Source organism: Melozone crissalis, unplaced genomic scaffold (assembly GCF_028551555.1).
Source record: "Melozone crissalis strain CALT ecotype California unplaced genomic scaffold, PUWL_Pcris_2 ptg000027l_1, whole genome shotgun sequence".
NCBI lineage: Eukaryota > Metazoa > Chordata > Aves > Passeriformes > Passerellidae > Melozone > Melozone crissalis.
In genome coordinates, this window is record NW_026535805.1 from 43578428 (window position 1) to 43639375 (window position 60948).

The following is a 60948-nucleotide window of genomic DNA, read 5'->3' on the forward strand; positions in this document are numbered from 1 at the left end:
ATTCTCCCCAACAATTCAGAGTTGTTCAGAAAAATTTCAAAGAAAACACATGCCTTACTTTTTGGCCCTGACTTAGCTAACATTTTGGTGTACCATTATTCATGCAGATAGCGCCATTTTCTTAAGAACAGAAAGACACAAGTGAAGTGCCACAACAGGCTGTTTTTGCAGGTCAGAGCTGTATTTAATATCTACAGCATTTAAGAATTCCTACCAAGGTTATACAACTGCTAGAGACATCTGGACCTAATACTGAAATGTTCCTATTGCAATCTGTGTGTGCGTGAATATTCTTGTGCCAAAATACTTATTTAAAACTGTCTTTAAAAGAAAGAACAATAAGTTCAAGGAGTTATAATTTTTTTCAGTTGTTTTTCTTTCAATAACAAACACACCTCAGACAAATAAAAATTAACAGTTTCAATACCAGTGTTTAAATAATGCTTTTACTCACTGGTTAGTCAGTATCCATAAAGAATAGCTGCATTTGCCCTAATTAATGTCCCATTTCCAGGAAAGGCTTTAATTAACATCTGACATTCAAGCAGCACTACAATGTGGTGTGTAATTATCACCTGGCCTACTTCGGTGTGATTCAAATGCTCTTGGAGAAAGAAATGCTTTTTTTTCCTCTGAAAGTTTTACAGAATGGAGTAGCAACAGAGACTTAAGGAAATGAAGGAAAGAAAGCCAGATCTTCAAAGAGATTTAGAGTGGAGTTTTCCAGTACAATTAGCCCATCCCAGTGGCTGGCAGCCCCCTCAAAAGAGAGGGGCCCACTCATGCACCTCTCAGCTTTGCCCTGGGCTATCTATTTCTTACCCACTTCCTCTTCCCAAATTGGCAAAGCCCTGAATGCCACTGGAAGAGTCAGAACTAATAATAGAACTGAGCCCATTTGATAACTCAATGCTGCTAAAACAGAATGGTCTTCCTCCTCTGGTTTCCTCCATCTTCTTTCCCCTGCTTTGTGTCCCTCAGGCTCCACCAGCAGCACGCCAAGCTGGTTCAGTTCCTTAGCCCTGGAATCCAAAGAGAAACTAGTTGCTCTGCTAAAGCAGTTTCCTGGCAGTTGGGTGAGCTCAGCTGGCTCTCCCCTGGTTCTCACTCCCAGGATTGAGAAGGGAGAAGTGTGGGATCACCACCTCCCAGTGGAAGTCGGCTGGTATTTTGTCTTGTGAAATCAGCTCTTACCTTGTGTAGGATGGTACACCACAAACAAGCATGTTTTTGTACTGTATGTATTTTCTATCAGAAAATTAGTGTCTAATCAAATGACAGTGTTGGTGAAGTGAAAGGTAAGAGCATGTGGCAGGGACCTGATGACCCTTTTGGTTGATCTGAGGCCACTCTTCCCACAGTGAGCGGTAACCAGAGAGAGGACTTTGCAGAGCAAGAACATACTTCACTCTATCTGTTCAAGTTGCTTTAAATGGCATGGAAACATGGAACAGTTTAGGTTGGAAAAGACCTTCAAGGCCATAGACTCATACACTAACTTAAGTAGCTATTAATGTTTAAATATCTAGTATTTGCAGGGTCACTGAGAGTGTGAGCAAGTACCAAGCTGTGGCCATGCTGAACCTCTCTCCTGCTCTCTGGCCTGATGAATATTTCATTATGCTGTGTCAAGAAAAAGAGCTTTTAGCACATGGGCCAGGGCTCCTTTCCCTGAACTTCCCAACAATACACCACAGCCTCGTGAACAGAGCACCTTCCCCAGAGAAATGAGCTGGTTTGCTTTGGCAGAAGAGGGCCTGGGTGACACTTCCCATGCTGTGGTACAGAGGCAGGTGTTTCCTTTCCTCATCTTCCAGCCATGCCTTGCTCAGAGTCAGCTCTGCAGGAGGAGATCCTTAAACAATATGGACAGAGAACATAAAACCAACACATTGTGATAGGATGGGTAGGGAGCTGCCTGGGAAGAGCTGAGCCCTTTGCAGACACATCCAGTGACCGAATACTGTGTGAGAAACTGGCAGCTGTGGTACATGAAGTGAACAAGGGGCCGACATACAAGTACTGATACAGTTGCAGTTCTGAGGTACTCACGGTCCTGCCCTGTCCCCAGCCAGCCCCTGCCTAACAAAATCAAACCAAGTGTAACTTGGCACATGGGGCTGCATTTAGAAAGTGCAGCAGCCCTGGGGTATTTCAGATATCTGCAGTGAGGACAGGAGAGACAGCTGGGGTGGGAGTCTTGTTAGCTAACCTGATATAAATTGTCTCTTCCCATGAATCACAGCTGTCAGGCACCAATGGGATTTGGGGGCCTCTTGGGTGAGGCTGTAAGGAGAAACTGAATATTATGATTTTGGATCTAGAAATCTAGATTTTAGAAATATTTCAGAAATTTAGGAATAGAACACGTGTCCATCTTTTTATGTGGGTCTAGTCTTTGAAGTATATGTTACACCATCCTTTAGCCTGCCACACTTCCACACAGAGCAGATGATATTTGCTTCCTAAAAATTACATTCAAGGGACCCTTTATGAGCTGACTGTGGGCTTGTGTGTTGTTTAGTATCCAATAATTCCTGAGATCTAAGCCCAGATGTTGTCATCTATTTGTTCCATTGCTCTGAAAGGAGTTCATAAAAATAGCACCCAGGAGCTCTGTATCTATTGGAATTCAATATTTCAGTCTGGCAGCCTTGAAATCGAGAGTGAAGCATTGCTCTTTTAGCCAGTACATTGTCACCAGCTTCTGGGTCAGCAACAGGGAATGGCCACATTCCATATAATTCAGGTGGTGACCTGACAATCCTAGGTCAGTACTGCTTCAACAATGCAAGGAGAAAGTGTTATTGAAACCAGTGGAATTATGTGCAAGAATAAGAATAAGCAACTTTGCAGGATTTTACATTTTTTTCCCCTTTCTTTTTCTTTCCTATTGTACAGTCAAACATCCAGGGGACTAGTCACCATTCTGCTGAAGGTTACAGCCTGTCTGGTCTTTAATGTCTGTTTTCAAGGATGACCCCATCCACCTGTTCATTTTCCTACAAGCCTCATTCTTCACTCTGAGTGCATCCTAGTATTTTCCTTATGTCCTATATGACTCAAGGCAATAAAACCAACAATGAGGCAAACTGGTTTATGGATCTGCCGGTCCGGTTTGTGCTACTTCCAGCAAGCGCTGCTAGGTGGCAATATGTTACCTGGAAAAGCACGAGCTTCCAGCCGCCGTCGCCTTCCTCTGCTCCCGACCGTGCCTGGGCATCGCTCCGCTCCAAAGAGGGGACGGGCCCTTGGAGCAGGACCTGGTGAGAGCAGCTTCACTCACACAGATCTTTATTGAGGTTTTCCAGACACAACTCCAGGGCTGAATCCTACTGGAAAAATTCTTTGTGAACCCAAGAGGAAAAACAAGAGGCGAGTCTGCTTGTTGCAGATAGTGTTGTAAAAAGGAAATGGATCCTTCTATTGTATAAAGATAGCATTGCCTGGGACTAGACTATGTCATATTCTCGAGTTTCTGAATAATACAAAGTTGAAAGCACTTGTTCAGCATGTAAAACTTTTGTTTTACATGAATGAATAATTGAAATCCCTACACATTCAATCATAATTTTTAATGAACTGGGCCAATTTTGGAACATTTTATTGACAGCTGGGTTGAAAAACAGCTTTAATAAAGATGGAGAAGATATATTTTCAGTTACATATTTCAGCCATGCTACAAATACTTACAACTGAGTTGTCTTATGTGTATGTCTCAACAAGGACACAGAAAGACTGGCTCATATTTGCACAATGTTTTGAATTTGCAAAGCACTAAGCAATCTTCATTGAAACCATTTATTTCCCTTGATCTGGCTGCTGGCAAAACCGAGGGCAGGGCCGTGTGTGACAGTGCCATTTTATGCCAGCCTCAAGTTTACACAATTCCAGTTTGATGCCAGGGTAGCTTGCGGCATGCTCAGCACTTTGGCCCAGCTGCCAGAGCTGGATACAGGTGAGAGGCACCTGGAGCCGGAGAGGCACAGCGGCCAGGAGCAGGACAGCTGGAAAGAGCTCCCACTTAGGCTGACAGGTAAAATAGATGGATGTGAAAATGGGGAGCCCAGGTCTCTCCTTGTGGCGACGTGGGCAGGGAGCTGACATCTCTGCTGCTGCTGCGCGCCCCTGGCACAGCAGGCGGGGGCCCCGCCGCTCCAGGCTGGATGCTCCCGGCAGCGATTCCTATCCTCAGGCGAGAGCTCGTCCTGAGCCAGCGGAGAAACGAGGATCTCCAATTCCCCTGACTAGGACAGAAACACAGGGCTTGGTTTTCAGAGATAGAGGCGATCGGTGCAGAAAACAACAATAATGACGACCTGCTTATGTACTATTTAGCAACCTTGGAGCTGACAAGTATCGTCTGCTTCAAAATTGCCTAAATTCAGGCAGAGTTCTCGCTGTTAGGGGTCACGCCTCTATGGACGCGGTGTGAAGCCCTCTCCTACCGGCCCCAAGTCAGCCCCAGCTCCCGGGACCGCCGGACTCGGGGCTGCCCCGACACCGCCGGGCTCGGGGCCGCCCGACACCGCCGGGCCCGGGGCCGCCCCGACAGGCGGCGGCGGGCCCGGCCCGGAGGCCGCGGCCGCGGTTCCCGGCGGGGCCCTTTCCCCGCAGCACCGCCCATCTCCGCTGCTCCGCCGGCGCCGGGGCCGGTCAGAGCCGGGCCCAGGTCAGTGCCGGCCGCAGGGCTCCGTTGCCCCGGCCGCCCGCGGCCCTCGGGGGGAAAAGGGGCATCTGCGGGGGAACGGGGCCGCCGAGGCGGCGCGGGGACCCGGCAGCGTCCGGGGCGGGGCAGGCGCGGGGCGTCCCGGTCCCCGCGAGGCCTCGGGGCGCCCGCGGCTGAGGCGAGGTGGCTCCTTCGGTGCGGGAGAGGCCGGCGGTGCTTCTGCTCAGCCCTGACGCCTCGGGTCCCGCTTTGGAAACCGCCGGTCACCGCCCACTTCGGCCCTGCTCGGCACTGAGCCCTGCCTTGGCGGTTGTTTTAGCATAAAGTCATTTTGTTAAAAAAAAAAAGGTGTCAGAAAAGCTTCCCTAGGTCAGACTGCGATCCCAAAATCCCGGGATTTTGGCATCGCAGGTTAGCAGCAAGAAATGTCCCCTGGGGAAGTAGCTTCCACCCCTCGGTCTCTTGAATCTTGTCATCTTCCCATGGTACAGGGAGGTTGCCATTGCTTCCCGGGATTCAGTGTGTGGAACCAAGGAAGCCGGGGACAGGCAGTCCCGATGTGGTGCTGCTGGTCACCACTGCTGTGACAGGGGGACAGGAGAATCGTGGCTGCGTGGCCGGCTCGGACCTCGGTAAATGGTTGTTTTGGAGTTGGCAGGAGCATTTATGGGTGGTGGTGGTAAGGTGAGAATAGTAAAGAACAGTGAATTAAGTGGAATTCAGAGTACTTCTTGACTATAAAAGCTACACTTTTCAAGGCAACCATTGGGAAAGCATCAGTATTTGCAGTTACGGCAAGAATTGGATTCATGCATTTATGGTTCAGGATTTGGTGACTGAAAGGCAAATGATGAGTTGGTTGTGGTTGTTTCCGTTCATGTGAAGTTGTGCATCTGCCCTTCTTAAAGGTGCCTAAAACACACCTAGTGGGCAGTGAACTTAAAAGACTTTTCTGTCATTGTTAAAAAAGCTCCTTTGATGACATGTGTGAAGAGAACCTCTTTGGATCAAAGCATTAAAAAATAAAGGACCCGAGTGCTTTTTGCAGAATATAACAGATTCTTGCTCTCTGCGATGAAATTCAAAATCTTTCACTCACCATGGGACCAAAATCAAATGTTTTCAGGTAGTGTCATCTGTATTTATGGAAAGGCTTTCTTTGTCGGCTGTTTTGCATCCTTAAATACCATTGTTTCTCAGTATGTATCTTTGTGATTTGTTTACTGTTCTTCAAAATAATTAAGATGTAATTGAGAGAGAATGTAATTGTTTAGATATGGAAGGACAATTCACATCTAAACTCTAGCCTACAGGGCTCATTAAAAAACTAAATGAAGAACACATAGTTTGGAAAGCCGTAGCTTACTATGCCCAGAATTGAGCTGCTCAGAAACAATGAAATAACAAGAAAAAAAGAGAAAAACAGAAACGAGGTGCAAATGGTCAACCAGCTTAAAACTGAATCTACAGACAAGGGGTTTTTTTTACTTACAGGGTTAAAAGTTTTTTCTTCCTCCAGTTAATTTTTGTTTCCCTTGTACATTATTTGATGCTATTTCAGTTGGTTAATTTGGACATGGTCTCATTTCTTGTTTCTTCAGCTTCTGGATGGATAAACTTTGTTTCTAATGCTGACATCTAGAAAGTAGCAGGCCCAAATGTTTTGTTCTCTCAACTGTAATACAGAGGATACAAAATTGTCCTTGAAAATACCAGCTACTTTTAAAGCCTGTTTTTAGAGGAGTCATAAGGCTTTTCAAGTAACTTGATGAACTGGAGGGATTGTTGATCCTATCTAATTTGTCTACAGTGCAGGTACCAGAGACAATGTACTAAAATTTTGAACAGGGCTCAGCAAGTTTGAGAGCCATGCCATTTTGAGAAAGGCATGAGGGATCTGTTCCCTAGTTGGGGAGGCAGAATCTCCTCAGCTCCCCAGCTTTGTTTAGTTTCTGTATTTTCAAGTTATGTTTTGTCAGTAGGTTTTCTGCTGCTGATCCTTTAGCATGCTTATGATCTGCTCACTGATTGCTTTCAGCAGTGAGGAAGCCAGCTGGAGAAGTGACTGCCCTCAGCTTGCTTCATCTGGTAATTATTAGAGTGGGAGAAGCTGTTGGACAAGGTGTTTAAGTTAACCTAACCCACGCATCCTGGAAGGAAAGCAGAGAGGTGGATAAGTGGGTGAGGTAGGTGGAGGGCTCTGTAACCTTCAGGTGAGGGGTGGTGACAAGCGACTGACAACAGAGGAATCTTGTGTGTGAGTCCTCCCTACTACACCTTTCTTGTGTCTGAGGGCAGGGTCTACTGACTCCTTGTCACTGTGAGACCAAGCTGGCCTCTTTTTGTGTTTGAATCTCTTCTCTTTTTTCAACACCATAATTTATTTTCTTTTTTTTTTATTCCATATAATCACCCACCAGCCTACTTCCTAGGGTTACAGACAGTTGTTATTTTCACTCATTTTCAACCTACTTTTTTTTTCCCTACAAATGGGCTATTTTCATGCTTTGTTTCTCCATCACTCTGCCTTTTCATCTGCTTTCATGCTGTAGGGTCAGTTGTGCCAGCCCTCAGTACTGGGCCACCACTTGCTTTCCATTAATTGGCCACTACAGGAACCTCTTGAAGCATCTGCCAGTCATGGTGACTGCTCTCTAGTACAGGTGAATGCCTTTTAAATGACTGGTAAGCCACCCACAGGGTTGAATTGTGAGTCATCTCGTCATTATCCTCAATTCACATCTTCTAACCTTTCTTCCCTTCTTTGCATTTCTGCGCTTGTTGCCGAAATTGCAGCTGCCAAAGGTCTTCATCAAGTCAGGTTTTCTTCTTGACCAAGTGCCCTTGATGCCTTTGGTAGTCTCACAAAAGTCCCTAATTGTTTTTGTAATGCCATTTGAATATTTTCTCCTCCCTGAGATTTATTTTGTGGATTTTGTCTGTTGAATCCCTTTATTTCTGTTATGCTTAATCTCAGTTTACCTTCATCCAAACCCAGAAATTCAGTTGATGGGGTTCTTTTTCCAGAGTCTATATCTGCTCATCACACCTGTCACATCCTGCCCTAGATGAAAGGGCATGCTTGTTTCTCTGATGTATTGAAAACACATCCCTGCATCTTTTTTTCCCCATTTTCTTTTTCCCTGACTTGTGTCAATAATTCAGGCACCATTTTTGAACTGGAATTTTCCTTGCTCAAATATTTTAATTTGCTGATTTAGCTTGCTGTGTAGTGCAGTGTTTCTTGTTTGAGCATACAGCTCCTAAGATTCAGTTCTCTGGTTTGTATTAGCTCTTCTGCCCTTTCTTCTAGAAACTTGCTACATACAGCCTTTACCTCTTACTTTGGCCAGGTGTCTTAATGTTCAGTGATAATTGCAACTGGCAGCATTGCTGGAGGTTGCTGTTTGGTACATCGTGTGTTAGGAGACATTTGGGTTGCAGCAGAGTAGTTGTAATGACTGGGCAAATACCCTTGCTCAAGACTTACAAATATCCCAAAGAATCTACTCAGAGAGTATTGATGTGGGTGTTATCCCCAGTATTACTATGTTTTATTAACATTGTAAGGTCTGAATTTTACCCAGACAGTTGCCAGAGGCTGTCAGAAGGCCTCTGATAATCTGCATGCACAAAAATACATAGATCGTGAGTGCCTGCATGTAGATACATTTACTGCTCTTGTAGATACATGTGCTGCTCTTGCATAATGCGTGTTGGTCCTTTGTACTGAAGTGCTGCCACTGGATGTGTTTATATTAACCCACAGTCTGCTGCCCCACAGGCAAGGGTGTTGCAAAATCACTTGAGTGTCAAATGGGATTTAAACTGTTGGTTTGTGTAAGAGGTACAATAGCTATGGAATGAACAACTATTGATGGCCATACTGTTGGCTTCTCTCTTGGTTGTCACCAGTGATATATAAAGCTGTAGCACTTAAAACATATGAAAGATGTTAATTGACCACTGTTATTCCTATACTGTCAGGTTGGGCTGTTTTTCATTGTAGGAACTGTGAATAAATTACCTTTGCTACAGAGGCTAATGGGCATAGTGTGTTGCCTTTTTAAAATTAGACTAAGATTCCATTTCTGTAAGTATGTATAAATAGATGTGATTATGCTAAACTGAAAATCTGAAAATTTTAGTGTTAATAATATCTCCTGGCTGGTCCTACAACATTGTAAGTGTTACTGCAACATCTTTCTTTCACTGATTTCATGCAAAATACAGAAATAATCAATCTCAGTCATGCAATGGATTGTGAGCGCTCTGTACTGATTGAAATTCTGGGTGTTGTTTGTCAGATATCAGCAGAAATCCCTTTAGACTGAGAGAGCTCTAGCTCTTCCTATCATACTTTTCTTGAGTGGCTAGCTCAGTCAGACTGAACTATTGAAATAATCTCATTTTTATTAAAAAATTGCATTGGTCACTGACCGGTACTGTAGGAGATGGTTGTAAAGAAAATAATTCAAAGATTAAACCTTGCATGAGTCATTAATCATGAGTCATGATCAGCAGGCAGTGGTATCCAATTTGTTTTCTAATCCTGCACTTGCTGCTGTTCTTTATTACCATAGTGATAATATTAAAGAGCTGTTAATGCATATAACCACGCAGTTGAAAATGACAGACTCTTTTTTCATTGGAATAAAATTTCCATATCTTAAGTTTGTTTTGCTCACTATATTTCTTGTCATGAGAAATTCAGTAGTGTATAAAAGCCATAAAATAGTTCATGTCAGTAAGTGGTTAAGTTAGCGGAACAGCCTTTTCCCCCCCACCTTTTTGCTTTCAAGCCAGTCATTGGGGCTTCCTAGAGAATTTGATCTAGTCTGTTTCAGTATGAGAGCTGGGGACACCTTGTATTCATTAAAAATTGGGAGTTGGTTGTTCAAGGTACACTTTACAAGGAAAGGCTGCACTGTCCATGTATTTCATGTTTGTTCTCTCCTGAGCAAAAGCTAGCGGCTGGATGGAAAGTTTTATTGCTTTAATATGCGGAGGAATGACTGCTGAGGTTTTAGAGAAAAGGGGAAGGCTGTCTCTCTCTTGAGAGACTGAATATGAAAAGAACCAATTAGGAGAAATGAGCTTTAGAAACCCATTTTCACTCTTTAAATAAAATTCTAAAAGCTCTGAAAGGTGGTAGCAGAAGTGTTGCTGACTATTAGAATGTGCATAGATGGAGAGTGTTTGGGTGCAGCAGCAGTCAGGGCATCTTTTTTTATGAAGTAATGAATCTTGTATTCAATTTGATTTTAAACTTGATTAAATTTTGTAATTAGTTTTATTAGTTTACATTTTGGAAAAGTTCATTGTGACAGATTAAAGCCTTGTTTGCCAACAGATATTAAAAAATCATCCCTTAAAGTTTTCTTGTGCAGATGATTTTATAATGCATAGATTTGTGTAGGCCTTACTAGTTTCTTTGTGTTGAGTTTGTGAGATCCTGTGATATTGCTGGCTGCAGTTTGGCAGGACAGGTATGAATCTACTGGCATAGATGGCTCTTCACAGTTGCCTGGTATTGCTGCATGTACCTTCACATCCCATAGTGTGATTGCTCTGCAAACTCCTCCTCCCTTTGAATGGGGACTATACCTGCACCAACAGAAGCATTTTCAAGTTTAGCGTAGAATGCTACAGCCAGTGACAAGATAAGTGTTCACCTGACAGGACTGTTCACTTGTTTCATTAGGAGCTAATTGTCTGTGGTTTTTAATGTGCATTTCCTTGATCATGTGTAAATAATAAAGGTTTTTAAAAATGTTGAGTCTGTAAGATACCCTGAACAGAGCATACAATATAGCTGGCACCAAATTCTGTCTCAGTGAATGTGTTTGTGTTCTGAGTTCACCTGAGAAAAACTTACCAACAGCTGCTTGCCAGTTTTGAAAGTATCTTGTTTCTGCCAAATATGATTCTGAAACAAAGAAGGTCTTTTCCCAGTTATCAAAAAAATGAGCATCTACCATGTCTTCTGAGTGGCCAAGCCCATTAAAAAGTAGGTTGGGGCAAAGGTAGGACTACTCTATCAAATTGCAAAATAAGCATTTCTTTTCCCATGTCCTGTGGGGATTCTTTTGATTCCCATTCTGATTGGGGTCTAAGATGACTTTATTTCCAGATCAGCTGTTTTCAGTTCAGGCTTTATCCAGTTTCTTTCAAGTCACTTGTAAACTGCTTTCTCTAGTACACCCATTTCCAGAGTAAATAAATTAAGGCAGAGATGCAGATCAAGTGATAATTACTTTCTTGTTATTTCCTGATCTACAGTTGTACACTGTAGAGTGGAAATAGCAGAGGAATAGGCCATGGGTACACTGGTACACAGAGATACTTTACAAGTATTATTACCTGTATAAAAGGCAAGTATGGCACTCAGTGCATAATACTGCTGCACACTTCTCATCCTTGGGAGCACTGCACAGACTCTGTGCCCCAATGAGATTAACTCAAAGTGCTACTGGGATGATTGGGAAAAGCACATAGCAATCAAGGGCTAGGCAGACTAATTAGTTTTAAGATAAGGTGTGACAATTGTGTTAATGGAATTAGGTGACAGGGAGCAGACTTCGATATAAGAATGATCTTCAATTCTTAATTTTTAAGTTCCTCAGGTATTTCTCTGGGGAAGGTCTTGCTCTAATAGTTGCTTACAGAAAAGCAGGACATCCAGATCTTGAAAGTTGTGGGATTTGATAGGATTTTTCCTCCATTATAGGTGTGTTCGAAAGTCCTGGTATTTTCTTTGAGGGAAGGGTGAGAGAGGGTTTGGAAGAGTAATACAGAGTAAATTGATCTAGTGGAATATGTAGATTTTTCTGTAGTTTTTGAGCCTCTTTTGCTTTCTGCACACAATAACTTTTTTGGTAAATTTTAAAAAGAAATATTTTAAAAGGTGCTAATACCTGGTTTAACTACTAAAATCACTCCATAAAACAACTTCTGTTTACTTGTGACGGTAGATTCAAATGAAGAATTTTGCTAATATAGTTTGCAGTCATTTCTGCCAACTGTTATGATTGTATTACCTGTATATTAGTTGCTGCTGTCATACTTCCCTCTTTCTCAGAGGACTGAAGTGGATTTCAAAAGAAGTTTCCTAATTTTTTTTTTCCCCTCACTCCCTGTATTTCCAGAAATGGCCCTTGCTCTGTGGAAGAACTTTCTTCAGATTACAATGAAAAGGATACTACAGCAAAGAAGGTTGTCACTGTATAATGGTGCTCATGGCTATGAGGAAGAATTGATAAAGAAGAAACTTCAGCAGTTTTCTGGTGGATCTGTCAACCTTGTGAAAGAAGACAATGGCATTGCAATACTTACTTTGAATAACCCCAAGTTAATGAATGCCTTCACAGGTATTAATTAGTTGAGGGGATTGCTGGTTGGTTTTGGTCTTTCTCTTGTTCAGTTACCTATTTTGACATTTTGCCTAAAGAAAGACAAACACTCTGCTTTACCACGTCTTAGTTAGAAGAGTAAATGTGTTTATTCTGATGTGCAGCAAATGTGTCCAGTGTTTTGTAGTAACTTTGCTATACATGTCATAAGAATCTAAGAAATTCTCAATGACACAAGGACTGTCTTGCAGAAGGTGCTTCTCCCCATGTTGTTTAAGTGTTAGCACAATTCTGCCCCTGAGCTCTTTCTTGCATCTCCTCTCATTTTGTCATCACTGCTCTGGAAATATGGAAGGCATTTCTGTGGGCATGAGACAATGCCACCTCCCTTCTGTAGGTGATAGAGAAAGAAAGATTGAGTTTATTGCTTGGTTCTTTAGCTAAAGCCTTCCCTGTACATTAAACTTCTGTAGTTTGGTCTTTTCCACTTACCCAAACTGGCTTCCATTTGTTCTTCATTTGCCTTATGTCTTAAATATCAGTGACTGGTTAATTAAAGATCAGATGAGCTGGGTATTCTCAACTGTTGCAGGTCAGTGATCTATTTAATATGCTTTTACACTGGGGCATGCTTAGCTATCAAAACCAAGTGCCCTATTTTATTAATCTTGTATTATGAGAGGGCTTTGTTCTCCAAGTTGAGTATATTTGCTGTCTCTTCTTAATTATCTCGATTATTCCAATTTATGTCACTCTCTTCAGATATGAGTGGCACAGGTCCAGGGTGTGAACCTGCTTGAGCTGGAGCTGTGCATAAGCCTTCACTGTAAGAATTATTTTATCTGTTAATATTTTGATGTGGATGCATTTGTGTCATCTTGCTAATTTCTTTGTTGCTGTTCTGTCTTCCTGCCCAGTTCTCACTGTTCCTTTGCTGTGAGCAAACATTTTGCAACATACTAGCAAAGTATGCACTTTAGATGCAGAATGACAGTCTGTTCTTTCCACTAATGATTGTTAGCTGTAAGGAACCTAGGAGAGCAGCAGAATTGGTGGTAATGCACCCAGATGTTTCTGCATTCTCTTTTGTTTTGCTTAAAAAACTCATGTATAAAATCATTACCTAACTTAAGAAATTGTAGCTAAAAGATGTTAGCGTAGGGATTGTCCTTCTGCATGCCTCCCTGTCAGCATACATGCTGTTATACAAATCATAATTACATGGTTGTTTCTCCTTTTTCTACAGATTGGTTTCTATTTTTGACTCAAAACAAAACTGTGCAAAGTACACCCTGTAGACTGAGTGCTTTTAGCTTGTTTGTTGGGGAAGTTGAAAGGGGCATGCAAAGTGAGCTGTAACAGCAAAAGGAGAGAGCAGACTGGGTTTTTCTGCTCTTTGAAGATCAGGAGCAATAAAAGTAAAATTGCTTAACCCAAACTTTCATAGAAACTGGCAAATAGGCTCTCTGTTTTCTGTGTGCTTGCCAGGAGGGGCTCAGAAGTGATTGGTGGCCGTGCTGAGCAGATGCAGCTGCCATTTAGGCAACTGATAGCTGTTCTTTGCCTATACAATGTTCTATGTAATGTTAATGTGCTGAAATCATATCACACATCTGGAGATGAGCACCCAAAATTAGCAGACATTTTCTCTCTGGCTCAGTTAGTTGTCTGTAAAATAATCTCTCCTCTGCTTACAGGACTGCTGTGAAAATAACTTATTAGTGTATGTCAATTAGATGTTCTAGTAGCAAAGAGCTACAAAAACCACTGAGGAAATTAATAGCTCTGTCTTTGTTACAGATCCTCATTAGCATATAACAAATGAGCCATGGGATCAGGCAGTTCTGTTTTAAAGCAGTGTGTAGAGAGCTGTACTCCATTTTGCTAGGCAATAGCCTCAAAAAATTGCTCAGGCAGATCTTACTGTCAGTTCAAGAGATGCTGCTTCTTTCTGCTGTACACCTCTGCTAGAGACCTTTGTTTTCAAGGGAGGGATAGTAGAAGCAAAATCAGGCTGATCCCTTTGCTGCTGCAGTGAATGGTATGGCATCTTAATTTATACCGATCTTAGTTTCATTTTTAACATTATTATTTGTAAAATGCATTTGCTGAGAAACTACTAGGAACTTAATCCTTTGCCTTCAGTTGTGTATCAAATAATGCTCTTCAAGGGGCAGGATGGGGTGTGCTACCCCTGAATTGCCTCAGCAGAAACTGGTTCACTTCATCAGCCAGAGCCTGCAGGTACAGCTACCTCCCTGTCAAATTCTGTTGATTCTGTGTCTCAGAGCTTCTGAATAGTGGCAGATGTGAATTCATATCTCCATGCACGCTCCCTCTGGAAAGCTGCAAAACATTATTAAACTGTTGAGGGAAATTCTATTTTCCAGGCATTTACTTTACACAGCAGTTTTTTATCTCAAAGGAATTATGTTTATTCTAAGCTTGAGCAACTCCTGAAATCAAAAACAGAACAAAATTGTTGGCAAATGGCTAATGGGCGATACGGAGATTGTTATGCCTTTTTTCTCTTCTTAATTGGAATCTAATAGCCACCTGTTTGAAATGGTCTCTCTGGAAACAAATGCTAATAATGTCAGTTTAAGCCTGGTAGAGCCAATTTCAGCAACCCAGCCTCTCACTGAACTAAACTTGAATGTAGTTTAAAAGAGAAGAAAGCTGGCCTGTAGGAACTAGAAAATAATGATGATAGTTTTTATTTTCTAGAATTTACTTGAAAATATTTATGCTCAGATTACAGTTAAAATGCGAGCAAACTATTTATTATTAATTCTGTAAAAAGCATGAACTTAGTGGTATCACCTACTGAAAGACTAAGATTGGCAGAATGAGGATTTGCTTTAGTGTTGTGCCTTCTTCATTATGTCAAACATCAGGAAATATACCTGTTAGTAAAATAATAGTTCAGTGTTGTCAGGAATGGAAAAGAGCCTCTCACAGGAGGGTAGGACAGGCCCTGGCCAGTGTCTTTTATCCCCTGCTATTGCATGTAACAAGCTCATATGGATCCTGCATTTTTTCAGTTAACTTGATTTTTTTCTTGGAATACTCTGTGGAAAGACTCTTCAATACCTCACTGCTTTGCCCATTAAAAGAACCACAAACAGTGGTTCTGCTGTATTTGATTCTAGCAATGCTTGAATGTCATCCCAAATACCCCTCTGTTAAGAAGATTTAAGAAGGAAAATATGCAAGAAGTGAAATCCACAGGGTTAATGCACACCTGTTTGAATGGCAGCATTTGCAGAAAAGTTGAGTGTGCCATCAGGCTGGAAAAGCACTTCAAGTGAAGACCCACAAAAATCTCATCTAGGCCCAGTTCTGCTCAGTATTTTCATTCTTGGCTTGGATTATGAAGCAGAAGGTGAACTGCTGAAATGGTCACATGACCCCATATTAGGAGAGCTCGCAAGGTTATTTTTTGGAGTAGAGGAGAGGCATTCAGTGATCTTGATTAGCTGCTGCTAAGAGCTCAAGATCAACAGGGTGAAATTCAGTGAAAACAAATGTAATGTGCAACATACAAAAAGCATGACTAAATTATAAATACAGAAGGGAAAGCAACTGGCAAAACTGCTGGGATTTTTTAGAGGATCATAGTAGGGACTTGAAAGTGGCTACAGAAAAACCCAACTCTATGCTATTCTGGTATATAATATGTAATATATATAATATGTAATGTCCACTTGATTATTGGCTACCTCAGAAACATTGTCAAGCTGTATTATTGCAGTGTCTGACACCAAGCCTAAGGGATAAATACTTGACTGAGTGCTCACCCTTACTTCATAATGTACTGTAAGGAAAAAAACCATTAGAAAGAAAACATAAATGTCCCCTGGACTAGCTGCTAATGGGATATTTCAGAAGAGGATGAGTCGTGTACATGCATGCATAGGGTTAAAAAAGCAGCACTGTTGGCAGAGGAGAGAGTCCTTGAAAGTATTAATCAAAAGCACATGTCTGTCTGAAGAATGTAGCCATGTCCATCTAAATTCTTGTCAAAGAAGGGTAAAGCTGAGAGTGTCATCAGCCTGTATGTACTCTGCTTTCTGAAATTAGTTTCTGTACATGTTTTCTCTTAAGTATATAACTGGACTGAGTCATAGGCATTCAGAGAGGAAGAGCTTTGAATTAATGCAGGTACATTCCATTGCTGTGGAAGACACTGCTGTCTAGCATGAGCTCTAGAAACAGGAGTTTGTAGAGTTCCATATCAGGAGGAGTACTTAAGCAAATATGATGTTTATGACATTTTATGATGAATTGGATGTTTAAACAAGAAATAAAAAGATATTACTGTATGACAATATACTTTATAAAGGGAGTCTTTTTAGAAGGGAACCTTTGTTAACATTGACTGGTTGTGCCTCGAATTGACTGGTTGTCCCACCCTGGACATGATTCTTTTCTATTCTCTGTCAATTGTTTGGACAGAGAAGAATGTCAGTAACTTCAATATGACTAGTTGGACAGATCTGGATGCATATATATAAATTCATCTGTCCTGAATGTATGCAATTGTAAGCAGAATGAAATCAGGCACAGGATTTTGTTTGTTGCTTTTGTTTTGGAGCTTTCTTGAGTATAACACAAATATCCTTCATACGGAATATCCTTTGGAATTTTGGGAAGTGCATCCTTGGAGAACAAATGTATGCCAAGGATTGTGTGCAGGATTTGAGATTATACTTTCTATTGTGATTTTAAGCCCATCACTTATTAACTGTAACTTGGTTTTGCTGGTGGAAAATATAACAAAAAACATGATGGTGATGATAATTTCCTGTTAAAAATTTTGGTTTTCCCCTCTTGTGGCAGGCACTATGATGGTAGAACTCCAGGAGAGGGTAACTGAGCTGGAAAACTGGAAGGATGGCAAAGGTCTTATAATCCATGGTGCAGGAAATACTTTTTGCTCAGGATCTGATTTGAATGTTGTCAAAGAAATATCCAATTCCCAGGCAAGTATTAATACACATTAAGGTTTTGGAGAAAATTAATTTTTTGAGATACTTTTTAGACAGAAGTGTTGCACTACACTTCTGCAATTTTACATACAGGTCACAGAATGGAGTTTTAATGGTCAAAAACATGCTGTCAGCTCCTTCAAGCTGTGATTTAAATGTTATTGTAAATGATTCATGACTCTAAATTCCTACACTAGATATTCATTTTAGCCTTTTCTTTTAAAAGTGTCATTTCAGTTTCTCACAGCGGTATATGGTGAATTTTCCTGTCAGATAAAATGTGCTTCTGTAGTTTGACCTTTAGAAACAGATAAAAGTAATAATTTCTCATATTCTAAAGTTAAAAAAAGAAATTTAAGTAGAATGGCTGCTATTACAGAAAGGTTTCTATTTTATCAAAACTGTGCTTGGACCTGCATGAAATGGAAGAACAGATGCAATTCTTGCGCTGGACTTGAATCATGCGAGTCTTGTGTGTGTCTGTGAAGTTGCAGAGCTTGGGGTTTGATGGCAATTTTTTGCTCATGCCACCCATTGGACAACTTTCATGTGTGCTACAGTTCTTTCTGTGGGTTACTATGTGGATTTGGCAATGTGTGTAATAGGACTTTGCCAACTGCCAGGGAAGAGGGTCTTCCTGTGCTGCTCTTAGACCTGGTTTGCAGTTGTGGTAAGTGCCAATCCTGCTGCTTTTTTGTGGCCCCTGCAAGCTTCAGGATTTAACCATGTAAATGAAACATAATTGTCCCTTCCAGTATGACTAACAACACAAAAACTGGTTAATCTGATATTTGTCTTTAGTGATGATTTTTTTTTTTTTCTGTTGATAAAACTAAATATCATAAACCCCACAATTTTTATTTTTGGCCTTGTAAAATAAAAAGGACAGTCCAGTTTTCAAAGGGTATAGGACACTTTGTTTCCTTTTGGGAAAACCCTAAGAGAGATGCTTTTCTTAATACAGAAATGTCATGCATTATAGTATAAATGGATTTGGGGGACGTTTTCATCTGGATATTTTATAAAAACTGGCAATTTAAAAAATATAGATGTAGATGTGATTTTTTTCTAAATTGATTTTTTTTTTTGATCTGCAATTTTTAACTTCTTTGAGCATTATACCAACAGAAAAGGAGGTGAAGCCAAGCAAGGTCAGTTCTTTCCTTATTTGCAGTCTAGGCTTTCCTTTAGAAATCTGCATTCAGTAAATCTCAGTGATTCTGCTTCCATACATTTCGTATTCTCTCTGTATGCTTATACAAATTACTTGGAGCCACTGCAGTGGCAGAGAAGGCTCTTGCAAGGACTGGGTTCGATAATAGATATACTGGACAGAATTAAATGTATATGTGTTATAACTTTGTTGAGAATTCTCTACACATAATCTAGATCTCATTCTAGTATGGAAATTAAACCCTGAGTCACCAGAAATGCTCCAAGAATAGTTAAACATAGTTGCTTTTCTATTTCCATTGGAGAGTTCAAGCTATTTATTTTTTACTGAGAGTTTCTTTATAGTAGCTCCTAAAGCATCTATTTGGTGGGATTAATAGTCTTTATTAAATAAAGCTTTACTAGAATATGGAATAGCGTTTGCTGTTCTTCAATCTTACAGAACTCTTCTCTCTAACTTCATGCAGATGAGAGTGTTTGTCTGGTTTCAGATTAAGTTTTCTGTCCGTAGACATCTTCAAGGCAAAATCGAAAAAAAAAGGTCAATAGCTTCATGCCTGAACTGGTATGTCTTTCACAGTATCACAGAATATTCTGAGTTGGAAGGGACCCACAGGGATGATCGAGTCCAATTTTTAAGTGAAAGGATTGAACCCACAACCTTTTATTATTAGCACCATGCTCAAACAACTGAGCTGTCCTTTACAATTTTTTCCAAGGCTGCTTTAGCCCATATCTTTTAGTAATTGCAGAAAACACTTTAATTTTATCCAACCGGTTGCTTGAGGGAGGACTGTATTTTTCATAATTTTCGGTACAGTTTGCTTTTCCCTGTGGTGCAGAATCGGCAGAATAATGGCCAAGAATGCGGAAGGATTTTCGTGCCCCCTAGTGGCTCTTTGTCCTCCTCTCCCACTTCATTCCTTTCCTCTTTCTTTGTCCACCTTCTCCCATGTTCAATTGTTCCTAACTCTGAAGCAAACCTAGGTCCCCTGCCTGTTTTCTTTTCTGAGTGCTAACATTACATCACCAAATCACAAAAGGTAAATGAATAGTGCAATTTAAATAATTTTTTTTTCCTTCTGCCTTTATAAGGCTTTGTAAGCTGTTCCCAGTGCAAGAACCTCATTCTGGAGTGAGACTTGAAAAGTTGCCTAGCTGAAAAGCAAGAATAGCTCTTAAAGCAACAGCTCAGAAGGAGAAGCACAAAGGATAACTTTGCTTTCCTTGTCCCTGTCTAGAAGCCCTAGGACAGAGGTTCCCAAACATAAGCTGTGGAGGAAGGACTTTGGAGCACTTGGAGATAATATGTAAATTATGTTCTGTCTGTAGTGCAAATGGATTCAAAGCTCTTGCAGCAATAAGAGTCAGCATTACAGTTTTCTACTTTATGAAGGTGACTTTCTTCTTCCCTGCCTCTCCTAGGCCCACACCAAGCTATTAATCCTTTTCTTCCATATGTAGTGCATTTTACTGCATTTTACCTCCATTTCTGCTAGTTAGATATCTTCTTATTTCAAGGACAACATTAGAGCTGCAAATATAATTATTCTACTAGACTGCAGTGGGCACCTCTTAGAGAATTTTATCTGAATAGTAGCCTTTTTTTTCTTGTCAGGAAGGTTTGAAGGGTTTATTTGCTGAGACTCAAGCAATTTTTTTTTTTTTCTTGGTTTGGTGTTTTTTTTTTTTTTCCTAAGGGATGTTTTCTCTGTGGGCATTTTTTCCATGGGATACACAGTAATCTCTCTACTACCTGAGAGAATGAAGACTTTATTTTTGTCTGCTCAGACATAAATGCATTTTTCAAGTTTGTCTGTTCTGGAATTAATCTTTAATTACCATTTTGGATTTTGTCATGAGTTGAGAAGGCCAGTTTGAATGCAAGGATTCTGCTGTGATGAAGTGAAAAATTGTGTTCTCTAAAGAGCTTTTGTGCAACTTCATCCTGACAGTTGTAATATGGGAATTGTGCAAGTCTTTATCTGAGAACTGGTACCTTGGATGTTTGTGTGGGATTTGAACTTAGCTACTAAGGCAGCTATCACAAAGGGTTTGAGTGTTCTTTATTTTGGAATGGAAATATTGCGATTGTTCTTAGGGGGTGTAGGAGATGGCTACAGTGGTAAGTAAAAGCCTTTTTGTAAAACAACAGCTGCTAAAATTTTCAAGCAGCCCTCTAGTGCAGTAAAACTAAATACACTGGTTCTTGTGTAACAATTGTCATGGCACTCACATCTGCCAGAGATGTGCACTTGAACATCATAATGCTGGTTGGCTTTGGGCAGAGTAGCTCTTGGGAATACACGACTAAATGGACAGTAAATCACCTGCAATTGGCCTACTGTTATTTAAAGGTTCTATTCCAAAGATGTACTGAAGACTTACCACATATATTTTCTTTCCCTGAGTCAGAGGCTTTTAATTCAGGCAGGTTCTCTAAATTGCCAGCTTTTGTAAAACTGTGTTTTAGAAATTATTAAATTCTGATAAAGAGATGTTTGGTTTGGTTTGTTTGGATTTTTTTTCTTTATTATCTGAAAGTTGTGCTGAAATTTTTACCTACTGGTTTTTTATTTCTGCGGTGTCCAAGCATAATGTTTTCCTCTTATCTGGGATAAATAATATGTGTTGTTCAGTTCAGTATGTATATGAACATGGTGGTTCTAGATTATTTATCTCAGTTAGGTGTCAAGTTCCTGATTAATTCGAGATGTCTGAGAAGGAGGATAACAACAGGGAGGGCAGATAGATAATGATTTTGTCTCAAAATATTTTCTTAGCTCTCAGCAACTTGTGACTAAGACTTCTAGAGCTAGAGGTGTTGCCTTCTATGTAATAACCTTTTGTTGGTGTTCCTGTTGTGAGTTTATGTAGTTGCTCTTGAAATCATGTCGAGGGTGCTGTCAAGTGTTCCACATTTTAACTACGCATTGTAGGAATAAATATTTGTTTTGAACATATTTTATTTGGAGCCCTTTAGTTCTTGTGCTAGATGAGAAGTAAATGATTGTATTTTTTTCACTGTTGATTACAAGGAAGTGTAAAACACAAAGGATGTGAGACATAAGAAGTATCTTCTTTCTGGTTTGGTTTTTAATTTGTTTTGGTGTTTTGTGGTTTGGTGGTTTTAGTTTCCTTTTTTTAGCTGAAATGCTTATGGCCCAAACAATAGAAGATTAAATTGGTAAATTGTATCTTGTCTAAAACTTTCTGGATTTGGGACAGTAAAAAGTATGTAGCACACTGTGGCTTTGTACAGAATTTAAAAACTCAGATTTATGTATGTTCAACTTGAAGTGAGAAGAGGAAATTAAGAGGAAACACAAAAGTTTCACAACATAGAAATTCAGTATTGCAATTACTTTAACAGTTGCTTAATTTTAACTGACATTTATATAAGTCAATTGAGTTCTGATTTGTTTTTTAACCTGATTTATACTAGGTTTTCTATTTGTGCATAGCAGGGTTGGGCTAGAATTTGGGCAACATGAACCAGAGACAAAACCCAGCTGAAGTAAATATAAAGAATGCTTACTCCTCTTTACTTTGTCTGTGTGTTTAATTGCTGCACATTAAGATCACGTAACATTTTTTAATTTCCTATTCATTGTAGGATGGGATGAATATGTGCATGTTTATGCAAAACACCTTAACCAGACTTATGAGGTAATATATTTTATTTACTCATCTATGAAGTAATTATAAGTATCAGAATGTATTTTGGCTAATTCTTTAACGAGATGTTTAAAGATAACTATGTATGTATGTATGTATGTAAATATGTATGTTATATATGTAATTTTGAATCCCAGACCTTGTATTCCCACATGTTAATCAGGTAGGTATTTATGGATTTAAATTAGACCTTAACATTTTGCAACTATTACACTTTCCAGAGATTGGAACAGGAAAAAAAAATCCCAGGCTTATATGTGTAGAGCTAGGAGATATGAAGAATTAAGGAAATCTAAGACTTCAGATTTTCTGAAACTCAGCCTCTTTAACTCATTGGAAATTGGTAGCTCTTAAATAAGAAGCAGTAACAGGTTATGCAGCCTACATAGGTAACATTTATTTGATATATTTAATCTTCCCACTTCACAAGAGGAGTGTGTCAGTTCTACCATCTGGTAATTCTGAAAGCAACACCCTTTCCTTTAGACTTAGCTTCCCTTTAGAAGTCACATTTCTATTAAATCCATTTGTGGTAGAGTCTATGTTTTTCTGCTTAGAGCTCTTTGAAGATGAATATTCTTTGTTTTCAAATATTCATTGTTTTCAAATAATCTATATGAGAAAATGTTATGAATTAACATTTTTTCTGTAAAATTACCCAGGAGATTGGAAACTTACATTAGTAGTACTGTAAGGAATCCTCAGGATTGGAAGCCATTTGCATAAGCTTGTCTCCATATAATTGAAATTGATGGGGCAAAGCTAAGAGGAGGAAGATGTGTGAAGATTAAGTCCCCACCTCAGGTGTGTAGACTTAGTGTGTCTTTAAGCCATGGTTCAGGGGGAGCACTGAGCTGCTGTCTGGGGACATCTGTTGTAGATAGGATTAGTCTCCCTCAGAGCTGAGGCTGACTGATCCCGAGAGAGGTGCCTTGAATGGATTAGAGTGCGGATGTAGCCATCTTGGACCCACATCTTCTGCTTTCTTGTCAAGCACAGGAAAAATGACATTGCCCTCTTCCAGTGGGTTCTCTTGTGCCATGTATTGTATGAACTGTGCTGCAGCTTGTAAGGGAACTTGGGCTGTCAGAAAGTGTTGGTGCTTCTGTTGAAGGAGAACTAAAACCAAACGTGGTTATGATTAGGATGCTGACTTCTGAATGTGGTTTGTAAACTGCTCAAAAAGCTAAATGTCTCTTCACAGTAAAAGATGAAACAGCTGTATTAATGTGCAAATTCTGTGACTAACCAGCTGCCTTCATTTCTTAAGGAACTTGCCTTATCCTAAGTCACTGTTCATTAGTATTCATTTCACATCAGCAGTGGGGAAACTTTTCCTTCCCTCTGTCCTTTGAATTACCTTGAACATGATTAAATACCTTGAACATGATTAAATACAACACCAACAAAGGTAACAGATTGCTGCTTTCCTCAAAAGGTTTTGTCTGCAAAAAAAGTTTTGTTGATGACTGAGATAGTAGCAGTGTTTGAAGAAGCTGCTGAAGCTGTCATGGTAAATCTCATTAGTTTTAGATAACTCAGCCCTTCAGTTCTTTGTGTCTCTTTCTGCAGCTTTCTGTGGTGCAGTGGCTTAGAGTAGAATCTTGTGTTGCTATCCTGTCACTCCTCACAGGTAGTCTTTTTTAGATATATTCTATAGCAGGTATTTTTCATAACATGTGTTTTTCAGTACGTGATCTTTATTTTGATTCCATTTAAAATATCTGTGTTGGTGTTTCATTCTGGGATTCTGTATCAATCATGCAATTGTAATTTTGACATAAGTGGAAATGGTGTTGTGCCAATTGCCCACAAAGATGCAGTTATTTGATTAAATTGGAACAGTATATTTTTCTCAACTTTCACTGTATAAATGGTTTGGTTGAATTGTTTTTTTAATTTCTGAAAGGCTAAAAGCATGAATTTTGCTTACTGAAGTCTCTTGTGCAGGTTGCCTTTGATCAGTGTTGCACTAGTTCAAGGAAAAGCTTTTGGAGGAGGAGCAGAACTTACCACAGCATGTGATTTCAGGTAAGGCTGACAAGTGTTATGTTGGGTCAGTGATTTAATGACTGTACCATGAGGTAGTACTTCTACCAGGAGTAACCTTCCTGGGTTCCAAGGCATTTGCAACAAGATTTTGTCATCAGACTTCACAGGAAAAGTTGTGGATTCTGCCAGGCTATGTGGCTTGAATCACCGCGCAAAACAAGAGCAGTAAGGTTCTTTAGCAACTGACTGTTTTACACACCAAGTGGATCCAACTCACCCCTGAATGAGAGGTAGGAGGCTTGCAAAATTGTCTGTTTCCCTGTGTTGCTTTTTGTGAATGTCATAAAAAAAAAAAATAAATATCTTCATTACTCTTGTATTTCTTGTTCTGTGTTTATTATTTGTAATGTAATTTTGTGCTGCACAGCTGTTTAAACAAGAATTTGAGGTGCAGAGTAAAACAAATGAGGTTTCATCCCTGTTTTTTTTTACATGCAGGTGCAGGGATTTGCTAGCACAAAACAACTGGCAAAAAAAGGAGGGCTTTAATTAAACAGGCAGAACAGGAATGGGAAGACACTAAAGTAATAAAATGTCACTTTATATAAACCATTGCTAATGTGTAAACAGCCTACAGCTGTAGCAGGATAAGCACAGTGGGCAGCATCTCTGAAAATGAGAAGCTTTTAGTGAGGTTTTCATCTAAGAAAAGGAAATGTGCTTTTGAAGAGGGCCTTAGTGGGAAAGGAATTGCCCCAAACAAGCTGAAAGAAGGTACACTCAAAAGTAAAGTAAACTAGAATATTACAGTGCTGTTCCAGGTATCAAGACCAGGCTTTGGATAGAGGAGATGGTATCTGCATTGTCTGAGCCGCTTGGAAGTAATCTTCCTTTGCTTTGAAAGTAGATGTGACTGGATCTTTCTTCATCTCTGCTCAGCACACAGTGAGCTGAAGCCCAGCTGTGATGTGGGTCCAGACTGTGTTACAAATAGCAGAGAGGCTCTGTGTTTGACAGCTGCAGTGCTGGCAGGAGAATGCACCTGGGAGACTCAGCAGACCTTTCTGTATCTGTGAGCCTGTCGACAGAAAGTGTTTCTTGTTATCTCTAAATAGGCGTTTAGGGAATGGGAATATAATGAAATGGAAATCTTTTGGCTTTTTAAAATACGTTCTCTCTACTTACACTCCAGCTATGCTGTTTTGACATGCTGTGTAATTATAGGCATTATCAAGTAGCTCTTATTTGCATGAATTGAGCAGCTGCAATTCCTCTCATGCAGTGCCATAATTTTCATAATAACTACAGCTGTTGATCCATCTTCCATTACTTTCTACACACCCATCCAGTGCAACTAAATAACAGCCATTCAGGAGCAGCAAATGGGACTTAATTAATAACAGCAACAAGACAGAGAAACATACTCTGTGCTGTTATTGCTCTTGAATTTGAGAATTTTTATACTGGTGGACAAAATTCCAGGGTTTTTTGAGGACTGTAAGTAGATATTAGTGGAATAGGTATTGTGACTGTCCACAGTCACCAGATGACAAAAGATGAACGTGAGACAGAAATCAGAGATTTGTTTTCTTCATTGAATAATGTTTGAACGTTTTATTTTTAAAAAACAAAATGAGTTTGTTGTGGTTGCTTTTAATTCTAGATTTTCAAATACAGTTCTGTTTTTCACAGTCTCTGTTTAAACTACCAAACTGCTTGGTTTTGGCCTGAAATATTTTCTTATTTTTATCTCTTTCACTTTGTACTACATTAACTATACTGATATTGTTTGAGCAACTCACTTGAACCAAAATGACCTAGGTACCTCCTCTGAAATGTGGTCTGGCAGCATGATATGTATCTCTACTAAAGTAGAGGTGTGGACAAGTCCAATTTTAAGATAGCTGAGGTGGTTTAAGATATTACTGATACATTCTTCCTGTAGCGGTTCTTGTGGCTAATTGTCCCACTCTGTTTTAAGCTGGCTCTTTTTAAATTGGATTGGGGCTTGTGTGAACTTCAGCACATTTATTGCTGAAATAAGTACAGTGATAAAAAGTGAAAGCATCTGAGGTTAGTCCACCCTTAATCTGGAGGAAGATGTCTTCTCCAAACATCTTCTTCAGTCTTAGCTGTTTTATGTGTTGCTGCAGTATGGCTCTCCAGAAAAGCAGTATCCTTATAAAGATCATAAACATGTTACTGGAGGAAAAAAATCAGACCAGTCCAGACAAGGGCAAGGTAATTAATTTCCTTTCAGACTTTTTCTGATATGAAAATTGGAAAGATAAAGCTTCTGACACTAGAATTATTCATCTCAATTATTACTGCAAAACTGGGTAATGTAGAAGGGTGCAAGTATGAAACTTGCTCAGACAGCTAAGCATTTTAGTAATATTTTCAAGAAATACTGACTTTTTTCAGTGTGCCATAGTTGAGCACATGAAGGTGGCTCGTGTTTTCTGCTGCCAGATGTTAATGTATTTTATAGCTCTGCATGACACTGCAGCCATTTCAGTGAGGTGCAGAAGTGAATGTGATGTTGGATTTACTGATGGAATTTCACAAATAATTGAGGTGTCTGCTTTGGATTCCTTTATGCAGAAACTTGAAATGTGTCTTGTGCTTACACAATGTGTGAAGGCAAGGAGAGCAGATTTGGCAGGATTGGCTGAGGACTTCAGACAGGAAAACAGAAATGGTCTTGGATTGTTGGACAATAAGCTGAGAGATACAGGCAACAGACAGTAATGAATCCATTTGTGCAATTAGCAGATCACAATAATCTCTGAGTGCAGTCACTGCAATGCACCACCAGATAATAGCCAGAATAACTAACTTTGAATTCTGAGCTGTCTTGTCTTCTATTGCATGTTGCTGCCTTTGAGAAATCTCACTGGGGCAATGTCTGTGTAGGTCTTCTACACACAAAAATTTGGTCCTACCTCGCCTGGCAAATGGACTTCCATTGTATCTGAGTGCTTCTGAAACACAGAGTCTCTTTCCCCCTACCTCCTTTTTCCTCTCTAATGCTGCTGCAGTCCAAGTAGATGTGTGTCTGTGTCCCTGCCATGTAAATCAAATGTAAAAGTTGGTGTCTTGAGGCAGAGGTTGAGAGTGCAGAGATGGAAAACTGCCCATTTCTCATATCATTGATCTCAGAATGGGCTTGTAGATGGGGACAGCAGTGATTTCCTTTTCTTCTTTAGAAAATAAATTCATGAACTATAGTTTCTTCAGCTGTAGTTGATGTTGCACAGTTAAATTGCAAAGGGCCAGTTTCATTACTGTTATAAGTGCTGAGCTAACTATTAGCTTATGCTAATAATATTGCATTAATCAAATTGGCCTTCTTTCATTTTAGCAGTGTGTTTTCTGTATTTCTGTGAAATATGTAGGCATGCTTAGTATTACATTTTAAGGTGTTAAATAAGTTCCATGAAACACTTAGTAAGAGATGAAATGAAATGTTTTTAAATAGCTTTTGGTGTGTGTGTGTGTTCCTGTGATAATTTATGTTTATTTGATTCTACAAGTTGTATTTAGAGCATTAAATGCAACATAGAGGAAGTGAAAGCAACAGAAAATAATCTAGTCTCTGCATAGATGTAGCTACACTATGACCAACTTTTCAGTTGTTTCACCTTTCAAAAAGGAGAAGTGGAGGAAGGTGTAAAGACTTTAGTTTTCTGCAGTAAACTTCTTCAAAAATAGGTTTCAGAACATCAGAGCACAGCACATGAGCTTCTTTGGAAATCTTTTACTCTGTACAAGGATTTGGGCTTTTAATTTATCAGGAGGAACATTTAGGTGCACAAGATGCCTCTGTTTGAAATAAGGGTGCTTCAGGACATAGTAGCATTTTTTATTGTGTAGAGCCAGATAGGATGTAGCAACATGGGGTTCACATATTCATGAATCATTGCAGAGTCCAGGCTCACAAAGCCCTTTTCATTCATATGACTGTAACATTGCTACACATCATCAGAGAAGAGTCAGTAGCCAGATCTGAGTGGGTTCTCTGTAGAAGCCTAAAAGATAAGGGACTAAAATGTTTGTGGTTCAAAAACTGATAGCTGGATATCCATGGAACCAACCAAGAATTGATGGTAATAACACACTGTGAGAAAGAACAGGATGTGGGTGGAGTAGGGGCCCATATGGAGGTAGAGCAGCACTTTTCTGGGACAGATGTCCTTGTTCTGGTGCAACAGAAAAAGCACAACACAGTACAGGGCAAGTGCAGCAATGAGATTGAGAAATGGACAGGCACTATAGATTATGACCATCAAAGACCCTTCAAGCCTCCACCTATTTCCAGAAAGATGGAGAAGAAAGAACTGTGCATGATAACTAATTTGCATAGAAAGTGAGAAGCTTACCTCCAGAACAGGGTAAACATATCTATGAAAAGGTATTCCCCACAAAGCCTGGGCATGTGTGCAGCCCAGGACCCTGGATACTCCAGCTGGATCAGTGCTGAAGCTAGAACAGGTGATCTCTCTAATTCTCTTTCTTCCTTTCTTTCTCTCTCACACTCTTTAATTCATGTCTCTCTCTTTCTTCCCTTTCACCCTACCCCTTATCCAAAACCCGCTGCTGTGGGCTTATGCTGGGAGGTCAGGGACTTGAATAACAATGTCCTTGCCAAGTGTGTAAATTATTAATAAAACTCTATAAGCTTTTGCAGAACCTCTGACTTTTGCCATTCCTTTCAACCACGAACGTCTACGAATCTTCGGTTCTCCCTTCTCCTTAAGGGTGGGACACCACATTCTCACAGCTTCAAGTGCTTGCTGTGTGGCATAGATCACTTTTCTAAACTGTATACATTTTGGTCTCATATGTATATGTGTGTGTATATATATATATGTGTGTGTGTTTATACTTAAAATCTCCTGCAAATCAGTTGGCTATTTTAGAATTCCAATGCAGTCCTACATCACTTCCCATTTTTAGAGCCCTGGGGGTTTGTTACTACAAGTTTCTGCTTATGATTTTAAAAGTCTCACATTGCCTGCCTTTAAGAAGGCTGTTCTTATTTTTGACATGGTACATTTGACATTTGGTTAAGTAAGCACTGCCAGAAATGGGCGCAAGATCTTGTGTTATTTGCCTTGCATTTATGGGCTGCTATTGGGGGTCTTTTACCAATTTTCATTTGGGATTGAATTTTGTGTGTTTACATTCTTTCAGGAAGAGAATTTGTAGATGTAGTCTACAATTCAAATTTACCACTGTTTGATTTTAGTAGAAATTTAAATAACATCAGCAAAGCATGAATTTGAGTTGATGCTTTCTTTTTGAAGTTGTCTTTTTGCAGGGATTTACTTCATTCTAGGTTTTTAAATTTGTTTTGGGTTTGGTTGTTGTCTTTTTTTTGCCCTTGGGAGATAAAACTATCTTATCCTGGGTAAGTGAATTTTTTCTTATCAGCATGTGTCTATGTTTTAGACAACTTGTACCATGCAATCTTACATCCTTTCTGTTGAACAGTCCTGTCTGCAGCTGATAAAATGTGCTGCATGATTATAAACAGAGATAGTCCAGATAATGGAAAACTTAGATAAGGCAGATTTTAGAGAATACAGGTCTGGACCCATTCTGATACTTGCTGATACCCTGAGCTGTTAATTCACCATAGAGAAGTATTTAAGTTTCAAAGAATTTGAGGAAAAGAGTGCAAATGCACTAGAATTGTCCATTCTACTTTCATCTGCAAAATGACTAATTCCCAGTTTGGATAAACTGGCCTTTGTGGTTTTTGAGTTTGATGCATAATTTCTGATCTTCACTACTATTTATATATATATATATATATACATACATACATACATATATATATATATATATATGCACACACACATATATATACATACACACATATATATACACACACATACACACACACACACATATATATATATATATTATCAGATAGCTCCACAAATTTGATAATATAAAGTGTGAGAAGCACTTATATGTTCCAGTCTGTTGGTTTTGAGATGAGGTTATACTGAGCTGTGGCTTCATGAGGACAGTGTCTGAACAGCTTCCTTGGATAAGGGAGGAGGGTGTCCCTGTTACATATTCTCAGCTCACTTCTTACCTCTGGTTTGCCAAGCACCAGTGAAGATGCCTGTATGAGTCAATTATCTCACTGAAAAGCAACAGGGAGCCTGGATTTTTCTGTTTTTACAGTTAACTAGAGTGACTTGTAAGGTCATATAATATTGGCTGGAGCCAGTGTAAGGGAGGAGTTAAGTCTCTAGGAGATGCAAAGAACCGTAGGGGGTGAGAATACAATCTACTCCTTTTGGCTCGAGGGAGATGTTAAATACCCTCAGTTTCCCTTGAAGCCACAGCTTTCAAGTGTCTAATTTTGCAGCTTCCAGAGAATGTCTTCCTGTGTCCTTGTTAGCTCTTTCATATTTCAGCCCTGTCATGTGCTACTGAAGGACTACAAGCAAGAACTCTTCCTCTCTGTATCACTCCAAGGAGCAGTATAGTTAACCTTGTAGATCTCTGAAGGGTCATCATCCACATCAGGGTTACTGTGCATTGGCATGACCCATGTTCCTAAAATAACTCCATTTCCCTGGGTGTAAGCAGGCGTTGTGTGGATCTCAACCTACTTTCACTGTAAACATTGCCTTCCAAATTGCGATTTCCAGTCTTCCTCTTTAGCCTCCGGTTTTATTTTTGTCTCTGATCCAAAGCAACCCAAGCTTTTAGTGAAGACTTGGAGCCCTGCAGGCTGGACCTCTGTGTTCCTCTTCCTTCCAGATTTATGCAAAATTGTATGAAACAAGTTTGTAAACTGCTTGAACTTGTTAACTGTGGTGGCTTCAGCTTCCTACTTCCTGGATTCTGTAGTCAGTAAGAAATTAATTACTCTGTTGTGACTTGGCGGTCTCAGTAAGAATAAATCAAATAGTAAATCCTTATGTTAAATAGATTCCTATTTTGCTTAAAGTTGTGTGCATAAGAACTTCTGCTGTGCCCATGGTCTGTTATTAGGTGTTATATTCCAGTCCTATTTTGTGTTCTGATGATTCATATTCATAAACAAAAAGCAAATATATAGACTGGGGAAGCCCCAATAATTTAAATGAATGTGGACTTGCATATGTGTGAAAGAGACAATAATTGTAAATAAAAGCATAGTAGGGGAAATTATACTTTTGGCAATAAATGGTCACTCTCTTAGGCATATTTGTGGGATCTGTTACAGTTTGCTGAAAATGTGCCTGCTTCTTGTCCAGGTAGTCTGGACATGGCATTAGTGATCTGAAGTTGGTTTGAGATCCCCATCAGTATAATTAATACTCTATATTAAAAAGTAAAGAGGAGAAGCAGCAGGTTCCTGCGTCAATGTAGAATTTTAATGTTATCTATCTCATTTATGCCTCTTTGAGTTATATCATTGCGCTCTTCCCCTCCCTCCCAAACAAATCTCTGAAGACATTTATCATATCTGGAAAACTTAGGTCACAGTCACTGTGATAATTTAAAAAAACCCAAACCATGATAGTCAGTATTTTTTTGTTTGAAATTAACATGGTATCCTGACAAAGTGGCAACATTCCATTATAATTGAATCACCAGTGATTTCAACTAAGTATGTGATCTCTCTTTGCTTTAGTCAGAAATTGTGTAGGAAGTGCAAATGCAGCATTGGTAGCACTGTGTGCAGAGACAGCTGAATTTCAAAGCATGTCTTGTTACCCTGTGTCTTGTGAAGGGTTGCTAGTGTGATGTTACGTTGTATTTTAAGTTCTTTAGTGCTGTGAGTTGCAGAAACCTGATACATCAAATCCATCATAAAGTATTAGAACAGCTTGAATATTGCATGTCTCATGACTGATGTCAAGAAATGCTGTTCCTTTCCAGTCAGCTGAATTCAGGCAGCTGAGGTGTTCCTTGTGTTTTTTGATGTTTTAGATGCCAAGCTCAGCCACTGTTGGGAAGCCCTCCTCCCCTTTGTGTATCAGCAATAGAGATTAGCAGAAAATGTGATTGAAATGTTCCTGCATTAAGAGACTCCTGAATTTGGTCTGGGAGAATTTTGTTCGGCATTCTATGGTTTTTTTAAACATACATGATGAAAATAAAGATGTAGGAAGCCAAAGTTATAAACATGGTTTGCATATGCTGCATGAAAGTGTGCCCATAATTTTAAAAAATAATATTTCCTCTTTGGAAAAAGCTCCACTTTTTTAATTTCTAGAGGAATACTGTCATTTAAATTTGACTAAAAATTTATAATCAAGCACCTTGCCTCCAGGTGGTCTTTTTCATCAGAGAATCTGGTAAAATATCACTGGATCTTTCCTGACAGAAATTTTTACTTTAGTCTAAAAGGCATATCTGTTGTTGAAAATGTTTGCTTGAACAGAGTCCAAATAGCTCTAGTTTCTTTTTTAGGAAGGAAAGACTCATGTAATATTTCAGATTTCTAGCATGAGTAATATTTCTGTGAGCATTATTTTGGCATTCACTTGCTTGTGTACAGAGGCTTTGGCAGCCTCTAAGGAATAGCTTAAACCTGCTTCATGGGTAAGGCCCAACTGCTATGACAAGATGAAAACTGCTCTGAAAATAATTGTATGGTAACTGAGGTGCCTGGGACCCACTGACACCAGGGCAATTCAAATGTCATAACTGGGAGAGTGTTAATAAGATATTGGTCATTAGCAGGGGAGGAGAAATAGCGCAGTAGCCCATGGATTGCTGTTGTCATCTGCAGGTAGTTAGGAGGATCCAGGCACTGCCTCTTGAGTGATGGGACATCAGTCCAACTTTATGGCTCTGGGTGATTCCTGCCATTTTTAGAGTTTATACTGCACACTTCAGGGGAATTAGAGCTCCCCAGTGTAACTATCTGCTTTATTCTCTAGGCTCTATGTGTTCTTAAATTGTGATCTGAGCCCTGTGTGTGTTCAACAAGCCTTTGTAAAACCATGCTGCTCCTCGCCAGTGTGCACACAGCGGGTGTTAAACAGGTCCAAGGCAGCACCTGTGGACAGGGCAGTCTTTATTGCTGTCTGTGTAATTGTAAAGGTTTGTCTCTCCTGCCTAAGACCTTTTAATTTACTTTTTCTGCTGTTTTCTGAAACTACTCAGCTCACTTGGATGCTTAGGCACAAGATGGAAGCAGGGATTGATGTTTGGCCCACACAGCTTTTATGTCACACTGCAGATTGAGAAGGGGCCACCCAATGTGTGTGTGCAGCACACAGGGCCTGGCTGCATGAGCCCTCTGGCCAGCCCTATCCCCATCTCCACCAAGTCCTCCTGCGTGATGCTGCCCATCCCCAGCACCGTGGTGGGTATGTGGGCATTGCATGGCAGCCTAAAGAAGTGTCATCCTAGAAAATGAGGCAGATTCACTTTGTGGTTTGGCCAAATAATTTTCTTTCCTGTCAGTTTATTGAAAAATGACTGGGAAGGAGAAAACAAAATAAAAAAAGCACATCTTACTTCTTTTAATACTGCTAGTGGAGTTTAATCAGTCATGCTTTTTTTGTGCCCTTATTTCTTGCCTTGTGATCTGCTGTCTAATTCAATTTTTCATTCCTGCTGCAGAAAATGTCTTTCTGCAGTTTCCAATACCCAGCTTCATTTATCCCTTTTAGAAGAAATGTGGCTTTTCATAGCATGCTTTTTTCTCTCTGGCTTCTGTGAAGCCATGGGTGAGAAAGTGTCAAGCCTGAGGTAACAAATGCGATTGAAACCCCCTAATCAAGGTCTGCTGTGTGAGCCTCCATCTGTAACTGACTCCTGGGAGATTTGGTCCAGAATGAGATTGAAAGTCTGTGTGGATGGCAGCTGGTGTGACAGCAGACATGACCTGCAGGAGACTTTGGGGGGACCTTACCTACCTTGTCTTGATTGAGAGTGTGCTACTCGCCTGGCAGGGTATTAGCAGCAATCTTTCCCTGTGTTTCATTCTTTTTATTATCCCTCTCTCAAACTAATGACCTTTCTGGCCCTTTTTTAGCCCTTCTCCTTAGATCAGGGAAGTGTTTAAGAAATAGACCTTATTTTACTTCTCTGGTTGTTCTTACACAATCATGTCTAGACCAGTTTTAATCTGGGTCTTGCCAGGGCACTCTCCCAGAGGGTCTTCTCTGCTGCCTTTCTGAGCTCCTTCATGCTGCTGGTAGGCCTTTTCTTGATTTTTCTCAGTGCAGACTTTGCTTCTGATGAGATGCTCTTTTTCTGGGGACATGCAGTTCTCTGTATCTGCCTATTATTGGTTATACAAGGGATCTTTTTCTAGTAACAGCGTTATTTTTGTGCTTCTTCCCTGGAATGGCTTCCTTTAGAGCTGGTAATCTTGCAGCCTTTTTGAGTTGACTTTGTTGATTTTGGAGGTTCCTCCTACATTGAATATCCCAATATTTGGGCAATAGGTGGTGATTATCCACACTTTAAGTTCCTGTTTATTCCTAGAGACCACATTCCTCTTAAAATTACTGATGTCCATTTAGCGATTTCTGCACTGATGTCTCAGTGTTCCAACTCTCCCTCTAACCCTTGTTGTTGCTACATATTTCATTTTTTAGATTCAGGACTCACTTTTCAGAACTTTATCATCAGCCAAATGTTTTGGGCTTATAGATGAAAGTGTGACTTTGTCATTCATTCTTCTGCATTTCATTTGACTCTGGGTGATGTGAGAAAGCGTGATAGTGTCCCATTAAAAATGGCTATTTTAAGGCCTCCTTTGAAGAATGCAATTCTCATTGTTTAGGTCCCCTTGCTCCCCTCTGGGAAGTGTCCTCAGGTTTCCCAGGCAACTCAGAAGAATGTTAACTCTTATTTTATAAAAATACTTCTGTAATTAGGAGTCTGTTTACTTGATCTGATTTTTTACCCTGATCCTTAGAGTTGGAAAGTCTGACTATAGGACAGCAAAGGTAGGGGGTAAAGGCAATATGTGCTAGGGAGACATGAGAGATTTTTCTGGGCTACTTTATGTAAAGTTTGATTCTTAGCTTTTGTGCTAAGTGGGGGGAAAATGGATGCACTAAGAGTGTTACAAAATAATTCAGTAACTATAAATAAAAGTCCATATAGTCTCTGTAAAGCAATTTGAGAAGAGCTGTGAGAAAAGCAAGCTTTTGTGTTAGTGAAATTTCTTAGGATGGCATCAAGCCTACTCCTTTGACACTGTGATTTAGTGTGCCTGGAACACTCTGTGCTTGGGAGTCTTGATAGGATTTTTTGTTGTTTTGCTTCTTGGGGATCATTTTAATTTATTTAAACCTCAAATAAAGAAGGTGTACTGTTTTGTGATTTTAATTGGTGGAGTGTTTTTAAATAAAGGGAAAGAATTCGAGTGGGGTGACTTTTTGATGGGCTTGTTAAAATAGGACCTACTTCTTTCCGTTGCTTTCTTGTAGAAAAGGTTATGGATTAAAGCTGATAAACAGGAAAGATTATTAGTGTGCACAGTCTTCTTTTTGCCTATTGAAACTTGGAATTGCAGAGCATCTTTTAGCAACTGTATCTAAGATAAGCATAAGGCATGCAGTTCTCCCAGACTATCTTTAAACTATTTTGTCTTCATTTTTATGTTCTTTAGTAGTTGCCATTTAGTCATCTGTCAAGTGAATATCTGTGACTAAAGGATTTTCAGAAAGAGCAAACATTTGGGAGGGTTTGCTTTTATGATGCCATAGTGGTTTGCATAGACCATCACCACAAACATGTAATACAATTCCATACTTTCATTGGTTTTACAGCATTTTCACTTTGGAAGTCTCGCTTTGTGCTGTTGCAGGTCTGAAGTAGCAACTGCTGCAATATCTAATTGCTTTATTATTTCTCTGCATAGGGCAGGAACATGAGAAGCTCTCAGCGAGAAAGAAGATATGGGAGAGATGCAGAGGGAATTATACGAGCAAGCTGTGTTGAGAAAGCATGTAACTGTTATGGCTTGCCAATATTCAGTGCATTGCTCCAGTTCAAAAATCTGCTAAATAGAATTAGCAAGGAGTTGTTGATTAAATGTTTAATCTGTGTCCTTTTGGTTCTTTAAAGCCTATCTAATTAATCAAGTGAGATTGAAAGATAAGTGAAATAATTACTAACTCTTCTCAGGATTAATCCACTTGTTAACATTTTTAGAGAACTAGGGTGGGTTTTTGGTAAGTGAGGGTGTAGTAATATGACTTCCAGAAAAATCTGTAGCCATTTTGTGTAGATAATCCCCTCACAGAGTATCTAGGTAATTATTTGATGGTGTAGTGATAAAGAGGCTGCCGAGACACTCCACTGCATAGGCAGAGAGGGATCATTTAGTCCCAGCTTGCTTTTTGGAGGAGGCTGTCTTATTCTTAAGGGTCTAATTCTAAAAACATCTGTCATGAAAACTGAAGTAAGGACCGGAAGCTGCTAATCAGCAACTTTGCTGACTGGCTAAATTATTTTAGTGTAGTACTGCATATTTCTTCTGCAGAATAGTCTCTCCACAGTACCTTGCTGTTTCAAAATTTATTTTTACTGCAAAGATGACTGCTTCATACATTTGTTGTTTTAAATTTCTGTAGTAACTGTGGAGTTTCTGTAATAACCGTGGAAGGCTTGTGTATTGGAATATTGAACAAGGCTTACAGAAGACAAGATGTCACTACCAGAACACAATGTTGTCATGTAATTAACTTTTTGGTGTTTAGGTTTCCAGGTCAGGTGTCTGCAGGCACAGACTGTAGCCTTACCTTTAGTCATTTCAGGCTTTCTGTGGCTTTATGAAAATATCAAGGCAGTAGTTCATATTCAGATTGTGTTTTCAAGGTTGTACTCAGGAATTACTTCTGTTATTAAACATTCTGGAGAAGGTAGGGATTAGTTTTGCAGCAGTTCCCAAGGAGCATTCATTTATAATGCCTGAAGAATTTGTGTCTTTTTGCTAAGAAAGTTCTGTAGTTTCTTACACATGCTTTAATATCTGTCTTTCCATGGTGGGGACAACAGGTATAGGACATATTAAATGGGAAGGTGCATGATATCTGGTGTATCTTTCTGACTCTGAGATTTGGAATACAGATACCAGAGGTGGATTGAGCACCAGCTACAAGTTAAACCTTGCAAATCCAAATGCCATGCTAAAGAAAACTGGGAGAAGGCAGTGAGCTTGGAGGATTGCAAACCCCTTGATATGTGCTACATGAACTATTTAAACTAGTGTGAAGTTCCACAGTGCTTGACTGCTTATCTTTGTGATTATCTTTACTCAAACCTCAGGCTGACAGCATTTGCAGTCCCAATTAATTGCTCCTTATGGTCCAGCTTTCAGAGCTGCCACTTGCCTGTGGCATCAACCCTTAGTATCCCTGCCTGAGCCAAGGAACTGAAGCCACAGAATTATCTGGGTGCATTTGCAGCAAACGCGATGTTTCTCTCTTATGGAATTGCTTTTATATCCAACTACCCACTTCTGCCTTATCCAAACATTTATTGCATTTCAGCCATTCACTTTAAAGCTGCTTTTTTTTTCCTATTTAAGAAGCTTAAAATGCGGCCTAGTAAAGATTACTTGATTTATGTGGTGCACTGAACCAACCTGAAATAAAGGACTTCTGTTTAATCCAAAATCAAGGCTTTTGCTGTACGATAAAAGAACAGGTAGTTTATTTCTTGCTCTGATGCTACAAATTCAACTCTCTCTTGCTTTGTTTTAATGTATTGTAAACAGTTTAATTGACTAAAAACATACCATCACTACATATGTTCAGCAGCACTTTGTATGTAAGAGCAGCACTTTATTTTTCCTGGATTTTGTGTGCCTCAGCAAGAGAAGTGAGATCAGATTTCAGATAGTACCTGTGTAGCTGCTGCCTGAGGAACTTGCTTCAGGAACCCACCATCAATACTGGGACCTGCTGTGTCTGTGCCCTGGCATGCTGAGAACAATGGAATGAGATTGAGGTGCAATTTGCTTGTGAAGTGGTGGGACGGGGATTGTATTTTTAGTGTTGAGAAGGTGCAACTGGAAAACAAGGAAGTGGACAGTGGACTGGCTTTCTTGCTCACTTAAGGTCCAGCACGCATGTGAGAGCTGCTGCAGTTGTGAATTGTCCTAGTAGCACTCACCAAGAAGAGTTACAAAATCCTAAAACAGTTACACATGAGCTTTTCTCCACTTGCCAGCAAGATCATTAAATTTTAATGTCCACCTGGCAAAGGAAGTTCAATTTGTATGATAAACACCATCTGCAGATAATGTCATACCTGACCTCTCAACAAACTCTTGAACTTGCACTCCCCAGCAGTGTGTATTTTAAAAAGCTCTTTTGGCCATGTGTCAGCATAACAGTGCTGTTACTTAATTTAAAAAGAGTTAATTAAGCTGATGCCATATTGATGAGTGTATTAGAAAGGCATACATGTTGGGCAGAGTATGGCAGCATTGTACATCAACTTTGTTCTTCTGTTCTTTGCTGGTTAAAACAAGTGTTTGACTCTTGATAACCTTCCTTCTGTTGCCATTTTCCTGGTAGTTTCCTTTTTTTCTTTAATACCTCTCTTTTCCTGTTCCTGCAGTAGTTGTGCATGTGGTTTGGGTGGTATTTTGGTTTTGTATGGCCAGGTTTTGGTAGCAGGGGGGCTACAGGGGTAGCTGTAGGTAACAACTTCTGTGAGAAGCTGCCAGAACTTCCCCCATGTTGGGTTGAGCCAATGCCAGCTGGCTCCAAGATGGACATGCTGCTGGCCAAGGCTGAGCCAAACAGGAATGATAGTAATGTCTCTGTGATAGCATATCTGAAAAGGAGAGGAAAGTTACTGCACAGTTGTAATGAGGGCCAGAGAAGAGCAGGGTGAGAACACGTCAGAGGAACTGCCCTGCAGACACCAAGGTCGGTGCAGAAGGAGGAGGAAGAGGGAAGGAGGTGCTTCAGGTGCCAGAGCTGACACTCCCCTGCAGACCATGGTGAGGCAGCTGTGCCCCTGTAGCCCATGGAGGACCATGGGCATGCAAAGCTCTACCAGCAGCCCCTGGAGAAGACTCTCACCAGAGCAGGTGAATCCCTAAGAGAGGGCTGTGAACCTGTGAGAGGCTCATGCTGGAGCAGGGTCCTGCAGGCACCTGTACACCTGTGGAGAGAGGAGCCTATGCTGGAGCAGGTTTTCTGGTAGGACTTGTGGACATGCACTTTAACAGGCTGCTCTTGAACAGCATCCTGTGGAAGAGTGAATCACACTGGAGAAGTTTGCAGAGAACTCTCTGTGTGTGAAGAGCCCCACCCTGGAGCAGAGGAAGGGCTCCTCTCCCTGAGCAGTGGCAGAAGCAGCACTTGATGAACTGACCGTAACCCCCACTTCCCATCTCCCTGTGCCAAAGTATGGCTGAACATAAACATTACTTTTTATCTGCCTGGGTGTCCTACATCTATGTTTTGCAAAATATGCAGTTCTACTTGAAGATTTATTATTATTTCTGTAACTTTTTCTCTACAGCATGCTAAAATCATGGTTGTCTTTTAATTGTATCCCAAGGCCTTTGACTCTTCTTTTTGGAGAAGTTTCCACTTTGTGTTGATTCAATCACCTTGCAGATAGGCATAAGTGAAATTTATAGAAGGTAGCAGATTTGGTGAAGGAACTTACTGTGACCCAAAGACATAAGCTCTGTTTGTTATTTATATTAATATTTGTGGTTTGAGAGCAGGATGCCAAAGTATTTGTGGGGGAGATAAAAGTCATCTCCTGCAGTTTTGGCTGTCATGTCAGGGCACAGCCATAGCTGGGGACCAGGTGCTGCAGCACTGTGTGATGCCAGCTGCCTCCCTCCATGGAGTGCCAGTCCACGCCAGCTAAAAGGGGAGGATGGGAAGTCAGGAGCTGTGTCCTTATGTGACACTGGGAGTCAAGCAGGGAATGGTAGCAAAATTCAGGTTGCTGGCAACATATATAATGTTTTAGGTGTCTTTTTTCCCTATAGTGGCTTTCAAAAGCATAGATGTAGGAGCTTTTAAAAAGCATAAAATAGAGGGTGGTATCTATCCCTCCCTAGTAAACTTGACTAATACCTTTGCCTTGTCAAAATGCTGAATATAACTCAAACCTTGAAGTCCAGGAAATGATGAGGTTAGGGCCAGCACAGATCTTAATATAATCTTAGTTATGCCAAGGAACTGATTATACCCATTGGAACTGCTCAGTAACATTACTATTTATAATAAGCAGGTATGAGAAATTGAGAAAGTATATTTTTGCTTGCATTTTCAGCTTTTATTGTATATGCTCTGGCTTCAAGTAGCTGGGAAATACTTCAGCAGAGCACAGCATAGCTGTTAGCTCACAGCAAGTGCTGCCTTTGGGGAGCAAGTGCACCTTTATAAGGGTGGGATTTGTTAGGCTGCAATGTTAATGACAAGGTTTCTTCTCACGTGCATTGCCAGTGATGTGATGAGATGCGATGTGACAGTCAGTTGTTTGTGGGTGCGATGAGATGTCACAGAATGGAGGAATCCTCAGATCAAAGGGGGAAGATTTGTAGCATTTAGTGCAGCTGAGAACATTTTAAAATGTACAGCAGCAACAAGCTCATTTGCTTTAGATGACTAACGCAAAATTGGATGTGGCCCATGGTGACTGTACTTTCTTCCTAGGAGGCTTGTAGGGTTTGTAACATGGAAATAAAAGGTTCTCAAAGAAGATTTCAGCTGCACTTTGGGGCTTGTATTACCTTAACCTCTTATTTCCATTTAAATTGTGAGGATTTTGCTACCCTTCACATTTCTGAAGGATGTTCCCCTGCTTACTGTAAGGTCTTCTGCCACTTTGTACATTAATTACATTGAATAAATTTTTTTTTCAGTACTGTCGTGCAACAGATTTTCTTTATTAGGACAGGGAAGGCATATGTGTAGGAGTTTAGCAATGTGACCTTCCCCTGTGATACAGGGGACCCAGATTTCAATTCCTTCAATATGAAAGACAGAAACAGGCATAGTGTTGAAATCAGGGTTAATTTTGTATTCATCTACTACTCTGTCTCAGGTAGGGCCAGTACTAGTTGAATAAGGTATAAACAGCTCAGCAATAGTGCTTTGGTCTTTCCAGCTTTTTCCTGTCTGCCTCTTTATGTTAAGTAATGCTTGATGTGCTTTACTTACATAAATTCTTTTAATGGGAGATCAGATCTGTCATGTCTCAGAAGGCAGACTCAATTCCTTTCATACAATAAAAGGGGAAATATGTATGCGAGGCTGCAGCTGGTGGTGTTCAGAGGCTGATCCCAGGCTGGCTTGGCAGCTGCTTCCTCCTCTTCAGACATGAGCTCAGGTCTCCATTGCTTCCTGGGGCATGGGAACTGCAAGTGAGTGATAAATCTAACAGAGAGTATGATAGGTGGTTTCTGTAGTGGTGTGACTTCAGGAGGGGATTCACAGTTGAAAAGTCTGAAAAAACAAAAATACTTTTCATAAGCCTGAAGGCAGTCAATACTGCAGTTACACCTTCCACTGACTACCACTTATCTCAGTATTTTCTGTGGAGCTTGTTCAAAGGAGCCTTGTGGGAAGAGGTGAATCCCAGTGAGGTTCTGGAAGCTGCAGCCTCACAGTCTCTGTGAATTAAGCTGTCAATGGTTTACTTTAGTTTCATTGTGTTTGGTTCAGTTTTCTCTGAGGGGGGTGAAGACTCTGCAGGGAAACAGAGCCCTTCCCACATACTAAACGTTGTCTGAAGCAATCTCAGATTCAATGTACAAGTGCAACTTGGCCTCCCTGACCTGTGGTGGCTGTCCTACGGGTTGTCTAGCATCAGATGCCCACCTGCCTATGACCCTTTCTTTTCTAGTGCCTGACATTGCTCGGCACAGCTAGAATTAAACCCTTAATAATGCTTTCATTAGTGCTTTTCCAGTGGGACACTGGGTGTGAGCAAATTGCAGGGTAAACTGAGCCAGTAAAGGAGTTCTGGAATACTTGCAAAATCATTCTTTTGAGAGAAGAGACCTGAGCTCCCTGGGATTTGCTGGGTCTGGAAGCACTTGATAATGTTAGCTTAAAGCCTTTCCTCCCCTGCAATACTTTGCTTTCTTCCTTTTGTCACACAACCTTCCCCTGCTATCTCTACAAAAAGGCTTTCATGCAATCTGGCCCGTCAGCTGTTGCTTTTGTGCATTGTGCTGGATCTGGGATAAAGCGTAAGCTCTTCAGTTCTGATGCTGTACAGTGTGGCATGAATGCTGATGGTGCTCTGGTTAACAATGAGGCAACCAAGCAAACGTACAATTAACAATAACTAAGCAGATGTGAGAACAGTGAGTTCCTAGAAGTAATTGCATTTTCCTTTTCTTTCCCCTTTCAAAGCTGCTCACCTCAGTATTTTCACTATCAAAAACTGCATGGTTAGGAAACAGACTTGTGTGTAGACATCAGTATTACAAGATTTGTCTTCAAAAAGCCAATTAGTGCTTGAAGTAGAAGCTAATCTACTTCACAAATGTAATTCCCATCCTTTGCCTTACAATCTGCAGCAAGCAACCACACTGCTGAACATCTTTTTGAGAAAGAGCAAGCACTGGTCTGTTTCTGTACATCTTTTCTATGTGTTTCTATTTCGAGAGGTTTTTTCCATTAACCTAACGTGTGTCAGTGTGACCACTGTGTGAAGACAGAACAATCTGCTGCAGCAGAGCTCCTCCAGGGAGATAGCTTAATGAGCCCTAGGATGAGTTCTTAAGTAAAGGAAGTGAGAAGCTGTAGAAAAGAAGCATAGAAAAGAAAGATGTGACATCTTTGGAAAGAAGAATATTACTTACCTTGTAGAGGGGAGCAATTATATTACACACTGCAGACATAAATAGAAAGCCATTCTATTGTGCATTGTGAGACACAAGTTGAGCATCCATCCTGATTTCCCTTTCTGTAATGAGCAATTAGAAATTGAACTCACATGGATCTCTAAAATACAGAACCAAAAAGCCCCACCCATGCTGTAATCACCATGGTGCTGACAGAACCTCCCCAGTTCAGATCAGCACTAAGACCACATCTATCCTCTTGAGAAATGTTTTGTACGTTAGTTTGCTTGGGTTTTACCCAATACCCGTTTGGTTTATGGATGAAGGCCGTGTGGCACTGTGAATAAATGTAGCATGTCCTCTGCAGCTCTGTTTTCAACACTTTTTAGAACTGACTAGATGTATCAGTACGGGCACTAAGAATCTTTACTTGTAGCAGCATCTGTGTCTAATTTTGAGAAGGGCCAAAAGCTGCAGTTAGGACACCATGTGATGTAAAAATTGAGATACTCCAGCTCCGGCTGTAATGAGCACCCTGTCAAGTTGTATCCACCTCTGGAAGCAGAGGGGAGGAGAAAATAGAAAATTAGGGGCTATCGAGCTGAAAACAAAAGGCAGTGCATGCATGGATTGACCTCTCTGTGTTCTTCCTTGACAGGTTGATGACGCCTGGGAGCGAGATTCGGTTTGTGCACAAGCGCATGGGGCTGGTGCCGGGCTGGGGAGGCGGTGGGCGGCTGGTGCGGCTCGTGGGCAGCGGGGCAGCGCTGCAGCTGCTGGCCGGGGCTGAGCGGGTGGGCCCCGAGAGGGCGCTGGGGCTGGGGCTCGCCGAGCTCACCCTGCCCTCCGCGGATGAAGCCGCGGCGCTGGCAGAGGCCCGCGCCTGGCTCCGTCAGTACACGGACGGTCCGGCCGCCGTCGTTCGGGCCGTGAAAAAGGTCGTGACAGCAGCAAGAGAGCTCCCACTGGAAGATGCCCTAAGGACAGAGAAGGACATTTTCGGAACTGTATGGGGTGGGCCTGCCAACTTGGAAGCGTTGGTGAGAAGACCAAAACATAAATGATGGTTTATGCATAAGAAATAGGCTTGACTTTTTTGCAAACAAAGCTTTCAGTAAAGCAGCCGTTAAGCTGAATCATTTAAGGACTTGTCTATTTAAAATGGCATTAACATTCCTGCCATTTAGGTCAGGCAGGCATATTTGGTGTGCAACCACAGAGAAATCCCGGGCAGATTCTCTGCTGTCCTAATCACCCACTGAATCGAGATTAGTGAAATTACTATGTAAAGGTAAATACTGTTCTGAAAATAGAACTATAATTCATTTGAAATGAGGCTGAAGATTATTTTATTTGGTGTTTTGTTTTGATTTTTAACTAGTATGGAAATTAATTACTTCAAAGATATGAGGTTTATTCATTTGCAGAACAGGTGCATCTAAAGCTGCAAAATGAGTTCCCCAACCAGTGTCTTTAAGCAGGTTGGAAAAGATGATTACTAGTGGGAGGATAGCTTTTATTTTTTTCATTCTAGTTAGTTCTTTGTGCAATTGCTGAGAAAGTATCCTTTTAATTTTAATGGTGCTTTTACAGGAGAAGCTTTGAGTTACTGAGAAAATTTTAGCAATCATTCGCTATCACTGATTCAGGCTTTAAAATGTATTTTTGTGTCTTCTCACTGCTCAAGGAATCAACTACCCACACATGCATCTGCACATTCCCATATCTTGTACCTGTGCAAAGCTGCTGGCCTGGTTCTTTACACAGAATCTGGTTGAAATCTTGGAAGGCAATGATGTATCATGTCCCAAAAAGGTTTGTCCTTAGGTGACTGGGTGATGTGAGTTGTTCAGCATTCTGGTAAGATGTGAATGGATATGTCTATGTCTTTCTTCAATGCATTTTTACTGGTAGGGTATATTTGGGCTTACTAGAATGTTTAAAACTCAGTCTCCCCTTCATGCCAGTGACTATGCAAGTAATTGGATAACTCAGTAGGGAAAGTTTTCCCTTTAGAAATCAGAAACTGACACAGAGTGCCTGCTTTAAAAATAACATCTGTAAGAGCAAAACCATACAGACATATCTGTGACTGAGAGTTTCCTGTACTGTTGGTTAGGATGCACTTGTCTCTAAATCCAGCAGGGACTGAGATCTGAGCCAAGGACCTGAGTACTCTGTGGAAGCATGTAGAGAAGGAAGCTCTGGGCTTTGTGCCATTGACATGCCTTCTTGCTCTGACCAGGCATAACTAGCTCAAGATCATGGAACGAGCTCCCTTAAGAAAATAAGGCAGTATCTTGGATGGAAATCCATGTTACGATTTCTAGTGTGGCAGGAGTCCTGAGTTTTAGACAGTGAGGTAACTGCATATGTTTGAGGACTTGGGGACAAAATAATGTTGGGAATTAGGCTTGGATTGCCTGTTAATATTCTTTAAGTTTTGAGCAGATTCTGTGATCTGCTGGGGATGTTTTACTGTGTGCTTTTCACAGCAATGAATGTAGTGTGAAGCAACAAAGAGAAATGCTGAGGAAAGAGATGTGTTTTGAGTTGGCATCTCAGAAAAGATACGGAACTTACCTCCCCCCTGTTGATCCTGCATCTTTGCCTTAGTATCTGGAGCGCTAATGGACGAAGATTTAAAATCTCTCTTCCCCAAAAATAAAGTTCAAATTTTTCTTTCAGGTTAGAGAAGACACACGAATGAGAACATGGGGAATAGAGTAGTGTTTTAGTTTGTGCCTTTCTCCCCCTGGCTCCTTTTTATCCAGTAGCCCAGTGGTTACTTCTGTGTAGCTGGATTCTCTCCCATGCCCTAAAGAACTTCAAAACTATTACCTCGGAAGAGCAAATGCTTTAGTATAATCAGGCAGCACTTGACTGTTTAGTAGTGAAGCTGTTCTGCTTTTCATGAAGTTTCTCAAGACTCATGAGGGATTCCAGAGAGCAGCATCACTGAACCTTCAAGGCACACTCCAGTCCATACTTTTTGAAGCAATAGCACATAATGTTGTTGTGAGTCAAAAAAAAAAGTTTTAAAGGGCAACTGATTATGTCTTTGCTTTTAGCGAGAACAAATGTGCCATTACTAATACTGTTATTGTTTTTAAAATTGATGTGAAAATTACTTAGAACCTGAGTAAGACCCTTGAATCTTTTTTTTCTCTGGCATATTATGCTCCTAAGTGTATTCTGTGTACTGAGTTATAAAAATTTGAGAGGGAAGAAATTGTAGGACAAAGGCAGAATCTGGTTTCTTTCACATTTTGAACCAGATCTGTGCTGGCAGTTAGTGAATGGTAAGTACACCTCTGGGGCATCTCTTTCCATTTTGATTTATAGACAATGAGCTTAATTCTCATTTCAGCAAGTGTATTTTCCCAGCCACTCTTTCTGATTTGTATCAAAGGCCAATGTTTGCTTCTAAGAAAACAGGACAAATAACTATTACACACCAAGACACATTCAGAACTGTTCCAGAGAGGGTTATGGAAACCCATATTGCTGGTATCATAAATATACCAAGCATAGGTACAGGACATTCTGAAGAACATTACAGGCTGTGATCAAGGATTTTGTGAGTAGTCTTATACCATATTCTCTTACTATAAAAATAGAGCCCTTCATACAAAAACCAGCCCAGCTAAATTACCATGAGTGCTAGGATGAAAGTTCCAGATTGAGATGAAATGGAATCCCATTTTACCCATTTGAAAGCTAAATGCTTTATTTCACAGAATACTTTCTTATCATCTTTAAGTGGCAAATATCTTTAACCAGCAGTTTTTAAATGTTTGTATTTTCTTTACAACTGTTAAAGATGTCAAGCTTCATCTCAGGGGTGGTTTTCCCTTTTGAAATGGTTTAAAAACAAGCACTAAATGCGCAAAATAAATTAGAAACATCAAAATTGATAGTCCCAGTCCCCTAATTAAATAGCATGCCAGCTTTTGTATTTCCTAGGGGCCAGTTTGCCAGCTTCCTCCTCAGCAAACTAAGTTTCCTATTACATTGTGAAATGTCTGTTTTGTTTTTCTTCTGTGTACTGGGCCAGCCCAAGGGTTTAATGGGAGTGTGGATTCCATACCAAGCCTGTAAAGACTGGATACTGGAGATCACTTTTCCCAATACAGATACTTCTATCTTATTTGCTGCTGATAAAAATATATTTACCCGATGGTCAGTCTAGATAAGCACGGTGTTCTTGCAGAATGCTTGGGTCCCTATCTGATTTATATTTCTTTTAACCATGAAATAGGATTCCTATTTCTGTATCTGTATCTGTGGTTATCTGTTCTGGAAATGATGAAATGCTGTAGATTTTATAGTATTTAAATTTCCTTTCTCATTTTCCCTTCTGGTCCACTGTGCATTTCTCTGGCTATGCTGCACAAGTTGAAAATCATTTAGTGCATGGAATTACAGTCAACCACATAATGCAGTGTGGCTGTGGCTTTGCTAAAATGGACAGAGAACACATTTCCTACTGAAAGTAATGGTTTAAATATAAGATGGGAATTATCAGTTGCTACTTTTCCCTAACTTGATCTGGGGAGTGCATGTGCCACTCTGATGGCTGGCTATTAAGGTCTTAGCAGCCTTACTTTAACTAATTTTAGTGTTTCACAGCTGCAGTCAGCCAGCAGGAGCCAAAAGCAGCATCATGGGTGTGAGGCTGAACACTCTACTTGGGTCAAAAACCCCAAGGATAATCACTGATAGAATTATTTTTAGACTGTTTGGGCTGTAAATCCTAAAGCATATAATAAGTCCTGTTCCTCTGTTTTCTTTCTTGCTTTTTTCAACCCATACTCTCACATGAAGCATGTGTACATAGCTGAAGTGTTCTTTGTGAAGGCCTTTGCAGGACTAAGTCATACTTTGGTTACAGCCACTGCATACTAACACAAATCAGAGAAATAAGACAGCTGGCAACTAACAGAGAAAAAAGCATTCCACCCAGTTTCCTGCCTGAAGTCCATGTAATTGGCATATTTCCTTATGGGACTGGAAGATGATAGTGAAATTCTGTGATCAAGAGCATTTATTCCTAACTGAGAATGAAGGAAATCTTCCTTATTCCATCCTAGTTTCACCTGCCATTTTGTGACCCACTGATCTCACCTGTAGGCAGCAGAGGACGGGCACAACTTTGTCCAAGATCAGACACATCATCCATCATTACAGTAAGAAGAACGTTACAGATGTTTAAGTCTACCATTTTGAAAAGTCAGCCTTTCAATTCCCTTCAAACAGTTGTTTCCTTAAGGCAACTTCTGTCTTAAGATCAGTAGTACCTATGTATCAGCTACTGTTCCTTTCTATTCCGAGATACAGATACTAAGAATTGGAGTTTAATTAGCTTTATTTTAAAATAAAGTCCAGAATCAACTAATGCTGTTTCTCAGTCTGAAAAAAATGTTAAAAAACTGTTAAAGAACAGAGAGATAAAAGACAAGCTGTGTTTCTCAAGATCTGGCTTCTAACATTCAGAAGTCTGTTGAAATGCTACACTGCTAATACAAGCACAAAACTACAATTCCTGTGCTGCCGCCATGCTGTTTTTGTATGAACAGAAGAACAGCTGTAATATCCATGTCCTTTGTTATAGGGTCAACTTTGATAACTTACCCTCTTTTATCAACATTTCTGCTGTTAAAATAAGGCTTGTGTGTGGTAATTCTGCCTGCCATCAACAGTGAAGTGAGTTAATCAGCTCTTCAGATCTCTGTGAGTATTAAGCTTGCAACTCAAGATTGTTCAGTAAAAGATGAGACGCCTACAGCCGGTGTGTTTGAGAGACAGCCAGTCAGGGATGCCACTCAGAACTAGTCCTCCCTTGTGGTAAACATGGGAAGCTGCTTTATGATCATTTTCTTTGAAATTCCTTCAGTCAAGTTCAATTAAACTGGAAATGTATCTGAGATTGTTACTGATAAAATGTAGTTTTATTAAATTATAAATTCTGTAACAAAAACAAGACAGATCAAGAAAGATCTCAATAAACAAAACTACAAGGACTAGATGGCAAAGCCAGTGAAAAAGCCATGGAGAGTGTAAAGGTAAGGATTTCCAACACAAGTTAACAGCATTTTTACATTTCCATTGAAAGAAGGTAAATGATTGCTCTTGTCTAGTAAAAACACATTTTAACTCCAAACTCACATCTATTTTCTCACATTAAATTAAGCATCCTGCTCACACCCAACACCTTGCCTGATTCCACATAGCTTTAGTGTTCTTTTCATACATCAATCCATGCAGAAAGTAGTAAGACACTTAATGCAACAGTCAGATAATGAAGACAATTCAAGTTGTACAGTAGATATACATTGGCCAAAAAGGGATAGAGTATCTTCAAGGGGAAAATGCTACAAAATAGACACAAGACATTTTCAAGAAAACTGGGCATTGCTAAACAGCTTTCAAACCATTAACAGGACAACCCAGTTTCCTAGAGTTAAGAGTCTTCCAGCTGAGACATGTTAAGAGACTTAAGTTAAAACAGGCCAAATCTCTTTTCTCCCCTTCACCCCACCCTCCCACCAAACACGCTGCTAGGTTTGAGTGCAATGCCAATGGGGACAGAAAATTTACAGAAAATTACAACTGAGTTTTTTTTTTTCGCATGGCTCTAGATTTAAACTTCAGTGACTGTGCACTGTCCATCTGGCCTTCTAGATCTTACACTCGTGTTTGCCACCCCACCCCCTGCCCCTGGTCTATCTGCTCCTGCCTGGCTTGCAGCAGCACTCAAGTGTCTCTGCTGACCAGAGGACAGGTGTTGCTGAAGGTGGGCAGACACATCCTCGCTGTCGCTGCTGGCATCCGATTCGGTCTCCTCCACAGAGGTGTCGGGGGCTGGCACCCTACCAGAAGATGATGATTCGTGGTCTTCTTCTCCCTCTCCCCTGTGACTCCTTTCAGCCATACTGTCTCCATTTATTTGCAACTGGGCAAAAGAGTTCTCTAGAGAATTGCTTGCATCAGGTGACGGCGTCGAAGGGCTCACGAGCTGGCCATCCAGTGCAGGTAGGGGCCTCACAGAAATGGCTGCTAGAGGCTGCACAGCTGCAGCCCCTGGAGTCAGTGTGCTGTCCGCACCGTCAGCGGAGCTCTCTCGTGCCAGGTTGACAGTGTTGGTGTCACAGTCCAGCCTCAGTCCAGCCACTCCCTTCTTTGGTATATCTATTATGTCCCGTTTTATTTTTCTGCGACGTCCATGCTCATTTCTCCTATACTGAACCATATTCTCAAGGTCTGCCACGTATAAAAAACCAGCAATTAGCATTTCAGTGCTCTTTTTACCCTTGGAAAAGGCATCTTCCAGCTCTCTGCTGGTACGTTCATCGTACTGCCACCAGCCATTTCTACCTTCATAGTACCAAGCATATTCTCCATTGCCTCTGCTTGCTGCTTTGAGTTCTTCAGGTGACAATAAGGTTGGCTTGTCAAGGAAATCCTCAGGAATCTCCTGCCGGCAGAGTGCACATCGTTTCCCAAGCCAAGAAGCGCCCTTAACACACAGATAGCAGAAAACATGTTTACAGGGCAGACTTACTGGATGGACACACGTTTGCAGACAGATAGCACATTCAGGGACTTGCAGGGAAGGTGCTGCATTGGTACATGACTCATTTGTCTTCCTGTTTGTGGGAAGCATGTTGATCGAATGATCTATTTCGCCACAGCCAGCCATCCTGCAGAGGATCAAAGAAATTTAAATCAGTTTATTCTGTCAACTTAAACTAGCACCTAGCATCACATTTCACCTCAACAATCCACACAATGAGATATTTACTTCAAATTAAACAAGTTACTGTTTCCTGAGATGATGGACTACACGGAGATTTCTTTTGCTGATCACCAACCTTTTATCTGTTTAATTTGCAGCATGCTAACATACCAAGTCAGAAAACAAACTTTGGAATTCCCTCTGTTCACTCCCTGAAGTAGAGTTGAATGGACCTTCAGCCAACCAGTTACTCTGGTACCTCCTTAAAGAAATTTTGGTTCTTTCCTCAAGAGGTAACATAGCTGCAAATTGAACTTGAACAAACTCTCTTCAGACTATAGGTGATCATCTGTTTGATTAAGGGACTCCCTGAACAGTATCTCAGACTAGGTTTACACAATAGAAAATAAGCCTGACAGCAGCACCCAGCTGAAGAGTTCCCCCAGTCTGTTTCTCAGTTCCCTTCCACCATGGTACACTACCCTCAAACTGAGCTCAGAACAACCACAGGGATGCAAGAAGAACCAGATCTGAAAACTGAGGTGGCCTTTTCAGAAAATACCCTGGACTCCTTTTCTTTACACATCAAGTGAACTCCCTGAGATACAAGTACCTCTCGAAAGGAATCACTGCAGACCAGCAGAAGCAGCAGTGTATTGTAGAAGACACGCAACTCTGATCTGACTGGCTTGTGAAGTAATTGCCTTTACTTTTCCTGGCCATATCTTATTTCTGTTATTAAAGATGATTTTGTAACTGTAAAAGAATGGGGAATGCAAAACTGCATCACTTTGGCACCATGTAGGATTTAAGCAGTTGAAAAATTCTAGCCTAAATATGCAAATGCTTTCTCAACTACATTTTTGCCATGGCAATCTTTCACGGTCTGTTTCATGGTAATTTTTCTTTTATTTATTAACAATCAAAACCAAATACCAGATACCAAATGAAGGAGGAGAATAGGCTCTGGAGAGTGGGGCCTAAAAACGTGCCTTTTTTATTTAAAATCCCCAAGAAACTTCAAGACTGATATTCAACAAAACAGCCTTTCAGTGAAAGTAGTCTTTGTTGTACGGGCAGCCAGCTAGGAATAGTTCATGCAAAACTACTACAAGCATGTGGGCCAGAAGGGACCTTCAGAGTCACCTAGTCCAGTCTCCTGCTCCACATGGCACCAACACCAATGCTAGATGAGACCAGCTATGGCTTTGTCTAGCTGGGTTTTTTTGAAATCTGCAAGGATGGAAATACCACAGGCTCCCTGGACAGCCTGTTCTAATGTTATATACATTTCTAACAAAATGTGTAACCTCAAGAGAAAATGCCTAGTATTACTGTAAAAGCTTCCACTGATATATGCTGGGATTAAACAAAAACCTATGCCTCAGTATCTATATTTATCTTTACAATAATGTATCATGTGCTATTTACTTACAACATTTTTCTGTATGCTGTTTCCTTCTATCACTAAAATTTCCTCTTCAAAGACCAATGCCTCTTTAATCCTTTTTTTATCAAATAATTATTTTAAAAGCTCTACAGCTCAGCTTTTTCCTGAAGCAGCACAAAATTGTATCCATCTACGTTTCAGTTTCATATCTGAATTTCTTTTTCTGAGATTAATGACCAATCTGCATAACAGTTCTTAAATCAGCATGCCAGATACATACACAGCATTACCTACCAGCTGGCAACTGTGATTTTACTGAACAGCACACATCTGTGAGATCCATTCTAACAATGTTGTGAACAAGTTGCTTTTTGGAAGCCGCACACTTCTGAGGATGTATTTTACAACAGATTTTTATAGCAAATGTTGGGGTTTACACCAAGAAACTTATTGAGATTTCAGACTACCACAAACACAACCCAACCGTCATTTCACAACAGAAGAGCTGAAAGAGAAATCCATTTATTGATTGATTTTTGCTAACCATGGCTGAGGGAAAGGATCTTAATTTTCAAGTGCCCCCACAATGAGATAGTACAATGCAAAAAAGCACAGCAGCAGAGCTTTTGACTTCCATGCTACAGTTTTAGAAAAGGATGCTTCTCCCTGAATATGCTTTATAAAATTATCTTTTCAGAGTGAAAGAAAAGATTAAAACAACCTGTAGGTAAGTAACTTCTACACAAGTCGCCTACATAATTAAGATTTGGGAGGTGATTAAAATTCAATAAACGGATCAAAAGGCAATGCACAAACCAAATTGTGATACCATGAGCTAAACTAAAGCGTTTACCCTGAGGTAAACTAAAAGAAGGATTAAAAGTTCTCACCTGTTTACTGAAAGCAAAAAATGCTAACATTTGAACTGTGCTCAATAGGTCACCCATTAATTTGAGGGATCTTTGGGGTCCCTTACTAGATCAAGATAATAATGCAGAATATGAAAATGAGTAAATGCTTTTTCTCGAAATTCCTACTTGATTTTTAATGACTCTAAGGAAAATGTTATGTATAAAATTAATAGAGCTGGAGGAGCAAACCCTTATCTCTAAAAGTGCTCTGCAGGAACATAAAACTCTGATACGATAAGCACAACTGCAGTTGCATGTGCTCAGAATGCAGGACAATTATGCACTTGAAGATTTATATCAACTACACGGATTCTGTCTCACTTTTTGTTTTTAAAGCATGATGCTATTTTTTTTTTAATTTACCTTCTTAATACCAAATCTAGGTCATGGGGTTTGTTTACAAACTGGTAAGGGACGTACATGTAGGTTTTTACTGAAGAGGTAATCCTTCAGAACCGAGGACAAACATCTTGGACTGCTATTCTGCTATGTTATGGCTGTGGAAGCACTTCCACTGCAACTTCATGGTACTAAGAACTAAACAAAACTGACCACACAGTATTTTTCCTGAAATTAAAAGTAGTATTTTGTAACAAGGTTCAATCAAAACAGGCTTTATATCAGAACTGTTATCAAATAAGAAAGCTCTATTTTTGGGGGGATTGGGTTCCCTTTAAAACCCTCCTGGCATCATAGAAAATCATATTCTTGATTACTGATTACTTGACTAAGAATTAACTAAACACAAGGAATAATTCTAAAAATAATTTTATTTTAAGTATTTAGATCCTCAATTCAGGTATAAATAAGGGACCAAAAAGAACCTGAACTCTGCATTTTAACAAGCACAGCCTAAAACCGATGGAAACAGTATGGAATTAGGCCAAAATCTTACAAGATCCCACCTCTTGTGGTTTTTATTGGCAATATTAAATAATACAGGTAATTTCTAAGCTATGGGTCCTTCATCAATACATGAAGTATGGAAGAGGTGATGTGTAACAATTACATGAAAAGACCCCAGGCCTTCTTGGACTCTAATGGAAGAAAATGTAAATTCCCACAAAACCACTTCAAATTCCAGGTCAAATTATAACTCCAACTAAGCAGTCCATCAAGGAGCTGACATGTTTAAGTTCATTAACAAAACAACAGCTTACTTTTTCTTAGTAATTTCTACTGAAGCATGAAGACTGAAATGTCCTCTCTTCAGACGTCTCCAGCTAGGATGGCAGGTGCTCCTTCCCAAGGCTGGCTCATTCCTGACTTGTCCTGCTCAGTGGTACACTACAGCGTTTCAGCTTCCCTGCAAACTAACAGAAAGCAAACAATAGCACCATTACAATGTTGTCCAGAGGTACGAGCAAGCAAAATACAATGCCACGGTTCTGTTACAAAAAGGAAATTACAATGCTTTTATTTACTTGATGTATGTTATTTTCAATAAAACTATCACCGGACTTCTGTTTCATTTTTTGTCATCATCAATTTTGATCCACAGTATTTATTTTGATGTCTGTCTCAAAAAAATCATCTTTTTTTAAGCATTATAAAAGGAAATTATTTTTTACTACAGTAAGTTAATTGCTCATTTCCAAATAGTGACCTCACAAAAGGAGTAAAAGATCAAAGTTTGGAGCATGTTATGTTTATGCAAATTTAACTCTAATAAATTATCCCTTATATTTAGGAAATTTAGAAAGTCACAATGGCTTCCTAGAGCTTTTTATAAAACTATCTGTTTGATACCATCCCAAAGGACCATCTAGCTCTGTGTGTTATCCTGACACAGACTAGTATCAGATGCTTAAGGAAAAGCAGTGTGCATGAACAGCTGATTTCCCCCAATTCTCCCCCATATTTCAATCAGAAATTTGCCTCTTCATATTTCAAGGCTCAGATCTTTGAATCCCCATCCTCTTATATGGAGATCATTGCATCATTAATGAATGAACCTCAGAACATTCAGCACTTTCTTCTTAATAAACCTACAATTGTATGTCCTCATACCAGCTTATAAACAAACTCTATGACCTATATTTGATACCTGCCAAGGTAAATAAACAACAAAAATTAATTAGGACCTTCCTCTACTTATTTCTTTAAAATGTCCTGATGGGCTCCAAGATTCAACAATGCAAAGAGTTTCTAAAAAAGAGGACAAGGATGCAACTCAGCCTCCACACCTCAGAGGTAATACACCCCTCTTCAGGCTAGCAGATGATGTCAGTCATGTATTTGGTGAATGCCACCAACCACTTCACACAAACCTAATAATCACTAAGTGCCACTAAGTGCCTAACAAATACCTTAAAAGTTCCTACAGCAGGAATCTTCAAACTGCAGAAAGGGAAGAGAGACCATCACTGCAATCAGAAGGGGAAGAGAGACCATCACTCTTGCATTCTCACAACCTAATCATCAAAGTCTTGACCTAAGAGAACCACCTGCAGCAAATCTTCTGTAAAAAGACAGATGAGCTATGGAATCACGTCTTCCTTTTGGTCTGTAGCTTTCTTTTTGATGATTGTCAAACATCTTGAACTACAGTTTCCAGTTGCTGCAGAACATTATATATAGGAATGATTTGAAGTAGACCTGAGAATGTTGCCTCTTTGATTTCAATTTGTTCAAGGAAAGAATCATTTCAGCATAAATACAGTGCAGAGCAGACATGTAAGAGTCAAGTAAAGTCAGGAAGTGATAAGTCCCTGAAAGAAGATGGAGCACAACAGTGCTCTGTGCTATAGCCCTTTATCAAATGATCGAATATTTATCATTAATATCAGAGTGTTCAGATGACTTCAGTGCATGAAGCATTACTCAAATATGTTATTTTCTTTATAGCTGAGCTCCATGTAACATTTTGTACAGCTATTTTTAGAATGAGCTCCAAAGGAAAAATGCAAAAATTAACAAGCCTATCCACACCTTTTCTCCCCTCATAGTTCTAGCAGATTTTCTTTCTTCACACATCAATCTGAAACCAAGAGCAGCAATCGTGTTAGAATTGTGGCTCTACTAATCCACTGAGACAAGATACTATATTTTCCATGATCAAAGAGACAGCTGCAACAAGCTTGATGCTCTGGGTGTGGTATTCAGTCCTTCATCTTGGAGCTGGCTTTCTGTTACTTCAATAGGTATCACCTGAAGCCTTTTATCTGCTCCCTCTCATAACGCACTACTAGAGGTAGCGCATCATAAAACCAAATGCTATGTGGAGATGGCAGAAAAAGGCTGGGTCAGTTCTCAGAGATTTCTTAGTAAATAAAAATGCATACACATTTTCAAGATATGTAATTATACCTAGAAGAAGCCAAGGAAGGCGTAATTACAGGATTGTGATAAGGCAACCTTCCAACTGCAGCAAAGGTCTTGAAAAGAACTAGTTCACACACTGACATCAAATAACCTCTATATTTCATGTCATTGCTACTTATTTAATAAGCCAGTACTGAAAATTCTACTAAATGGACTGACAAACCCTTGTGGTTACACACACGCCCCTTTTTGGATGATGACGCCTCCTTTGAAGTCACCTGGGCAAGGGCTGTGTTCTATAATTAGCAATTAATTTTCTCTTTTTCCTGTACTATGAGGAGTTATGCTATCTGCAGCAATCCCTTCCTAAACGCCTGCATCCTACCACATACTGATTTTGAAACTGTAAAGATGCAACAGACAGAAGGACAGTGTCACTGGTCAGGACCATCCCCATCCAAACTGAGGCTCAGCCAGCATGGAACTGTTCTCTTTGTCCCCTCGAAAGTCTCTCAGGATGTTTACTGTCCACTTCTTCCATGCTTTAAGAATTTGAAGTGCTGGACTTCCTACCAGACCTATCTCCCAAAATGACTTCAGGCTCTCCTTAAGAACAATATTAAGCTTTTACTAGGTCAAGATAGAATGAAACCACTTCTAGTCAGTTCAGCCAACTGTGCTCGTTAAATTATGAAACCCAGTAAATTATCAGCAACAGCACAATTTTTCCACCCTTATTCCTTTAGGAAAAAAACCATCAACAATTACAAACCCTCACCCCAACTAACAACTAACCAACCCACTGAAACCAAAATCAGAAGCATACATATTTAGGAAGCCAGCTCCTACATATTGATGAAGAGTTACCCATAGTCTTAAGCTTTCTCTGCAAGTAAAATCTTAGCTTTCTAAAAACACACAAGTGCAACACTGGTGAATTCAACAAACATCAGCCTATTAATGAGTCTTACTTCAAATAATAGAAATCTAGGAATACTGCAACTCCATACACATTATTTTAAAATAGCTCTCACAAATTTATCAATTCCTCCCTTGAAAACTCAGCAGAGTAACAGCATTCTTTGACAAGAATAAATGCTCTTCTGTAATTAAACACTTGGATTTTTTTTCCATCAAGCTCCCCAATTTTTAACTCAATTGGTGGGTAGGAGGGGAAAATGATCCCCGGAATTTTGCCCTTCCCCCCAAGTAACCATGAGGCAGACAGTGTGGGAAGAAAGAAGGCAGCTGTTTTATCTAATAAGAAAGTCACTCTCCTGTCTGATGGTCTGCTAGTGTCAATACACTACCAGCTCAAGGTACTGAGTCTCATCAGATATGTTTAAAACCGTCCCTGGTACTGGACAGCACAACAGATAAATAACTTCACTGTTTCCCCTCCTTGCCTACTTTTTTCTACCTGTTTCTTAAACTTGGAATATTCTCAGGAATTGCTGATTGTGATGAGGCTCCAGGTTGCCTGTCATTCCTTATCACTGGCTACTGCATATTAGTAAACCCCAACACTTATATCTACACTTGGAATTGAATCATAGAAGAATAGTCAAGTGCAAAACAGTCAGCCATTTCAGTATTAAAATGCTACATGTATTGAAAATGAGGTTGTTCCCTATGCTACAATTGGAGCACTGACCTTGAATTTTGAGCATATATCCTGTTTCAATCTATTTAAGAAAAATATTAATTTCTCACTCAAAAGCAAAAGTGTGCAAAAATGAATCAGAAACTGGTTCATCTTAAGAAAATCAAATAAGTACAGGGACATCTCTTCATGTATATATAAAGACTTGATTAACACACACAGAAGAGAGGAAAAAAAAATCAATTTCAATATGAAGACTTTTCCAGGGGCTCACTACTCAATAGGCTATAAAAATACTGCAGTTCCAGGTCTTTAAATAAATGACAATTCAATTACATCTAAATTGATGCGATATGTTTTGAAGGAAACAAGAACAAACTTTTTTTTCCACTCACCACAGACTTTGTATTATAGCAATTTAAACAACTAGCACTTCATGAGACTTGGAAAAAAACTACACTATTAAACACACAAGACTATAAAGCAAGTTCTTGCAAAAACGTTCAATATTTAAGATTTATTCAAAATTACTAAATGAGGATTCAGATTTCAGCATGTCTTCAATACTATCTCACGCTGTAATTTTTGGTACCGCATTTCTAGAGATGCTTCAGAATCTATTTTTGAGTAGCTCACCGTCCAGATGCAGCAGCTAACAAAGCAAGAAGGATCGGATTTTTAGTATTACAAACCTGACAGAGGCAAAACGTTTTAAAGCTCTGCTCCCTACACCTCCTTGTAATCGTTAATACACAACTGCATATTACACACCAGTAACAAAACCTACAGCGTTGCTTGGGCATATCACTGAAAAGCTGTACTAAGATTAAAATCCCCCACAGTTTCAGTTTAACTATTTCACCATTCCGATCGTCTTATTCGTACAAAACCCTCGTATTCAGTTAATGTTTTTCAGTGGCGGCAACACCTACCGCGCCGAAAGCGGGACCCGCTTTCACATTTCACGTCCCCTTCCAACATTCCGAAGGGATGCAAAGCAAACACTTGAGCCGAGCGGTCAAGCACAAAGCAACAAAAGCACTTCCATCGGGAACCCTTGGCTACTTCTGTCCGGTGCTCCGCGCCGCGCTGCCGTGCCCGCCCGAGCCGCTGCGCTGACGCCGCCGGCGGCAGTGACCGAGGCCGGCCGGGCACAGCGGGGACACCGAGGGGCCAAGCCACACACACCGGAGCGCTGCTCATCGCCCCGGGAACTGGAGCGCTGCGCCGGCTCGGCCAGGGCATTCCGCCACGCGTGACGCCGCCACGGCTCATGCTCCTGACCTAATTTACTGCCCAGCACAACGAAACCCCCGACTCACAGAACCGATACGCTTGGAAGAGACCTCCGGCCATGGAGTCCAGCCTAAGCCCGGGCCCGGTCAGGCACTCTGCGCGCACCTCGCTCCGCACCGGCGTGGTTGCGCCGCCTCCTGCAGGGCCACGGCTCCGCGGAAGGGGGCCTGGCCGGCAGGAGGGACCGGGAGGCTCTGCCGGCGGTCCCGGCTCTCCCTGCCAGCCTCCCGGAGCGGGGCCTTGGGAAGGGCTCCCGACCGAGCTCCGCGGCCCCGACACCCGGCACGTGACCCCGCGGGCGGGGCGGCGCCGGGCGACACCCCCCACCCGCCCCGCCGCCAAAACAATGCCGGGCAGGGCTCTGCCCGCCGGGCGGCCGCCCCTCGCTCCGCTCGGCTCAGACGGCCTTTTGTTCAGGGCACTCACCCGCGCGGGAAGGCCGCGGCGCCCGCTCCAGCTCGGCCGGCGGCGGAGGGGCGAGGGGAGGCAGCACCGCCTCGGCCCCGGGCGGCCGTGCAGGGGGCGCTGTCGGAGCGGCCTTTGGTGGCCGAGACCTCCGCCGCCGCCGCCGCCGCCGCCACCGCCACCGCCTCCCCCCGACCGCTCCGGCTCGGGCGCGCCCGCGGCGGCGCGGGGACTCACCCGCCGGGCCGGCCCGCGCCGCTCGGCTCGGCTCCGCTCGGGCCCGCTGCGCTCCGCCCGCCGCCACCTGCCGCTCCCTCCGGCCCCGCCGCCGGGACCGCGGGACGCGCCGACGTCACGCGCGGGCCGGGGCGGCCGAACGCGCCACTGTGACGCCGCCGCGGCGGGGGCGGGGCCAGGGGCGGGGCCGGGCGCGTGAGGCCGCGCCCCGGGCCATGGCGGTGTCATTGCGTCCCCGCGCGGCTCGGGCCGCACCCGCGCTGAGGGGAAGTGGAAGGGCCCGGCCTGTACCCTGTGGGAGAAGGTGCCAGGCGGTCGGGAGGGCCCCGCCTCCACACCTGGGGTCCCTTTCCCGGCCCCCCTGCCCAAGTCGTGCCGCCTTCTGGCGGGCTGACCGTGGCTGGACGCCAGCCGCCCTCTAAAGCCGCCCTGGCACTGCCTCCGCAGCTGGGCAGGGGAGGGGCTGTACAACGAGAGGCTCGTGGGTCGAGATCAGGACAGGATGAGATCACTCACGAATTGCCGTCATGGGCAAAGGAATCTTGACGTGGGAAGATTTAATACCAGTCAAATCAGAGCAGGATCATGAGACATAAAACCAAATCTAAAAACACTACCCTTGCCTTCCTTTTTTCCAAGCTGATTTTTGGCTTCCCACTCTTGGTTTTTTGGGATGCAGTTCTTCAGGAACAGCCTGCTCCAGTAGGTGCCCCCTCAGGGTCACAAGTCCTGCCAGCAACCCTGCTCTGGTGTGGGCTCCTCTCTCCCTGGGGCCACAGATCCTTACAGGAATCTGATCCAGCACAGGCTCCCCACAGGGTCACAGCCTCCTTTGGGCACCCACCTGCTCTGCCCTGGGGTCCTGCATGGGCTGGGGTGGATCTCTGCTCCCCCATGGCCCTCCCTGGGCTGCAGGGACACAGCTCCTCACCACGGTCTGCACCAGGGGCTGCAGGGGGGTCTCTGTTCAGTGCCTGGAGCAGCTCCTCATCCTCCTTCATTGGTCTTGGGGTCTGCAGAGTTGTTGCTCTCACTCCCACTCTTCAAATGAAATTGTTGTGCAGATTTTTTTCCCTTTCTTAAATCTGTTATCCCACAGGCACTACCCCTGTCACTGACAGGCTGAATCTTGGGTCCATCCTGCAGCTGTCTGACACTGGCTCTGTCAGACACAGGGGAGCCTTCTGGAAGTTTGTCACTGTAGCTCCCTCCCCAAGCCCCTGCCAGTGCCAAAACCTTGCCACACAAACCAAATACACCAGAAATGAGGGGGAGCCTCAGTTGTATGCATTCCCTGGAGCTTTCTGACCAGAAAAAGTAGGCAGGCATGCTTCCTTAGGATTCATTGTTCCTGGTGGCAGTGCTGGGGAAGACGAACTTGCAGAGCTGTGTCATGCTTGACTAATGTGAAGGCAGGCTGCAGTTGCCCTTGTTCCCACTGATAAGGCCACATAGTGGATTCAGCAGGAGGTACGAAGAGTTGCTG

General features: G+C 41.1%; 2 protein-coding genes across 9 annotated transcripts; one reads left to right on the top strand and one right to left on the bottom strand.

The window, feature by feature from the left end:
- Positions 1-4625: 4625 nt before the first annotated feature.
- ECHDC1 (ethylmalonyl-CoA decarboxylase 1) lies at positions 4626-44403 on the top strand. The gene is made up of 6 exons (XM_054279928.1): positions 4626-4672; positions 11818-12039; positions 16864-17006; positions 21802-21854; positions 23814-23894; positions 43277-44403. The coding sequence occupies exons 2-6, from the start codon at positions 11820-11822 to the stop codon at positions 43680-43682; spliced, it is 903 nt and encodes a 300-aa protein (XP_054135903.1). The 5' UTR covers positions 4626-4672; positions 11818-11819; the 3' UTR covers positions 43683-44403.
- Positions 44404-48542: 4139 nt separating this feature from the next.
- On the bottom strand, positions 48543-59521 carry RNF146 (ring finger protein 146). Of its 8 annotated transcripts, XM_054279920.1 has the most exons (4): positions 58847-58890; positions 58056-58176; positions 53818-53970; positions 48543-50321 (listed from the first exon to the last, which is right to left on the bottom strand). In XM_054279920.1, exon 4 carries the CDS (start codon positions 50318-50320, stop codon positions 49262-49264), a length of 1059 nt encoding a protein of 352 aa, XP_054135895.1. In that variant the 5' UTR covers position 50321; positions 53818-53970; positions 58056-58176; positions 58847-58890; the 3' UTR covers positions 48543-49261. The 8 variants fall into 8 exon arrangements, with proteins under 8 accessions (XP_054135895.1, XP_054135899.1, XP_054135898.1 ...); XM_054279924.1 differs by lacking the exons at positions 58056-58176; positions 58847-58890 and adding an exon at positions 59463-59521; XM_054279923.1 differs by lacking the exons at positions 58056-58176; positions 58847-58890 and adding an exon at positions 59247-59341.
- Between the last annotated feature and the right edge of the window lie 1427 nt (positions 59522-60948).

Bases quoted from the DNA above. Each gene is read 5' to 3' on its own strand.
- ECHDC1 (XM_054279928.1), top strand. From the start codon at position 11,820: ATGGCCCTTGCTCTGTGGAAGAACTTTCTTCAGATTACAATGAAAAGG. The intron at 12,040-16,863 runs GTATTAATTAGT...CTCTTGTGGCAG, and splicing joins GTTAATGAATGCCTTCACAG to GCACTATGATGGTAGAACTC. The intron at 17,007-21,801 runs GCAAGTATTAAT...TATTCATTGTAG, and splicing joins AAGAAATATCCAATTCCCAG to GATGGGATGAATATGTGCAT.
- RNF146 (XM_054279924.1), bottom strand. From the start codon at position 50,320: ATGGCTGGCTGTGGCGAAATAGATCATTCGATCAACATGCTTCCCACA.